Below are 72,089 nucleotides of genomic sequence, written 5' to 3'. Positions count from 1 at the left end.
CCGCCTCTGATTCCCCATCTCTGATTCCCCAGCTCTGATTCCCCGTGTCTGATTCCCTGCCTCTGAATCCCCACCTCTGATTCCCCGCCTCTGATTCCCTGCCACTGATTCCCCGCCCCTGATTCCCCACCTCTGATTCCCCATATCTTATTCCCCGCCTCTGTTTCCCCCCCTCTGATTCCCAGCCTCTGATTCCCCATATCTGATTCCCCGCCTCTGATTCCCCATATCTGATTCCCCGCCTCATTTTCCACATATCTGATTCCCCGCCTCTGATTCCCCAACTCTGATTCCCCGCCTCTGATTCCCCAGCTCTGATTTCCCGCCTCTGATTTCCGGCATCCGATTCCCTGCCTCTGATTCCCCGCCTCTGATTCCCCATCTCTGATTCCCCGCCTCTGATTCCCCGTGTCTGATTCCCTGCCTCTGATTCCCCGCCTCTGATTCCCCGCGTCTGATTCCCTGCCACTGATTCCCTGCCCCTGATTCCCCACCTCTGATTCCCCATATCTGATTCCCCGCCTCTGTTTCCCCGCGTCTGATTCCCTGCCACTGATTCCCTGCCCCTGATTCCCCACCTCTGATTCCCCATATCTGATTCCCCGCCTCTAATTCGCCAGCTATGATTCCCCGCCTCTGATTCCCTGCATCTGATTCCCTGCCTCTGATTCCCCGCCTCTGATTCCCCTTCTCTGATTCACCACCTCTGAATCCCCAGCTCTGATTCCCTGCCACTGATTCCCCGCCCCTGATTCCCCACCTCTGATTCCCCATATCTGATTCCCCGCCTCTGATTCCCCATATCTGATTCCCCGCCTCATTTTCCACATATCTGATTCCCCGCCTCTGATTCCCCAACTCTGATTCCCCGCCTTTGATTCCCCCCGTCTGATTCCCAGCCTCTGAATCCCCGTGTCTGATTTCCCGCCTCTGATTCCCCGCCTCTGTTTCCCCATATCTGATTCCCCGCCTCTGATTCCCCAACTCTGATTCCCCTCCTCTAATTCGCCAGCTATGATTCCCCGCCTCTGATTCCCTGCATCTGATTCCCTGCCTCTGATTCCCCGCCTCTGATTCCCCTTCTCTGATTCACCACCTCTGAATCCCCACCTCTGATTCCCCATCTCTGATTCCACACATCCGATTCCCTGCCTCTGATTCCCCGCCTCTGATTCCCCGCCTCTGATTCCCTGCCTCTGATTCGCAACCTCTAATTCCCCACCTCTGATTCCCCATATCTGATTCCCCGCCTCTGTTTCCCTGCCTCTGATTCCCGGCCTCTGTTTCCCCATATCTGATTCCCCTCCTCTGATTCCCCAACTCTGATTCCCCGCCTCTGATTCCCCAGCTCTGATTCCCCACCTCTGATTCCCCAGCTCTGATTCCCTGCCACTGATTCCCCGCCCCTGATTCCCCACCTCTGATTCCCCATATCTGATTCCCCGCCTCTGTTTCCCCAGCTCTGATTCCCTGCCTCTGATTCCCTGCCCTGATTCCCCATCTCTGTTTCACCGCCTTTGATTCGCAACCTCTGATTCACCATATCTGATTCCCCGCCTCTGTTTCCCCGCCTCTGATTCCCTGCCTCTGATTCCCAACCTCTGATTCCACACCTCTGATTCCCCATATCTGAATCCCCGACTCTATTTCCCCATATCTGATTCCCCGCCTCAGATTCCCCAACTCTGATTCCCCGCCTCTGATTCCCCAGCTCTGATTCCCCGCCTCTGATTCCCGGCGTCCGATTCCCTGCCTCTGATTCCCCGCCTCTGATTCCCCATCTCTGATTCCCCGCCTCTGATTCCCCGTATCTGATTCCCCGCCTCTGTTTCCCCGCGTCTGATTCCCTGCCACTGATTCCCTGCCCCTGATTCCCCACTTCTGATTCCCCATACCTGATTCCCCGCCTCTGTTTCCCCGCCTCTGATTCCCCGCCTCTGTTTCCCCATATCTGATTCCCCGCCTCTGATTCCCCAACTCTGATTCCCCTCCTCTAATTCGCCAGCTATGATTCCCCGCCTCTGATTCCCTGCATCTGATTCCCTGCCTCTGATTCCCCGCCTCTGATTCCCCTTCTCTGATTCACCACCTCTGAATCCCCACCTCTGATTCCCCATCTCTGATTCCGCACATCCGATTCCCTGCCTCTGATTCCCCGCCTCTGATTCCCCGCCTCTGATTCCCTGCCTCTGATTCGCAACCTCTAATTCCCCACCTCTGATTCCCCATATCTGATTCCCCGCCTCTGTTTCCCTGCCTCTGATTCCCGGCCTCTGTTTCCCCATATCTGATTCCCCTCCTCTGATTCCCCAACTCTGATTCCCCGCCTCTGATTCCCCAGCTCTGATTCCCCACCTCTGATTCCCCAGCTCTGATTCCCTGCCACTGATTCCCCGCCCCTGATTCCCCACCTCTGATTCCCCATATCTGATTCCCCGCCTCTGTTTCCCCAGCTCTGATTCCCTGCCTCTGATTCCCTGCCCTGATTCCCCATCTCTGTTTCACCGCCTTTGATTCGCAACCTCTGATTCCCCAGCTCTGATTCCCCACCTCTGATTCCCCAGCTCTGATTCCCTGCCACTGATTCCCCGCCCCTGATTCCCCACCTCTGATTCCCCATATCTGATTCCCCGCCTCTGTTTCCCCAGCTCTGATTCCCTGCCTCTGATTCCCTGCCCTGATTCCCCATCTCTGTTTCACCGCCTTTGATTCGCAACCTCTGATTCACCATATCTGATTCCCTGCCTCTGATTCCCCGCGTTCTATTCCCTGCCTCTGATTCCCCGCCTGTGATTCCCCATCTCTGATTCACCACCTCTGATTCCCCACCTCTGATTCCCCATATCTGATTCCCCGCCTCTGTTTCCCCGCCTCCGATTCCCCGCCTCTGTTTCCCCATATCTAATTCCCCACCTCTGATGCCCCAACTCTGATTCCCCGCCTCTGATTCCCCAGCTCTGATTCCCCACCTCTGATTCTCCGCATCCGATTCCCCATGTCTGATTCCCCGCCTCTGTTTCCCCGCCTCTGATTCCCCGCTTCTGTTTTCCCATATCTGATTCCCCGCCTCTGATTCCCCAGCTCTGATTCCCTGCCTCTGATTCCCCGCGTTCTATTCCGTGCCTCTGATTCCCCGCCTGTGATTCCCCATCTCTGATTCACCACCTCTGATTCCCCACCTCTGATTCCCCATATCTAATTCCCCGCCTCTGTTTGCCCGCCTCTGAATCCCCGTCTCTGTTTCCCCATATCTGATTCCCTGCCTCTGAATCCCCAACTCTGATTCCCTGCCTCTGATTCACCAGCTCTGATTCCCCGCCTTTGATTCCCCCCGTCTGATTCCCAGCCTCTGAATCCCCGTGTCTGATTTCCTGCCTCTGATTCCCCGCCTCTTATTCCCCATCTCTGATTCACCGCCTCTGATTCCCCACCTCTGATTCCCCGCGTCTGATTCCCTGCCTCTGATTCCCCGCCTCTGATTCCCCAGCTCTGATTCCCCGCCTCTGATTCCCCAGCTCTGATTCCGCGCCTCTGATACCCCGCGTCTGATTCCCTGCCTCTGATTCCCCGCCTCTGATTCCCCATCTCTGATTCCCCAGCTCTGATTCCCCGTGTCTGATTCCCTGCCTCTGAATCCCCACCTCTGATTCCCCGCCTCTGATTCCCTGCCACTGATTCCCCGCCCCTGATTCCCCACCTCTGATTCCCCATATCTTATTCCCCGCCTCTGTTTCCCCCCCTCTGATTCCCAGCCTCTGATTCCCCATATCTGATTCCCCGCCTCTGATTCCCCATATCTGATTCCCCGCCTCATTTTCCACATATCTGATTCCCCGCCTCTGATTCCCCAACTCTGATTCCCCGCCTCTGATTCCCCAGCTCTGATTTCCCGCCTCTGATTTCCGGCATCCGATTCCCTGCCTCTGATTCCCCGCCTCTGATTCCCCATCTCTGATTCCCCGCCTCTGATTCCCCGTGTCTGATTCCCTGCCTCTGATTCCCCGCCTCTGATTCCCCGCGTCTGATTCCCTGCCACTGATTCCCTGCCCCTGATTCCCCACCTCTGATTCCCCATATCTGATTCCCCGCCTCTGTTTCCCCGCGTCTGATTCCCTGCCACTGATTCCCTGCCCCTGATTCCCCACCTCTGATTCCCCATATCTGATTCCCCGCCTCTAATTCGCCAGCTATGATTCCCCGCCTCTGATTCCCTGCATCTGATTCCCTGCCTCTGATTCCCCGCCTCTGATTCCCCTTCTCTGATTCACCACCTCTGAATCCCCAGCTCTGATTCCCTGCCACTGATTCCCCGCCCCTGATTCCCCACCTCTGATTCCCCATATCTGATTCCCCGCCTCTGATTCCCCATATCTGATTCCCCGCCTCATTTTCCACATATCTGATTCCCCGCCTCTGATTCCCCAACTCTGATTCCCCGCCTTTGATTCCCCCCGTCTGATTCCCAGCCTCTGAATCCCCGTGTCTGATTTCCTGCCTCTGATTCCCCGCCTCTTATTCCCCATCTCTGATTCACCGCCTCTGATTCCCCACCTCTGATTCCCCGCGTCTGATTCCCTGCCTCTGATTCCCCGCCTCTGATTCCCCAGCTCTGATTCCCCGCCTCTGATTCCCCAGCTCTGATTCCGCGCCTCTGATACCCCGCGTCTGATTCCCTGCCTCTGATTCCCCGCCTCTGATTCCCCATCTCTGATTCCCCAGCTCTGATTCCCCGTGTCTGATTCCCTGCCTCTGAATCCCCACCTCTGATTCCCCGCCTCTGATTCCCTGCCACTGATTCCCCGCCCCTGATTCCCCACCTCTGATTCCCCATATCTTATTCCCCGCCTCTGTTTCCCCCCCTCTGATTCCCAGCCTCTGATTCCCCATATCTGATTCCCCGCCTCTGATTCCCCATATCTGATTCCCCGCCTCATTTTCCACATATCTGATTCCCCGCCTCTGATTCCCCAACTCTGATTCCCCGCCTCTGATTCCCCAGCTCTGATTTCCCGCCTCTGATTTCCGGCATCCGATTCCCTGCCTCTGATTCCCCGCCTCTGATTCCCCATCTCTGATTCCCCGCCTCTGATTCCCCGTGTCTGATTCCCTGCCTCTGATTCCCCGCCTCTGATTCCCCGCGTCTGATTCCCTGCCACTGATTCCCTGCCCCTGATTCCCCACCTCTGATTCCCCATATCTGATTCCCCGCCTCTGTTTCCCCGCGTCTGATTCCCTGCCACTGATTCCCTGCCCCTGATTCCCCATCTCTGATTCCGCACATCCGATTCCCTGCCTCTGATTCCCCGCCTCTGATTCCCCGCCTCTGATTCCCTGCCTCTGATTCGCAACCTCTAATTCCCCACCTCTGATTCCCCATATCTGATTCCCCGCCTCTGTTTCCCTGCCTCTGATTCCCGGCCTCTGTTTCCCCATATCTGATTCCCCTCCTCTGATTCCCCAACTCTGATTCCCCGCCTCTGATTCCCCAGCTCTGATTCCCCACCTCTGATTCCCCAGCTCTGATTCCCTGCCACTGATTCCCCGCCCCTGATTCGCCACCTCTGATTCCCCATATCTGATTCCCCGCCTCTGTTTCCCCAGCTCTGATTCCCTGCCTCTGATTCCCTGCCCTGATTCCCCATCTCTGTTTCACCGCCTTTGATTCGCAACCTCTGATTCACCATATCTGATTCCCCGCCTCTGTTTCCCCGCCTCTGATTCCCTGCCTCTGATTCCCAACCTCTGATTCCACACCTCTGATTCCCCATATCTGAATCCCCGACTCTATTTCCCCATATCTGATTCCCCGCCTCAGATTCCCCAACTCTGATTCCCCGCCTCTGATTCCCCAGCTCTGATTCCCCGCCTCTGATTCCCGGCGTCCGATTCCCTGCCTCTGATTCCCCGCCTCTGATTCCCCATCTCTGATTCCCCGCCTCTGATTCCCCGTGTCTGATTCCCCGCCTCTGATTCCCCCCCTCTGATTCCCTGCCACTGATTCCCTGCCCCTGATTCCCCACTTCTGATTCCCCATACCTGATTCCCCGCCTGTTTCCCCGCCTCTGATTCCCCGCCTCTGATTCCCCATATCTGATTCCCTGCCTCTGATTCCCCAACTCTGATTCCCCGCCTCTGATTCCGCATATCTTATTCCCCGCCTTTGATTCCCCATATCTGATTCCCCGCCTCTGATTCCCCAGCTCTGATTCCCCGCCTATGATACCCGGCGTCCGATTCCGTGCCTCTGATTCCCCGCCTCTGATTCCCCATCTCTGATTCCCCGCCTCTGATTCCCCGTGTCTGATTCCCTGCCTCTGATTCCCCGCCTCTGATTCCCCGCCTCTGATTCCCTGCCACTGATTCCCTGCCCCTGATTCCCCACCTCTGATTCTCCATATCTGATTCCCCACCTCTGTTTCCCCGCCTCTGATTCCCCGCCTCTGATTCCCCATATCTGATTCCCTGCCTCTGATTCCCAAACTCTGATTCCCCGCCTCTGATTCCCCAGCTCTGAATCCACGCCTCTGATTCCCCGCATCTGATTCCCTGCCTCTGATTCCCTGCCTTGATTCCCCATCTCTGATTCACAACCTCTGATTCCCCACCTCTTATTCCCCATATCTGATTCCCCGCCTCTGTTTCCCCATATCTGATTCCCCGGCTCTGATTGCCCACCTCTATTCCCCGCCTCTGATTCGCCAGCTCTGATTCGCCTCCTCTGATTCCCCGCATCTGATTCCCTGCCTCTGATTCCGCGCCTCTGATTCCCCATCTCTGATTCACCGCCTTTGATTCGCCACCTCTGATTCCCCATATCTGATTCACCACCTCTGTTTCCCCGCCTCTGATTCCCCGCCTCTGATTCTCCATATCTCATTCCCCGCCTCTGATTCCCCACGTCTGATTCCCAGCCTCTGAATCCCCGTGTCTGATTTCCTGCCTCTGATTCCCCGCCTCTTATTCCCCATCTCTGATTCACCGCCTCTGATTCCCCACCTCTGATTCCCCAGCTCTTTCCCTGCCATGATTCCCCGCCCCTGATTCCCCACCTCTGATTCCCCATATCTGATTCCCCGCCTCTGTTTCCCCAGCTCTGATTCCCTGCCTCTGATTCCCTGCCCTGATTCCCCATCTCTGTTTCACCGCCTTTGTTTCGCCACCTCTGATTCCCCATATCTGATTCCCCTTCTCTGTTTCCCCGCCTCTGATTCCCTGCCTCTGATTCCCAACCTCTGATTCCACACCTCTGATTCCCCATATCTGATTCCCCGACTCTATTTCCCCATATCTGATTCCCCGCCTCTGATTCCCCAACTCTGATTCCCCGCCTCTGATTCCCCAGCTCTGATTCCCCGCCTCTGATTCCCGGCGTCCGATTCCCTGCCTCTGATTCCCCGCCTCTGATTCCCCATCTCTGATTCCCCGCCTCTGATTCCCCGTGTCTGATTCCCTTACTCTGATTCCCCGCCTCTGATTCCCCCCCTCTGATTCCCTGCCACTGATTCCCTGCCCCTGATTCCCCACTTCTGATTCCCCATATCTGATTCCCCGCCTGTTTCCCCGCCTCTGATTCCCCGCCTCTGATTCCCCATATCTGATTCCCTGCCTCTGATTCCCCAACTCTGATTCCCCGCCTCTGATTCCCCATATCTTATTCCCCGCCTCTGTTTCCCCCCCTATGATTCCCAGCCTCTGATTCCCCATATCTGATTCCCCGCCTTTGATTCCCCATATCTGATTCCCCGCCTCATTTTCCCCATATCTGCTTCGCCGCCTCTGATTCCCCAACTCTGATTCTCCTCCTCTGATTCCCCAGCTCTGATTTCCCGCCTCTGATTTCCGGCATCCGATTCCCTGCCTCTGATTCCCCGCCTCTGATTCCCCATCTCTGATTCCCCGCCTCTGATTCCCCGTGTCTGATTCCCTGCATCTGATTCCCCGCCTCTGATTCCCCGCGTCTGATTCCCTGCCACTGATTCCCTGCCCCTGATTCCCCACCTCTGATTCCCCATATCTGATTTCCCGCCTCTGTTTCCCCGCCTCTGATTCCCCGCCTCTGTTTCTCCATATCTGATTCCCCGCCTCTGATTCCCCAACTCTGATTCCCCTCCTCTAATTCGCCAGCTATGATTCCCCGCCTTTGATTCCCTGCGTCTGATTCCCTGCCTCTGATTCCCCGCCTCTGATTCCCCTTCTCTGATTCACCACCTCTGAATCCCCACCTCAGATTCCCCATCTCTGATTCCGCACATCCGATTCCCTGCCTCTGATTCCCCGCCTCTGATTCCCCGCCTCTGATTCCCTGCCTCTGATTCGCAACCTCTAATTCCCCACCTCTGATTCCCCAACTCTGATTCCCCGCCTCTGATTCTCCATCTCTGATTCCCCGCCTTTTATTCCCGGCCTCTGATTCCCTGCCACTGATTCCCCGCCCCTGATTCCCCACCTCTGATTCCCCATATCTGATTCCCCGCCTCTGTTTCCCCAGCTCTGATTCCCCACCTCTGAATCCCCAGCTCTGATTCCCTGCCACTGATTCCCCGCCCCTGATTCCCCACCTCTGATTCCCCATATCTGATTCCCCGCCTCTGTTTCCCCAGCTCTGATTCCCTGCCTCTGATTCCCTGCCCTGATTCCCCATCTCTGTTTCACCGCCTTTGATTCGCCACCTCTGATTCACCATATCTGATTCCCCGCCTCTTTTTCCCCCGCCTCTGATTCCCTGCCTCTGATTCCCAACCTCTGATTCCACACCTCTGATTCCCCATATCTGATTCCCCACCTCTATTTCCCCATATCTGATTCCCCGCCTCTTATTCCCCAACTCTGATTCCCCGCCTCTGATTCCCCAGCTCTGATTCCCCGCCTCTGATACCCGGCGTCCGATTCCCTGCCTCTGATTCCCCGCCTCTGATTCCCCATCTCTGATTCCCCGCCTCTGATTCCCCGTGTCTGATTCCCTGCCTCTGATTCCCCGCCTCTGATTCCCCGCCTCTGATTCCCTGCCACTGATTCCCTGCCCCTGATTCCCCACCTCTGATTCCCCATATCTGATTCCCCACCTCTGTTTCCCCGCCTCTGATTCCCCGCCTCTGATTCCCCATATCTGATTCCCTGCCTCTGATTCCCAAACTCTGATTCCCCGCCTCTGATTCCCCAGCTCTGAATCCACGCCTCTGATTCCCCGCATCTGATTCCCTGCCTCTGATTCCCTGCCTTGATTCCCCATCTCTGATTCACAACCTCTGATTCCCCACCTCTTGTTCCCCATATCTGATTCCCCGCCTCTGTTTCCCCATATCTGATTCCCCGGCTCTGATTGCCCACCTCTATTCCCCGCCTCTGATTCGCCAGCTCTGATTCGCCTCCTCTGATTCCCCGCCTCTGATTCCCCATCTCTGATTCCCCGCCTCTGATTCCCCGTGTCTGATTCCCTGCCTCTGATTCCCTGCCTCTGATTCCCCGCCTCTGATTCCCTGCCACTGATTCCCTGCCCCTGATTCCCCACCTCTGATTCCCCACCTCTGTTTCCCCGCCTCTGATTCCCCGCCTCTGATTCCCCATATCTGATTCCCTGCCTCTGATTCCCAAACTCTGATTCCCCGCCTCTGATTCCCCAGCTCTGAATCCACGCCTCTGATTCCCCGCATCTGATTCCCTGCCTCTGATTCCCTGCCTTGATTCCCCATCTCTGATTCACAACCTCTGATTCCCCACCTCTTATTCCCCATATCTGATTCCCCGCCTCTGTTTCCCCATATCTGATTCCCCGGCTCTGATTGCCCACCTCTATTCCCCGCCTCTGATTCGCCAGCTCTGATTCGCCTCCTCTGATTCCCCGCATCTGATTCCCTGCCTCTGATTCCGCGCCTCTGATTCCCCATCTCTGATTCACCGCCTTTGATTCGCCACCTCTGATTCCCCATATCTGATTCACCACCTCTGTTTCCCCGCCTCTGATTCCCCGCCTCTGATTCTCCATATCTCATTCCCCGCCTCTGATTCCCCACGTCTGATTCCCAGCCTCTGAATCCCCGTGTCTGATTTCCTGCCTCTGATTCCCCGCCTCTTATTCCCCATCTCTGATTCACCGCCTCTGATTCCCCACCTCTGATTCCCCAGCTCTTTCCCTGCCACTGATTCCCCGCCCCTGATTCCCCACCTCTGATTCCCCATATCTGATTCCCCGCCTCTGTTTCCCCAGCTCTGATTCCCTGCCTCTGATTCCCTGCCCTGATTCCCCATCTCTGTTTCACCGCCTTTGTTTCGCCACCTCTGATTCCCCATATCTGATTCCCCGCCTCTGATTCCCCAACTCTGATTCCCCGCCTCTGATTCCCCAGCTCTGATTCCCCGCCTCTGATTCCCGGCGTCCGATTCCCTGCCTCTGATTCCCCGCCTCTGATTCCCCATCTCTGATTCCCCGCCTCTGATTCCCCGTGTCTGATTCCCTTACTCTGATTCCCCGCCTCTGATTCCCCCCCTCTGATTCCCTGCCACTGATTCCCTGCCCCTGATTCCCCACTTCTGATTCCCCATATCTGATTCCCCGCCTGTTTCCCCGCCTCTGATTCCCCGCCTCTGATTCCCCATATCTGATTCCCTGCCTCTGATTCCCCAACTCTGATTCCCCGCCTCTGATTCCCCATATCTTATTCCCCGCCTCTGTTTCCCCCCCTATGATTCCCAGCCTCTGATTCCCCATATCTGATTCCCCGCCTTTGATTCCCCATATCTGATTCCCCGCCTCATTTTCCCCATATCTGCTTCGCCGCCTCTGATTCCCCAACTCTGATTCCCCTCCTCTGATTCCCCAGCTCTGATTTCCCGCCTCTGATTTCCGGCATCCGATTCCCTGCCTCTGATTCCCCGCCTCTGATTCCCCATCTCTGATTCCCCGCCTCTGATTCCCCGTGTCTGATTCCCTGCATCTGATTCCCCGCCTCTGATTCCCCGCGTCTGATTCCCTGCCACTGATTCCCTGCCCCTGATTCCCCACCTCTGATTCCCCATATCTGATTTCCCGCCTCTGTTTCCCCGCCTCTGATTCCCCATATCTGATTCCCCGCCTCTGATTCCCCAACTCTGATTCCCCTCCTCTAATTCGCCAGCTATGATTCCCCGCCTTTGATTCCCTGCCTCTGATTCGCAACCTCTAATTCCCCACCTCTGATTCCCCAACTCTGATTCCCCGCCTCTGATTCTCCATCTCTGATTCCCCGCCTTTTATTCCCAGCCTCTGATTCCCTGCCACTGATTCCCCGCCCCTGATTCCCCACCTCTGATTCCCCATATCTGATTCCCCGCCTCTGTTTCCCCAGCTCTGATTCCCCACCTCTGAATCCCCAGCTCTGATTCCCTGCCACTGATTCCCCGCCCCTGATTCCCCACCTCTGATTCCCCATATCTGATTCCCCGCCTCTGTTTCCCCAGCTCTGATTCCCTGCCTCTGATTCCCTGCCCTGATTCCCCATCTCTGTTTCACCGCCTTTGATTCGCCACCTCTGATTCACCATATCTGATTCCCCGCCTCTTTTTCCCCCGCCTCTGATTCCCTGCCTCTGATTCCCAACCTCTGATTCCACACCTCTGATTCCCCATATCTGATTCCCCACCTCTATTTCCCCATATCTGATTCCCCGCCTCTGATTCCCCAACTCTGATTCCCCGCCTCTGATTCCCCAGCTCTGATTCCCCGCCTCTGATACCCGGCGTCCGATTCCCTGCCTCTGATTCCCCGCCTCTGATTCCCCATCTCTGATTCCCCGCCTCTGATTCCCCGTGTCTGATTCCCTGCCTCTGATTCCCCGCCTCTGATTCCCCGCCTCTGATTCCCTGCCACTGATTCCCTGCCCCTGATTCCCCACCTCTGATTCCCCATATCTGATTCCCCACCTCTGTTTCCCCGCCTCTGATTCCCCGCCTCTGATTCCCCATATCTGATTCCCTGCCTCTGATTCCCAAACTCTGATTCCCCGCCTCTGATTCCCCAGCTCTGAATCCACGCCTCTGATTCCCCGCATCTGATTCCCTGCCTCTGATTCCCTGCCTTGATTCCCCATCTCTGATTCACAACCTCTGATTCCCCTCCTCTTGTTCCCCATATCTGATTCCCCGCCTCTGTTTCCCCATATCTGATTCCCCGGCTCTGATTGCCCACCTCTATTCCCCGCCTCTGATTCGCCAGCTCTGATTCGCCTCCTCTGATTCCCCGCATCTGATTCCCTGCCTCTGATTCCGCGCCTCTGATTCCCCATCTCTGATTCACCGCCTTTGATTCGCCACCTCTGATTCCCCATATCTGATTCACCACCTCTGTTTCCCCGCCTCTGATTCCCCGCCTCTGATTCTCCATATCTCATTCCCCGCCTCTGATTCCCCGCGTCTGATTCCCAGCCTCTGAATCCCCGTGTCTGATTTCCTGCCTCTGATTCCCCGCCTCTTATTCCCCATCTCTGATTCACCGCCTCTGATTCCCCACCTCTGATTCCCCGCGTCTGATTCCCTGCCTCTGATTCCCCGCCTCTGATTCCCCAGCTCTGATTCCCCGCCTCTGATTCCCCATCTCTGATTCCCCGCCTCTGATTCCCCGTGTCTGATTCCCTGCCTCTGATTCCCCGCCTCTGATTCCCCGCCTCTGATTCCCTGCCACTGATTCCCTGCCCCTGATTCCCCACCTCTGATTCCCCATATCTGATTCCCCGACTCTGTTTCCCCGCCTCTGATTCCCCGCCTCTGATTCCCCATATCTGATTCCCTGCCTCTGATTCCCCAACTCTGATTCCCCGCCTCTGATTCCCCAGCTCTGAATCCACGCCTCTGATTCCCCGCATCTGATTCCCTGCCTCTGATTCCCCGCCTTGATTCCCCATCTCTGATTCACAACCTCTGATTCCCCACCTCTTATTCCCCATATCTGATTCCCCGCCTCTGTTTCCCCATATCTGATTCCCCGGCTCTGATTGCCCACCTCTATTCCCCGCCTCTGATTCGCCAGCTCTGATTCGCCTCCTCTGATTCCCCGCATCTGATTCCCTGCCTCTGATTCCGCGCCTCTGATTCCCCATCTCTGATTCACCGTCTTTGATTCGCCACCTCTGATTCCCCATATCTGATTCACCACCTCTGTTTCCCCGCCTCTGATTCCCCGCCTCTGATTCTCCATATCTCATTCCCCGCCTCTGAATCCCCATCTCTGATTCCCGGACACTGATTCCCCACCTCTGATTCCCGGCCTCTTATTCCCAGCATCTGATTCCCGGTCTCTGATTCCCGGCCTCTGATTCCCCGCTTCAGATTCTGATTCCCTGCCTCTGATTCCCATTCTCTGATTCCGCACATCTTATTCCCTGCCTCTGATTCCCCACCTCTGATTCCCCATATCTGATTCCCCGCCTCTGTTTCCCCGCCTCCGATTCCCCGCCTCTGTTTCCCCATATCTAATTCCCCACCTCTGATGCCCCAACTCTGATTCCCCGCCTCTGATTCCCCAGCTCTGATTCCCCACCTCTGATTCTTCGCATCCGATTCCCCATGTCTGATTCCCCGCCTCTGTTTCCCCGCCTCTGATTCCCCGCTTCTGTTTTCCCATATCTGATTCCCCGCCTCTGATTCCCCAGCTCTGATTCCCTGCCTCTGATTCCCCGCGTTCTATTCCCTGCCTCTGATTCCCCGCCTGTGATTCCCCATCTCTGATTCACCACCTCTGATTCCCCACCTCTGATTCCCCATATCTAATTCCCCGCCTCTGTTTGCCCGCCTCTGAATCCCCGCCTCTGTTTCCCCATATCTGATTCCCTGCCTCTGAATCCCCAACTCTGATTCCCTGCCTCTGATTCACCAGCTCTGATTCCCCGCCTTTGATTCCCCCCGTCTGATTCCCAGCCTCTGAATCCCCGTGTCTGATTTCCTGCCTCTGATTCCCCGCCTCTTATTCCCCATCTCTGATTCACCGCCTCTGATTCCCCACCTCTGATTCCCCGCGTCTGATTCCCTGCCTCTGATTCCCCGCCTCTGATTCCCCAGCTCTGATTCCCCGCCTCTGATTCCCCAGCTCTGATTCCGCGCCTCTGATTCCCCGCGTCTGATTCCCTGCCTCTGATTCCCCGCCTCTGATTCCCCATCTCTGATTCCCCAGCTCTGATTCCCCGTGTCTGATTCCCTGCCTCTGAATCCCCGCCTCTGATTCCCCGCCTCTGATTCCCTGCCACTGATTCCCCGCCCCTGATTCCCCACCTCTGATTCCCCATATCTTATTCCCCGCCTCTGTTTCCCCCCCTCTGATTCCCAGCCTCTGATTCCCCATATCTGATTCCCCGCCTCTGATTCCCCATATCTGAATCCCCGCCTCATTTTCCACATATCTGCTTCGCTGCCTCTGATTCCCCAACTCTGATTCCCCGCCTCTGATTCCCCAGCTCTGATTTCCCGCCTCTGATTTCCGGCATCTGATTCCCTGCCTCTGATTCCCCGCCTCTGATTCCCCATCTCTGATTCCCCGCCTCTGATTCCCCGTGTCTGATTCCCTGCCTCTGATTCCCCGCCTCTGATTCCCCGTGTCTGATTCCCTGCCTCTGATTCCCCGCCTCTGTTTCCCCATATCTGATTCCCCGCCTCTGATTCCCCAACTCTGATTCCCCTCCTCTAATTCGCCAGCTATGATTCCCCGCCTCTGATTCCCTGCATCTGATTCCCTGCCTCTGATTCCCCGCCTCTGATTCCCCTTCTCTGATTCACCACCTCTGAATCCCCACCTCTGATTCCCCATCTCTGATTCCGCACATCCGATTCCCTGCCTCTGATTCCCCGCCTCTGATTCCCCGCCTCTGATTCCCTGCCTCTGATTCGCAACCTCTAATTCCACACCTCTGATTCCCCATATCTGATTCCCCGCCTCTGTTTCCCTGCCTCTGATTCCCGGCCTCTGTTTCCCCATATCTGATTCCCCTCCTCTGATTCCCCAACTCTGATTCCCCGCCTCTGATTCCCCAGCTCTGATTCCCTGCCACTGATTCCCCGCCCCTGATTCCCCACCTCTGATTCCCCATATCTGATTCCCCGCCTCTGTTTCCCCAGCTCTGATTCCCTGCCTCTGATTCCCTGCCCTGATTCCCCATCTCTGTTTCACCGCCTTTGATTCGCAACCTCTGATTCACCATATCTGATTCCCCGCCTCTGTTTCCCCGCCTCTGATTCCCTGCCTCTGATTCCCAACCTCTGATTCCACACCTCTGATTCCCCATATCTGATTCCCCGACTCTATTTCCCCATATCTGATTCCCCGCCTCAGATTCCCCAACTCTAATTCCCCGCCTCTGATTCCCCAGCTCTGATTCCCCGCCTCTGATTCCCGGCGTCCGATTCCCTGCCTCTGATTCCCCGCCTCTGATTCCCCATCTCTGATTCCCCGCCTCTGATTCCCCGTGTCTGATTCCCCGCCTCTGATTCCCCGCCTCTGATTCCCCATATCTGATTCCCTGCCTCTGATTCCCCGCCTCTGATACCCGGCGTCCGATTCCGTGCCTCTGATTCCCCGCCTCTGATTCCCTGCCACTGATTCCCTGCCCCTGATTCCCCACTTCTGATTCCCCATATCTGATTCCCCGCCTGTTTCCCCGCCTCTGATTCCCCGCCTCTGATTCCCCATATCTGATTCCCTGCCTCTGATTCCCCGCCTCTGATACCCGGCGTCCGATTCCGTGCCTCTGATTCCCCGCCTCTGATTCCCCATCTCTGATTCCCCGCCTCTGATTCCCCGTGTCTGATTCCCTGCCTCTGATTCTCCGCCTCTGATTCCCCGCCTCTGATTCCCTGCCACTGATTCCCTGCCCCTGATTCCCCACCTCTGATTCCCCATATCTGATTCCCCACCTCTGTTTCCCCGCCTCTGATTCCCCGCCTCTGATTCCCCATATCTGATTCCCTGCCTCTGATTCCCAAACTCTGATTCCCCGCCTCTGATTCCCCAGCTCTGAATCCACGCCTCTGATTCCCCGCATCTGATTCCCTGCCTCTGATTCCCTGCCTTGATTCCCCATCTCTGATTCACAACCTCTGATTCCCCACCTCTTATTCCCCATATCTGATTCCCCGCCTCTGTTTCCCCATATCTGATTCCCCGCCTCTGTTTCCCCGCCTCTGATTCCCTGCCTCTGATTCCCAACCTCTGATTCCACACCTCTGATTCCCCATATCTGATTCCCCGACTCTATTTCCCCATATCTGATTCCCCGCCTCTGATTCCCCAACTCTGATTCCCCGCCTCTGATTCCCCAGCTCTGATTCCCCGCCTCTGATTCCCGGCGTCCGATTCCCTGCCTCTGATTCCCCGCCTCTGATTCCCCATCTCTGATTCCCCGCCTCTGATTCCCCGTGTCTGATTCCCTTACTCTGATTCCCCGCCTCTGATTCCCCCCCTCTGATTCCCTGCCACTGATTCCCTGCCCCTGATTCCCCACTTCTGATTCCCCATATCTGATTCCCCGCCTGTTTCCCCGCCTCTGATTCCCCGCCTCTGATTCCCCATATCTGATTCCCTGCCTCTGATTCCCCAACTCTGATTCCCCGCCTCTGATTCCCCATATCTTATTCCCCGCCTCTGTTTCCCCCCCCCTCTGATTCCCAGCCTCTGATTCCCCATATCTGATTCCCCGCCTTTGATTCCCCATATCTGATTCCCCGCCTCATTTTCCCCATATCTGCTTCGCCGCCTCTGATTCCCCAACTCTGATTCCCCTCCTCTGATTCCCCAGCTCTGATTTACCGCCTCTGATTTCCGGCATCCGATTCCCTGCCTCTGATTCCCCGCCTCTGATTCCCCATCTCTGATTCCCCGCCTCTGATTCCCCGTGTCTGATTCCCTGCATCTGATTCCCCGCCTCTGATTCCCCGCGTCTGATTCCCTGCCACTGATTCTCTGCCCCTGATTCCCCACCTCTGATTCCCCATATCTGATTTCCCGCCTCTGTTTCCCCGCCTCTGATTCCCCGCCTCTGTTTCCCCATATCTGATTCCCCGGCTCTGATTCCCCAACTCTGATTCCCCTCCTCTAATTCGCCAGCTATGATTCCCAGCCTTTGATTCCCTGCGTCTGATTCCCTGCCTCTGATTCCCCGCCTCTGATTCCCCTTCTCTGATTCACCACCTCTGAATCCCCACCTCTGATTCCCCATCTCTGATTCCGCACATCCGATTCCCTGCCTCTGATTCCCCGCCTCTGATTCCCCGTCTCTGATTCCCTGCCTCTGATTCGCAACCTCTAATTCCCCACCTCTGATTCCCCAACTCTGATTCCCCGCCTCTGATTCTCCATCTCTGATTCCCCGCCTTTTATTCCCGGCCTCTGATTCCCTGCCACTGATTCCCCGTCCCTGATTCCCCACCTCTGATTCCCCATATCTGATTCCCCGCCTCTGTTTCCCCAGCTCTGATTCCCCACCTCTGAATCCCCAGCTCTGATTCCCTGCCACTGATTCCCCGCCCCTGATTCCCCACCTCTGATTCCCCATATCTGATTCCCCGCCTCTGTTTCCCCAGCTCTGATTCCCTGCCTCTGATTCCCTGCCCTGATTCCCCATCTCTGTTTCACCGCCTTTGATTCGCCACCTCTGATTCACCATATCTGATTCCCCGCCTCTTTTTCCCCCGCCTCTGATTCCCTGCCTCTGATTCCCAACCTCTGATTCCACACCTCTGATTCCCCATATCTGATTCCCCACCTCTATTTCCCCATATCTGATTCCCCGCCTCTGATTCCCCAACTCTGATTCCCCGCCTCTGATTCCCCAGCTCTGATTCCCCGCCTCTGATACCCGGCGTCCGATTCCCTGCCTCTGATTCCCCGCCTCTGATTCCCCATCTCTGATTCCCCGCCTCTGATTCCCCGTGTCTGATTCCCTGCCTCTGATTCCCCGCCTCTGATTCCCTGCCACTGATTCCCTGCCCCTGATTCCCCACCTCTGATTCCCCATATCTGATTCCCCACCTCTGTTTCCCCGCCTCTGATTCCCCGCCTCTGATTCCCCATATCTGATTCCCTGCCTCTGATTCCCAAACTCTGATTCCCCGCCTCTGATTCCCCAGCTCTGAATCCACGCCTCTGATTCCCCGCATCTGATTCCCTGCCTCTGATTCCCTGCCTTGATTCCCCATCTCTGATTCACAACCTCTGATTCCCCACCTCTTGTTCCCCATATCTGATTCCCCGCCTCTGTTTCCCCATATCTGATTCCCCGGCTCCGATTGCCCACCTCTATTCCCCGCCTCTGATTCGCCAGCTCTGATTCGCCTCCTCTGATTCCCCGCATCTGATTCCCTGCCTCTGATTCCGCGCCTCTGATTCCCCATCTCTGATTCACCGCCTTTGATTCGCCACCTCTGATTCCCCATATTTGATTCACCACCTCTGTTTCCCCGCCTCTGATTCCCCGCCTCTGATTCTCCATATCTCATTCCCCGCCTCTGATTCCCCGCGTCTGATTCCCAGCCTCTGAATCCCCGTGTCTGATTTCCTGCCTCTGATTCCCCGCCTCTTATTCCCCATCTCTGATTCACCACCTCTGATTCCCCACCTCTGATTCCCCGCGTCTGATTCCCTGCCTCTGATTCCCCGCCTCTGATTCCCCAGCTCTGATTCCCCGCCTCTGATTCCCCATCTCTGATTCCCCGCCTCTGATTCCCCGTGTCTGATTCCCTGCCTCTGATTCCCCGCCTCTGATTCCCCGCCTCTGATTCCCTGCCACTGATTCCCTGCCCCTGATTCCCCACCTCTGATTCCCCATATCTGATTCCCCGACTCTGTTTCCCCGCCTCTGATTCCCCGCCTCTGATTCCCCAGCTCTGATTCCACGCCTCTGATTCCCCAGCTCTGAATCCACGCCTCTGATTCCCCGCATCTGATTCCCTGCCTCTGATTCCCCGCCTTGATTCCCCATCTCTGATTCACAACCTCTGATTCCCCACCTCTTATTCCCCATATCTGATTCCCCGCCTCTGTTTCCCCATATCTGATTCCCCGGCTCTGATTGCCCACCTCAATTCCCGCCTCTGATTCGCCAGCTCTGATTCGCCTCCTCTGATTCCCCGCATCTGATTCCCTGCCTCTGATTCCGCGCCTCTGATTCCCCATCTCTGATTCACCGTCTTTGATTCGCCACCTCTGATTCCCCATATCTGATTCACCACCTCTGTTTCCCCGCCTCTGATTCCCCGCCTCTGATTCTCCATATCTCATTCCCCGCCTCTGAATCCCCATCTCTGATTCCCGGACACTGATTCCCCACCTCTGATTCCCGGCCTCTTATTCCCAGCATCTGATTCCCGGTCTCTGATTCCCGGCCTCTGATTCCCCGCTTCTGATTCTGATTCCCTGCCTCTGATTCCCCATCTCTGATTCCGCACATCTGATTCCCTGCCTCTGATTCCCCACCTCTGATTCCCCATATCTGATTCCCCGCCTCTGTTTCCCCACCTCCGATTCCCCGCCTCTGTTTCCCCATATCTAATTCCCCACCTCCGATGCCCCAACTCTGATTCCCCGCCTCTGATTCCCCAGATCTGATTCCCCAACTCTGATTCTCCGCATCCGATTCCCCATGTCTGATTCCCCGCCTCTGTTTCCCCGCCTCTGATTCCCCGCTTCTGTTTTCCCATATCTGATTCCCCGCCTCTGATTCCCCAGCTCTGATTCCCTGCCTCTGATTCCCCGCGTTCTATTCCCTGCCTCTGATTCCCCGCCTGTGATTCCCCATCTCTGATTCACCACCTCTGATTCCCCACCTCTGATTCCCCATATCTAATTCCCCGCCTCTGTTTGCCCGCCTCTGAATCCCCGCCTCTGTTTCCCCATATCTGATTCCCTGCCTCTGAATCCCGAACTCTGATTCCCTGCCTCTGATTCACCAGCTCTGATTCCCCGCCTTTGATTCCCCCCGTCTGATTCCAGCCTCTGAATCCCCGTGTCTGATTTCCTGCCTCTGATTCCCCGCCTCTTATTCCCCATCTCTGATTCACCGCCTCTGATTCCCCACCTCTGATTCCCCACGTCTGATTCCCTGCCTCTGATTCCCCGCCTCTGATTCCCCAGCTCTGATTCCCCGCCTCTGATTCCCCAGCTCTGATTCCGCGCCTCTGATTCCCCGCGTCTGATTCCCTGCCTCTGATTCCCCGCCTCTGATTCCCCATCTCTGATTCCCCAGCTCTGATTCCCCGTGTCTGATTCCCTGCCTCTGAATCCCCGCCTCTGATTCCCCGCCTCTGATTCCCTGCCACTGATTCCCCGCCCCTGATTCCCCACCTCTGATTCCCCATATCTTATTCCCCGCCTCTGTTTCCCCCCCTCTGATTCCCAGCCTCTGATTCCCCATATCTGATTCCCCGCCTCTGATTCCCCATATCTGATTCCCCGCCTCATTTTCCACATATCTGCTTCGCCGCCTCTGATTCCCCAACTCTGATTCCCCGCCTCTGATTCCCCAGCTCTGATTTCCCGCCTCTGATTTCCGGCATCCGATTCCCTGCCTCTGATTCCCCGCCTCTGATTCCCCATCTCTGATTCCCCGCCTCTGATTCCCCGTGTCTGATTCCCTGCCTCTGATTCCCCGCCTCTGATTCCCCGCGTCTGATTCCCTGCCACTGATTCCCTGCCCCTGATTCCCCACCTCTGATTCCCCATATCTGATTCCCCGCCTCTGTTTCCCCGCCTCTGATTCCCCGCCTCTGTTTCCCCATATCTGATTCCCCGCCTCTGATTCCCCAACTCTGATTCCCCTCCTCTAATTCGCCAGCTATGATTCCCCGCCTCTGATTCCCTGCATCTGATTCCCTGCCTCTGATTCCCCGCCTCTGATTCCCCTTCTCTGATTCACCACCTCTGAATCCCCACCTCTGATTCCCCATCTCTGATTTCGCACATCCGATTCCCTGCCTCTGATTCCCCGCCTCTGATTCCCCGCCTCTGATTCCCTGCCTCTGATTCGCAACCTCTAATTCCCCACCTCTGATTCCCCATATCTGATTCCCCGCCTCTGTTTCCCTGCCTCTGATTCCCGGCCTCTGTTTCCCCATATCTGATTCCCCTCCTCTGATTCCCCAACTCTGATTCCCCGCCTCTGATTCCCCAGCTCTGATTCCCCACCTCTGATTCCCCAGCTCTGATTCCCTGACACTGATTCCCCGCCCCTGATTCCCCACCTCTGATTCCCCATATCTGATTCCCCGCCTCTGTTTCCCCAGCTCTGATTCCCTGCCTCTGATTCCCTGCCCTGATTCCCCATCTCTGTTTCACCGCCTTTGATTCGCAACCTCTGATTCACCATATCTGATTCCCCGCCTCTGTTTCCCCGCCTCTGATTCCCTGCCTCTGATTCCCAACCTCTGATTCCACACCTCTGATTCCCCATATCTGATTCCCCGACTCTATTTCCCCATATCTGATTCCCCGCCTCAGATTCCCCAACTCTGATTCCCCGCCTCTGATTCCCCAGCTCTGATTCCCCGCCTCTGATTCCCGGCGTCCGATTCCCTGCCTCTGATTCCCCGCCTCTGATTCCCCATCTCTGATTCCCCGCCTCTGATTCCCCGTGTCTGATTCCCCGCCTCTGATTCCCCCCCTCTGATTCCCTGCCACTGATTCCCTGCCCCTGATTCCCCACTTCTGATTCCCCATATCTGATTCCCCGCCTGTTTCCCCGCCTCTGATTCCCCGCCTCTGATTCCCCATATCTGATTCCCTGCCTCTGATTCCCCAACTCTGATTCCCCGCCTCTGATTCCGCATATCTTATTCCCCGCCTTTGATTCCCCATATCTGATTCCCCGCCTCTGATTCCCCAGCTCTGATTCCCCGCCTCTGATACCCGGCGTCCGATTCCGTGCCTCTGATTCCCCGCCTCTGATTCCCCATCTCTGATTCCCCGCCTCTGATTCCCCGTGTCTGATTCCCTGCCTCTGATTCTCCGCCTCTGATTCCCCGCATCTGATTCCCTGCCACTGATTCCCTGCCCCTGATTCCCCACCTCTGATTCCCCATATCTGATTCCCCACCTCTGTTTCCCCGCCTCTGATTCCCCGCCTCTGATTCCCCATATCTGATTCCCTGCCTCTGATTCCCAAACTCTGATTCCCCGCCTCTGATTCCCCAGCTCTGAATCCACGCCTCTGATTCCCCGCATCTGATTCCCTGCCTCTGATTCCCTGCCTTGATTCCCCATCTCTGATTCACAACCTCTGATTCCCCACCTCTTATTCCCCATATCTGATTCCCCGCCTCTGTTTCCCCATATCTGATTCCCCGGCTCTGATTGCCCACCTCTATTCCCCGCCTCTGATTCGCCAGCTCTGATTCGCCTCCTCTGATTCCCCGCATCTGATTCCCTGCCTCTGATTCCGCGCCTCTGATTCCCCATCTCTGATTCACCGCCTTTGATTCGCCACCTCTGATTCCCCATATCTGATTCACCACCTCTGTTTCCCCGCCTCTGATTCCCCGCCTCTGATTCTCCATATCTCATTCCCCGCCTCTGATTCCCCGCGTCTGATTCCCAGCCTCTGAATCCCCGTGTCTGATTTCCTGCCTCTGATTCCCCGCCTCTTATTCCCCATCTCTGATTCACCGCCTCTGATTCCCCACCTCTGATTCCCCGCGTCTGATTCCCTGCCTCTGATTCCCCGCCTCTGATTCCCCAGCTCTGATTCCCCGCCTCTGATTCCCCATCTCTGATTCCCCGCCTCTGATTCCCCGTGTCTGATTCCCTGCCTCTGATTCCCCGCCTCTGATTCCCCACCTCTGATTCCCTGCCACTGATTCCCTGCCCCTGATTCCCCACCTCTGATTCCCCATATCTGATTCCCCGACTCTGTTTCCCCGCCTCTGATTCCCCGCCTCTGATTCCCCATATCTGATTCCCTGCCTCTGATTCCCCAACTCTGATTCCCCGCCTCTGATTCCCCAGCTCTGAATCCACGCCTCTGATTCCCCGCATCTGATTCCCTGCCTCTGATTCCCCGCCTTGATTCCCCATCTCTGATTCACAACCTCTGATTCCCCACCTCTTATTCCCCATATCTGATTCCCCGCCTCTGTTTCCCCATATCTGATTCCCCGGCTCTGATTGCCCACCTCTATTCCCCGCCTCTGATTCGCCAGCTCTGATTCGCCTCCTCTGTTTCCCCGCATCTGATTCCCTGCCTCTGATTCCGCGCCTCTGATTCCCCATCACTGATTCACCGCCTTTGATTCGCCACCTCTGATTCCCCATATCTGATTCACCACCTCTGTTTCCCCGCCTCTGATTCCCCGCCTCTGATTCTCCATATCTCATTCCCCGCCTCTGAATCCCCATCTCTGATTCCCGGACACTGATTCCCCACCTCTGATTCCCGGCCTCTTATTCCCAGCATCTGATTCCCGGTCTCTGATTCCCGGCCTCTGATTCCCCGCTTCTGATTCTGATTCCCTGCCTCTGATTCCCCATCTCTGATTCCGCACATCTGATTCCCTGCCTCTGATTCCCCACCTCTGATTCCCCATATCTGATTCCCCGCCTCTGTTTCCCCGCCTCCGATTCCCCGCCTCTGTTTCCCCATATCTAATTCCCCACCTCTGATGGCCCAACTCTGATTCCCCGCCTCTGATTCCCCAGCTCTGATTCCCCACCTCTGATTCTCCGCATCCGATTCCCCATGTCTGATTCCCCGCCTCTGTTTCCCCGCCTCTGATTCCCCGCTTCTGTTTTCCCATATCTGATTCCCCGCCTCTGATTCCCCAGCTCTGATTCCCTGCCTCTGATTCCCCGCGTTCTATTCCCTGCCTCTGATTCCCCGCCTGTGATTCCCCATCTCTGATTCACCACCTCTGATTCCCCACCTCTGATTCCCCATATCTAATTCCCCGCCTCTGTTTGCCCGCCTCTGAATCCCCGCCTCTGTTTCCCCATATCTGATTCCCTGCCTCTGAATCCCCAACTCTGATTCCCTGCCTCTGATTCACCAGCTCTGATTCCCCGCCTTTGATTCCCCCAGTCTGATTCCCAGCCTCTGAATCCCCGTGTCTGATTTCCTGCCTCTGATTCCCCGCCTCTTATTCCCCATCTCTGATTCACCGCCTCTGATTCCCCACCTCTGATTCCCCGCGTCTGATTCCCTGCCTCTGATTCCCCGCCTCTGATTCCCCAGCTCTGATTCCCCGCCTCTGATTCCCCAGCTCTGATTCCGCGCCTCTGATTCCCCGCGTCTGATTCCCTGCCTCTGATTCCCTGCCTCTGATTCCCCATCTCTGAATCCCCAGCTCTGATTCCCCGTGTCTGATTCCCTGCCTCTGAATCCCCGCCTCTGATTCCCCGCCTCTGATTCCCTGCCACTGATTCCCCGCCCCTGATTCCCCACCTCTGATTCCCCATATCTTATTCCCCGCCTCTGTTTCCCCCCCCCTCTGATTCCCAGCCTCTGATTCCCCATATCTGATTCCCCGCCTCTGATTCCCCATATCTGATTCCCCGCCTCATTTTCCACATATCTGCTTCGCCGCCTCTGATTCCCCAACTCTGATTCCCCGCCTCTGATTCCCCAGCTCTGATTTCCCGCCTCTGATTTCCGGCATCCGATTCCCTGCCTCTGATTCCCCGCCTCTGATTCCCCGCATCTGATTCCCTGCCACTGATTCCCTGCCCCTGATTCCCCACCTCTGATTCCCCATATCTGATTCCCCGCCTCTGTTTCCCCGCCTCTGATTCCCCGCCTCTGTTTCCCATATCTGATTCCCCGCCTCTGATTCCCCAACTCTGATTCCCCTCCTCTAATTCGCCAGCTATGATTCCCCGCCTCTGATTCCCTGCATCTGATTCCCTGCCTCTGATTCCCCGCCTCTGATTCCCCTTCTCTGATTCAGCACCTCTGAATCCCCACCTCTGATTCCCAATCTCTGATTCCGCACATCCGATTCCCTGCCTCTGATTCCCCGCCTCTGATTCCCCGCCTCTGATTCCCTGCCTCTGATTCGCAAGCTCTAATTCCCCACCTCTGATTCCCCATATCTGATTCCCCGCCTCTGTTTCCCTGCCTCTGATTCCCGGCCTCTGTTTCCCCATATCTGATTCCCCTCCTCTGATACCCCAACTCTGATTCCCCGCCTCTGATTCCCCAGCTCTGATTCCCCGCCTTTTATTCCCGGCCTCTGATTCCCTGCCACTGATTCCCCGCCCCTGATTCCCCACCTCTGATTCCCCATATCTGATTCCCCGCCTCTGTTTCCCCAGCTCTGATTCCCCACCTCTGATTCCCCAGCTCTGATTCCCTGCCACTGATTCCCCGCCCCTGATTCCCCACCTCTGATTCCCCATATCTGATTCCCCGCCTCTGTTTCCCCAGCTCTGATTCCCTGCCTCTGATTCCCTGCCCTGATTCCCCATCTCTGTTTCACCGCCTTTGATTCGCAACCTCTGATTCACCATATCTGATTCCCCACCTCTGTTTCCCCGCCTCTGATTCCCTGCCTCTGATTCCCAACCTCTGATTCCACACCTCTGATTCCCCATATCTGATTCCCCGACTCTATTTCCCAATATCTGATTCCCCGCCTCTGATTCCCCAACTCTGATTCCCCGCCTCTGATTCCCCAGCTCTGATTCCCCGCCTCTGATTCCCGGCGTCCGATTCCCTGCCTCTGATTCCCCGCCTCTGATTCCCCATCTCTGATTCCCCGCCTCTGATTCCCCGTGTCTGATTCCCTTACTCTGATTCCCCGCCTCTGATTCCCCCCCTCTGATTCCCTGCCACTGATTCCCTGCCCCTGATTCCCCACTTCTGATTCCCCATATCTGATTCCCCGCCTGTTTCCCCGCCTCTGATTCCCCGCCTCTGATTCCCCATATCTGATTCCCTGCCTCTGATTCCCCAACTCTGATTCCCCGCCTCTGATTCCCCATATCTTATTCCCCGCCTCTGTTTCCCCCCCTCTGATTCCCAGCCTCTGATTCCCCATATCTGATTCCCCACCTTTGATTCCCCATATCTGATTCCCCGCCTCATTTTCCCCATATCTGCTTCGCCGCCTCTGATTCCCCAACTCTGATTCCCCTCCTCTGATTCCCCAGCTCTGATTTCCCGCCTCTGAATTCCGGCATCCGATTCCCTGCCTCTGATTCCCCGCCTCTGATTCCCCATCTCTGATTCCCCGCCTCTGATTCCCCGTGTCTGATTTCCTGCATCTGATTCCCCGCCTCTGATTCCCCGCGTCTGATTCCCTGCAACTGATTCCCTGCCCCGGATTCCCCACCTCTGATTCCCCATATCTGATTCCCCGCCTCTGTTTCCCCGCCTCTGATTCCCCGCCTCTGTTTCCCCATATCTGATTCCCCGCCTCTGATTCCCCAACTCTGATTCCCCTCCTCTAATTCGCCACCTATGATTCCCCGCCTTTGATTCCCTGCGTCTGATTCCCTGCCTCTGATTCCCCGCCTCTGATTCCCCTTTTCTGATTCACCACCTCTGAATCCCCACCTCTGATTCCCCATCTCTGATTCCGCACATCCGATTCCCTGCCTCTGATTCCCCGCCTATGATTCCCCGCCTCTGATTCCCTGCCTCTGATTCGCAACCTCTAATTCCCCACCTCTGATTCCCCATATCTGATTCCCCGCCTCTGTTTCCCTGCCTCTGATTCCCGGCCTCTGTTTCCCCATATCTGATTCCCCTCCTCTGATTCCCCAACTCTGATTCCCCGCCTCTGATTCCCCAGCTCTGATTCCCCGCCTTTTATTCCCGGCCTCTGATTCCCTGCCACTGATTCCCCGCCCCTGATTCCCCACCTCTGATTCCCCATATCTGATTCTCCGCCTCTGTTTCCCCAGCTCTGATTCCCCACCTCTGATTCCCCATATCTGATTCCCCCCTTCTGTTTCCCCAGCTCTGATTCCCTGCCTCTGATTCCCTGCCCTGATTCCCCATCTCTGTTTCACCGCCTTTGATTCGCCACCTCTGATTCCCCATATCTGATTCCCCGCCTCTGTTTCCCCGCCTCTGATTCCCTGCCTCTGATTCCCATCCTCTGATTCCACACCTCTGATTCCCCATATCTGATTCCCCGCATCTATTTCCCCATATCTGATTCCCCGCCTCTGATTCCCCAACTCTGATTCCCTGCCTCTGATTCCCCAGCTCTGATTCCCCGCCTCTGATTCCCGACGTCCGATTCCCTGCCTCTGATTCCCCGCCTCTGATTCCCCATCTCTGATTCCCCGCCTGTGATTCCCCGTGTCTGATTCCCTGCCACTGATTCCCCGCCTCTGATTCCCCGCCTCTGATTCCCTGCCACTGATTCCCTGCCCCTGATTCCCCACTTCTGATTCCCCATATCTGATTCCCCGCCTCTGTTTCCCCACCTCTGATTCCCCGCCTCTGATTCCCCATATCTGATTCCCTGCCTCTGATTCCTCAACTCTGATTCCCCGCCTCTGATTCCCCAGCTCTGAATCCCCGCCTCTGATTCCCCGCCTCTGATTCTCCATATCTCATTCCCCGCCTCTGAATCCCCATCTCTGATTCCCGGACTCTGATTCCCCACCTCTGATTCCCGGCCTCTTATTCCCAGCATTTGATTCCCGGCCTCTGATTCCCCATCTCTGATTCCGCACATCTGATTCCCTGCCTCTGATTCCCCACCTCTGATTCCCCATATCTGATTCCCCGCCTCTGTTTCCCAGCCTCTGATTCCCCGCCTCTGTTTCCCCATATCTAATTACCCACCTCTGATGCCCCAACTCTGATTCCCCGCCTCTGATTCCCCAGCTCTGATTCCCCGCCTCTGATTCCCCGCATCTGATTCCCAATGTCTGATTCCTCGCCTCTGTTTCCCCGCCTCTGATTCCCCACCTCTGTTTCCCCATATCTGATTCCCCGCCTCTGTTTCCCCCCCTCTGATTCCCAGCCTCTGATTCCCCATATCTGATTCCCCGCCTCTGATTCCCCATATCTGATTCCCCGCCTCTGATTCCCCATATCTGATTCCCCGCCTCATTTTCCACATATCTGCTTCGCCGCCTCTGATTCCCCAACTCTGATTCCCCATATCTGATTCCCCGCCTCTGTTACCCCGCCTCTGATTCCCCGCCTCTCTTTCCCCATATCTGATTCCCCGCCTCTGATTCCCCAACTCTGAATCTCCTCCTCTAATTCGCCAGCTATGTTTCCCCGCCTCTGATTCCCTGCATCTGATTCCCTGCCTCTGATTCCCCGCCTCTGATTCCCCTTCTCTGATTCACCACCTCTGAATCCCGACCTCTGATTCCCCATCTCTGATTCCGCACATCCGATTCCCTGCCTCTGATTCCCCGCCTCTGATTCCCCGCCTCTGAATCCCTGCCTCTGATTCGCAACCTCTAATTCCCCACCTCTGATTCCCCAAATCTGATTCCCCGCCTCTGTTTCCCTGCCTCTGATTCCCGGCCTCTGTTTCCCCATATCTGATTCCCCGCCTCTGATTCCCCGTGTCTGATTCCCTGCCTCTGATTCCCCGCCTCTGATTCCCCGAGTCTGATTCCCTGCCACTGATTCCCTGCCCCTGATTCCCCACCTCTGATTCCCCATATCTGATTCCCCGCCTCTGTTTCCCCGCCTCTGATTCCCCGCCTCTGTTTCCCCATATCTGATTCCCCGCCTCTGATTCCCCAACTCTGATTCCCCTCCTCTAATTCGCCAGCTATGATTCCCCGCCTCTGATTCCCTGCATCTGATTCCCTGCCTCTGATTCCCCGCCTCTGATTCCCCTTCTCTGATTCACCACCTCTGAATCCCCACCTCTGATTCCCCATCTCTGATTCCGCACATCCGAATCCCTGCCTCTGATTCCCCGCCTCTGATTCCCCGCCTCTGATTCCCTGCCTCTGATTCGCAACCTCTAATTCCCCACCTCTGATTCCCCATATCTGATTCCCCGCCTCTGTTTCCCTGCCTCTGATTCCCGGCCTCTGTTTCCCCATATCTGATTCCCCTCCTCTGATTCCCCAACTCTGATTCCCCGCCTCTGATTCCCCAGCTCTGATTCCCCGCCTTTTATTCCCGGCCTCTGATTCCCTGCCACTGATTCCCCGCCACTGATTCCCCACCTCTGATTCCCCATATCTGATTCCCCGCCTCTGTTTCCCCAGCTCTGATTCCCCACCTCTGATTCCCCAGCTCTTTCCCTGCCACTGATTCCCCGCCCCTGATTCCCCACCTCTGATTCCCCATATCTGATTCCCCGCCTCTGTTTCCCCAGCTCTGATTCCCTGCCTCTGATTCCCTGCCCTGATTCCCCATCTCTGTTTCACCGCCTTTGTTTCGCCACCTCTGATTCCCCATATCTGATTCCCCGCCTCTGTTTCCCCGCCTCTGATTCCCTGCCTCTGATTCCCAACCTCTGATTCCACACCTCTGATTCCCCATATCTGATTCCCCGACTCTATTTCCCCATATCTGATTCCCCGCCTCTGATTCCCCAACTCTGATTCCCCGCCTCTGATTCCCCAGCTCTGATTCCCCGCCTCTGATTCCCGGCGTCCGATTCCCTGCCTCTGATTCCCCGCCTCTGATTCCCCATCTCTGATTCCCCGCCTCTGATTCCCCGTGTCTGATTCCCTTACTCTGATTCCCCGCCTCTGATTCCCCCCCTCTGATTCCCTGCCACTGATTCCCTGCCCCTGATTCCCCACTTCTGATTCCCCATATCTGATTCCCCGCCTGTTTCCCCGCCTCTGATTCCCCGCCTCTGATTCCCCATATCTGATTCCCTGCCTCTGATTCCCCAACTCTGATTCCCCGCCTCTGATTCCCCATATCTTATTCCCCGCCTCTGTTTCCCCCCCTCTGATTCCCAGCCTCTGATTCCCCATATCTGATTCCCCGCCTTTGATTCCCCATATCTGATTCCCCGCCTCATTTTCCCCATATCTGCTTCGCCGCCTCTGATTCCCCAACTCTGATTCCCCTCCTCTGATTCCCCAGCTCTGATTTCCCGCCTCTGATTTCCGGCATCCGATTCCCTGCCTCTGATTCCCCGCCTCTGATTCCCCGCGTCTGATTCCCTGCCACTGATTCCCTGCCCCTGATTCCCCACCTCTGATTCCCCATATCTGATTTCCCGCCTCTGTTTCCCCGCCTCTGATTCCCCGCCTCTGTTTCCCCATATCTGATTCCCCGCCTCTGATTCCCCAACTCTGATTCCCCTCCTCTAATTCGCCAGCTATGATTCCCCGCCTTTGATTCCCTGCGTCTGATTCCCTACCTCTGATTCCCCGCCTCTGATTCCCCTTCTCTGATTCACCACCTCTGAATCCCCACCTCTGATTCCCCATCTCTGATTCCGCACATCCGATTCCCTGCCTCTGATTCCCCGCCTCTGATTCCCCGCCTCTGATTCCCTGCCTCTGATTCGCAACCTCTAATTCCCCACCTCTGATTCCCCAACTCTGATTCCCCGCCTCTGATTCTCCATCTCTGATTCCCCGCCTTTTATTCCCGGCCTCTGATTCCCTGCCACTGATTCCCCGCCCCTGATTCCCCACCTCTGATTCCCCATATCTGATTCCCCGCCTCTGTTTCCCCAGCTCTGATTCCCCACCTCTGATTCCCCAGCTCTGATTCCCTGCCACTGATTCCCCGCCCCTGATTCCCCACCTCTGATTCCCCATATCTGATTCCCCGCCTCTGTTTCCCCAGCTCTGATTCCCTGCCTCTGATTCCCTGCCCTGATTCCCCATCTCTGTTTCACCGCCTTTGATTCGCCACCTCTGATTCACCATATCTGATTCCCCGCCTCTGTTTCCCCGCCTCTGATTCCCTGCCTCTGATTCCCAACCTCTGATTCCACACCTCTGATTCCCCAACTCTGATTCCCCGCCTCTGATTCCCCAGCTCTGATTCCCCGCCTCTGATACCCGGCGTCCGATTCCCTGCCTCTGATTCCCCGCCTCTGATTCCCCATCTCTGATTCCCCGCCTCTGATTCCCCGTGTCTGATTCCCTGCCTCTGATTCCCCGCCTCTGATTCCCCGCGTCTGATTCCCTGCCACTGATTCCCTGCCCCTGATTCCCCACCTCTGATTCCCCATATCTGATTCCCCGCCTCTGTTTCCCCGCCTCTGATTCCCCGCCTCTGTTTCCCCATATCTGATTCCCCGCCTCTGATTCCCCAACTCTGATTCCCCTCCTCTAATTCGCCAGCTATGATTCCCCGCCTCTGATTCCCTGCATCTGATTCCCTGCCTCTGATTCCCCGCCTCTGATTCCCCTTCTCTGATTCACCACCTCTGAATCCCCACCTCTGATTCCCCATCTCTGATTCCGCACATCCGATTCCCTGCCTCTGATTCCCCGCCTCTGATTCCCCGCATCTGATTCCCTGCCTCTGATTCGCAACCTCTAATTCCCAACCTCTGATTCCCCATATCTGTTTCCCCGCCTCTGTTTCCCTGCCTCTGATTCCCGGCCTCTGTTTCCCCATATCTGATTCCCCTCCTCTGATTCCCCAACTCTGATTCCCCGCCTCTGATTCCCCAGCTCTGATTCCCCGCCTTTTATTCCCGGCCTCTGATTCCCCGCCACTGATTCCCCGCCCCTGATTCCCCACCTCTGATTCCCCATATCTGATTCCCCGCCTCTGTTTCCCCAGCTCTGATTCCCCACCTCTGATTCCCCAGCTCTTTCCCTGCCACTGATTCCCCGCCCCTGATTCCCCACCTCTGATTCCCCATATCTGATTCCCCGCCTCTGTTTCCCCAGCTCTGATTCCCTGCCTCTGATTCCCTGCCCTGATTCCCCATCTCTGTTTCACCGCCTTTGTTTCGCCACCTCTGATTCCCCATATCTGATTCCCCGCCTCTGTTTCCCCGCCTCTGATTCCCTGCCTCTGATTCCCAACCTCTGATTCCACACCTCTGATTCCCCATATCTGATTCCCCGCCTCTGATTCCCCAACTCTGATTCCCCGCCTCTGATTCCCCAGCTCTGATTCCCCGCCTCTGATTCCCGGCGTCCGATTCCCTGCCTCTGATTCCCCGCCTCTGATTCCCCATCTCTGATTCCCCGCCTCTGATTCCCCGTGTCTGATTCCCTTACTCTGATTCCCCGCCTCTGATTCCCCCCCTCTGATTCCCCCCCTCTGATTCCCTGCCACTGATTCCCTGCCCCTGATTCCCCATATCTGATTCCCCGCCTGTTTCCCCGCCTCTGATTCCCCGCCTCTGATTCCCCATATCTGATTCCCTGCCTCTGATTCCCCAACTCTGATTCCCCGCCTCTGATTCCCCATATCTTATTCCCCGCCTCTGTTTCCCAGCCTCTCATTCCCCATATCTGATTCCCCGCCTTTGATTCCCCATATCTGATTCCCCGCCTCATTTTCCCCATATCTGCTTCGCCGCCTCTGATTCCCCAACTCTGATTCCCCTCCTCTGATTCCCCAGCTCTGATTTCCCGCCTCTGATTCCCCGTGTCTGATTCCCTGCATCTGATTCCCCGCCTCTGATTCCCCGCGTCTGATTCCCTGCCACTGATTCCCTGCCCCTGATTCCCCACCTCTGATTCCCCATATCTGATTTCCCGCCTCTGTTTCCCCGCCTCTGATTCCCCGCCTCTGTTTCCCCATATCTGATTCCCCGCCTCTGATTCCCCAACTCTGATTCCCCTCCTCTAATTCGCCAGCTATGATTCCCCGCCTTTGATTCCCTGCGTCTGATTCCCTGCCTCTGATTCCCCGCCTCTGATTCCCCTTCTCTGATTCACCACCTCTGAATCCCCACCTCTGATTCCCCATCTCTGATTCCGCACATCCGATTCCCTGCCTCTGATTCCCCGCCTCTGATTCCTCGCCTCTGATTCCCTGCCTCTGATTCGCAACCTCTAATTCCCCACCTCTGATTCCCCAACTCTGATTCCCCGCCTCTGATTCTCCATCTCTGATTCCCCGCCTTTTATTCCCGGCCTCTGATTCCCTGCCACTGATTCCCCGCCCCTGATTCCCCACCTCTGATTCCCCATATCTGATTCCCCGCCTCTGTTTCCCCAGCTCTGATTCCCCACCTCTGAATCCCCAGCTCTGATTCCCTGCCACTGATTCCCCGCCCCTGATTCCCCACCTCTGATTCCCCATATCTGATTCCCCGCCTCTGTTTCCCCAGCTCTGATTCCCTGCCTCTGATTCCCTGCTCTGATTCCCCATCTCTGTTTCACCGCCTTTGATTCGCCACCTCTGATTCACCATATCTGATTCCCCGCCTCTGTTTCCCCGCCTCTGATTCCCTGCCTCTGATTCCCAACCTCTGATTCCACACCTCTGATTCCCCATATCTGATTCCCCACCTCTATTTCCCCATATCTGATACCCCGCCTCTGATTCCCCAACTCTGATTCCCCGCCTCTGATTCCCCAGCTCTGATTCCCCGCCTCTGATACCCGGCGTCCGATTCCCTGCCTCTGATTCCCCGCCTCTGATTCCCCATCTCTGATTCCCCGCCTCTGATTCCCCGTGTCTGATTCCCTGCCTCTGATTCCCCGCCTCTGATTCCCCGCCTCTGATTCCCTGCCACTGATTCCCTGCCCCTGATTCCCCACCTCTGATTCCCCATATCTGATTCCCCACCTCTGTTTACCCGCCTCTGATTCCCCGCCTCTGATTCCCCATATCTGATTCCCTGCCTCTGATTCCCAAACTCTGATTCCCCGCCTCTGATACCCCAGCTCTGAATCCACGCCTCTGATTCCCCGCATCTGATTCCCTGCCTCTGATTCCCTGCCTTGATTCCCCATCTCTGATTCACAACCTCTGATTCCCCACCTCTTGTTCCCCATATCTGATTCCCCGCCTCTGTTTCCCCATATCTGATTCCCCGGCTCTGATTGCCCACCTCTATTCCCCGCCTCTGTTTCGCCAGCTCTGATTCGCCTCCTCTGATTCCCCGCATATGATTCCCTGCCTCTGATTCCGCGCCTCTGATTCCCCATCTCTGATTCACCGCCTTTGATTCGCCACCTCTGATTCCCCATATCTGATTCACCACCTCCGTTTCCCCGCCTCTGATTCCCCGCCTCTGATTCTCCATATCTCATTCCCCGCCTCTGATTCCCCGCGTCTGATTCCCAGCCTCTGAATCCCCGTGTCTGATTTCCTGCCTCTGATTCCCCGCCTCTTATTCCCCATCTCTGATTCTCCGCCTCTGATTCCCCACCTCTGATTCCCCGCGTCTGATTCCCTGCCTCTGATTCCCCGCCTCTGATTCCCCAGCTCTGATTCCCCGCCTCTGATTCCCCATCTCTGATTCCCCGCCTCTGATTCCCCGTGTCTGATTCCCTGCCTCTGATTCCCCGCCTCTGATTCCCCGCCTCTGATTCCCTGCCACTGATTCCCTGCCCCTGATTCCCCACCTCTGATTCCCCATATCTGATTCCCCGACTCTGTTTCCCCGCCTCTGATTCCCCGCCTCTGATTCCCCATATCTGATTCCCTGCCTCTGATTCCCCAACTCTGATTCCCCGCCTCTGATTCCCCAGCTCTGAATCCACGCCTCTGATTCCCCGCATCTGATTCCCTGCCTCTGATTCCCCGCCTTGATTCCCCATCTCTGATTCACAACCTCTGATTCCCTGCTCTGATTCCCCATCTCTGTTTCACCGCCTTTGATTCGCCACCTCTGATTCACCATATCTGATTCCCCGCCTCTGTTTCCCCGCCTCTGATTCCCTGCCTCTGATTCCCAACCTCTGATTCCACACCTCTGATTCCCCATATCTGATTCCCCACCTCTATTTCCCCATATCTGATACCCCGCCTCTGATTCCCCAACTCTGATTCCCCGCCTCTGATTCCCCAGCTCTGATTCCCCGCCTCTGATACCCGGCGTCCGATTCCCTGCCTCTGATTCCCCGCCTCTGATTCCCCATCTCTGATTCCCCGCCTCTGATTCCCCGTGTCTGATTCCCTGCCTCTGATTCCCCGCCTCTGATTCCCCGCCTCTGATTCCCTGCCACTGATTCCCTGCCCCTGATTCCCCACCTCTGATTCCCCATATCTGATTCCCCACCTCTGTTTACCCGCCTCTGATTCCCCGCCTCTGATTCCCCATATCTGATTCCCTGCCTCTGATTCCCAAACTCTGATTCCCCGCCTCTGATACCCCAGCTCTGAATCCACGCCTCTGATTCCCCGCATCTGATTCCCTGCCTCTGATTCCCTGCCTTGATTCCCCATCTCTGATTCACAACCTCTGATTCCCCACCTCTTGTTCCCCATATCTGATTCCCCGCCTCTGTTTCCCCATATCTGATTCCCCGGCTCTGATTGCCCACCTCTATTCCCCGCCTCTGTTTCGCCAGCTCTGATTCGCCTCCTCTGATTCCCCGCATATGATTCCCTGCCTCTGATTCCGCGCCTCTGATTCCCCATCTCTGATTCACCGCCTTTGATTCGCCACCTCTGATTCCCCATATCTGATTCACCACCTCCGTTTCCCCGCCTCTGATTCCCCGCCTCTGATTCTCCATATCTCATTCCCCGCCTCTGATTCCCCGCGTCTGATTCCCAGCCTCTGAATCCCCGTGTCTGATTTCCTGCCTCTGATTCCCCGCCTCTTATTCCCCATCTCTGATTCTCCGCCTCTGATTCCCCACCTCTGATTCCCCGCGTCTGATTCCCTGCCTCTGATTCCCCGCCTCTGATTCCCCAGCTCTGATTCCCCGCCTCTGATTCCCCATCTCTGATTCCCCGCCTCTGATTCCCCGTGTCTGATTCCCTGCCTCTGATTCCCCGCCTCTGATTCCCCGCCTCTGATTCCCTGCCACTGATTCCCTGCCCCTGATTCCCCACCTCTGATTCCCCATATCTGATTCCCCGACTCTGTTTCCCCGCCTCTGATTCCCCGACTCTGATTCCCCATATCTGATTCCCTGCCTCTGATTCCCCAACTCTGATTCCCCGCCTCTGATTCCCCAGCTCTGAATCCACGCCTCTGATTCCCCGCATCTGATTCCCTGCCTCTGATTCCCCGCCTTGATTCCCCATCTCTGATTCACAACCTCTGATTCCCCACCTCTTATTCCCCATATCTGATTCCCCGCCTCTGTTTCCCCATATCTGATTCCCCGGCTCTGATTGCCCACCTCTATTCCCCGCCTCTGATTCGCCAGCTCTGATTCGCCTCCTCTGATTCCCCGCATCTGATTCCCTGCCTCTGATTCCTCGCCTCTGATTCCCCATCTCTGATTCACCGCCTTTGATTCGCCACCTCTGATTCCCCATATCTGATTCACCACCTCTGTTTCCCCGCCTCTGATTCCCCGCCTCTGATTCTCCATATCTCATTCCCCGCCTCTGAATCCCCATCTCTGATTCCCGGACACTGATTCCCCACCTCTGATTCCCGGCCTCTTATTCCCAGCATCTGATTCCCGGTCTCTGATTCCCGGCCTCTGATTCCCCGCTTCTGATTCTGATTCCCTGCCTCTGATTCCCCATCTCTGATTCCGCACATCTGATTCCCTGCCTCTGATTCCCCACCTCTGATTCCCCATATCTGATTCCCCGCCTCTGTTTCCCCGCCTCCGATTCCCCGCCTCTTTTTCCCCATATCTAATTCCCCACCTCTGATGCCCCAACTCTGATTCCCCGCCTCTGATTCCCCAGCTCTGATTCCCCACCTCTGATTCTCCGCATCCGATTCCCCATGTCTGATTCCCCGCCTCTGTTTCCCCGCCTCTGATTCCCCGCTTCTGTTTTCCCATATCTGATTCCCCGCCTCTGATTCCCCAGCTCTGACTCCCTGCCTCTGATTCCCCGCGTTCTATTCCCTGCCTCTGATTCCCCGCCTGTGATTCCCCATCTCTGATTCACCACCTCTGATTCCCCACCTCTGATTCCCCATATCTAATTCCCCGCCTCTGTTTGCCCGCCTCTGAATCCCCACCTCTGTTTCCCCATATCTGATTCCCTGCCTCTGAATCCCCAACTCTGATTCCCTGCCTCTGATTCACCAGCTCTGATTCCCCGCCTTTGATTCCCCCCGTCTGATTCCCAGCCTCTGAATCCCCGTGTCTGATTTCCTGCCTCTGATTCCCCGCCTCTTATTCCCCATCTCTGATTCACCGCCTCTGATTCCCCACCTCTGATTCCCCGCATCTGATTCCCTGCCTCTGATTCCCCGCCTCTGATTCCCCAGCTCTGATTCCCCGCCTCTGATTCCCCAGCTCTGATTCCGCGCCTCTGATTCCCCGCGTCTGATTCCCTGCCTCTGATTCCCCGCCTCTGATTCCCCATCTCTGATTCCCCAGCTCTGATTCCCCGTGTCTGATTCCCTGCCTCTGAATCCCCGCCTCTGATTCCCCGCCTCTGATTCCCTGCCACTGATTCCCCGCCCCTGATTCCCCACCTCTGATTCCCCATATCTTATTCCCCGCCTCTGTTTCCCCCCCTCTGATTCCCAGCCTCTGATTCCCCATATCTGATTCCCCGCCTCTGATTCCCCATATCTGATTCCCCGCCTCATTTTCCACATATCTGCTTCGCCGCCTCTGATTCCCCAACTCTGATTCCCCGCCTCTGATTCCCCAGCTCTGATTTCCCGCCTCTGATTTCCGGCATCCGATTCCCTGCCTCTGATTCCCCGCCTCTGATTCCCCATCTCTGATTCCCCGCCTCTGATTCCCCGTGTCTGATTCCCTGCCTCTGATTCCCCGCCTCTGATTCCCCGCGTCTGATTCCCTGCCACTGATTCCCTGCCCCTGATTCCCCACCTCTGATTCCCCATATCTGATTCCCCGCCTCTGTTTCCCCGCCTCTGATTCCCCGCCTATGTTTCCCCATATCTGATTCCCCGCCTCTGATTCCCCAACTCTGATTCCCCTCCTCTAATTCGCCAGCTATGATTCCCCGCCTCTGATTCCCTGCATCTGATTCCCTGCCTCTGATTCCCCGCCTCTGATTCCCCTTCTCTGATTCACCACCTCTGAATCCCCACCTCTGATTCCCCATCTCTGATTCCGCACATCCGATTCCCTGCCTCTGATTCCCCGCCTCTGATTCCCCGCCTCTGATTCCCTGCCTCTGATTCGCAACCTCTAATTCCCCACCTCTGATTCCCCATATCTGATTCCCCGCCTCTGTTTCCCTGCCTCTGATTCCCGGCCTCTGTTTCCCCATATCTGATTCCCCTCCTCTGATTCCCCAACTCTGATTCCCCGCCTCTGATTCCCCAGCTCTGATTCCCCACCTCTGATTCCCCAGCTCTGATTCCCTGCCACTGATTCCTCGCCCCTGATTCCCCACCTCTGATTCCCCATATCTGATTCCCCGCCTCTGTTTCCCCAGCTCTGATTCCCTGCCTCTGATTCCCTGCCCTGATTCCCCATCTCTGTTTCACCGCCTTTGATTCGCAACCTCTGATTCACCATATCTGATTCCCCGCCTCTGTTTCCCCGCCTCTGATTCCCTGCCTCTGATTCCCAACCTCTGATTCCACACCTCTGATTCCCCATATCTGATTCCCCGACTCTATTTCCCCATATCTGATTCCCCGCCTCTGATTCCCCAACTCTGATTCCCCGCCTCTGATTCCCCAGCTCTGATTCCCCGCCTCTGATTCCCGGCGTCCGATTCCCTGCCTCTGATTCCCCGACTCTATTTCCCCATATCTGATTCCCCGCCTCTGATTCCCCAACTCTGATTCCCCGCCTCTGATTCCCCAGCTCTGATTCCCCGCCTCTGATTCCCGGCGTCCGATTCCCTGCCTCTGATTCCCCGCCTCTGATTCCCCATCTCTGATTCCCCGCCTCTGATTCCCCGTGTCTGATTCCCCGCCTCTGATTCCCCCCCTCTGATTCCCTGCCACTGATTCCCTGCCCCTGATTCCCCACTTCTGATTCCCCATATCTGATTCCCCGCCTGTTTCCCCGCCTCTGATTCACCGCATCTGATTCCCCATATCTGATTCCCTGCCTCTGATTCCCCAACACTGATTCCCCGCCTCAGATTCGGCATATCTTATTCCCCGCCTTTGATTCCCCATATCTGATTCCCCGCCTCTGATTCCCCAGCTCTGATTCCCCGCCTCTGATACCCGGCGTCCGATTCCGTGCCTCTGATTCCCCGCCTCTGATTCCCCATCTCTGATTCCCCGCCTCTGATTCCCCGTGTCTGATTCCCTGCCTCTGATTCCCCGCCTCTGATTCCCCGCCTCTGATTCCCTGCCACTGATTCCCTGCCCCTGATTCCCCACCTCTGATTCCCCATATCTGATTCCCCACCTCTGTTTCCCCGCCTCTGATTCCCCGCCTCTGATTCCCCATATCTGATTCCCTGCCTCTGATTCCCAAACTCTGATTCCCCGCCTCTGATTCCCCAGCTCTGAATCCACGCCTCTGATTCCCCGCATCTGATTCCCTGCCTCTGATTCCCTGCCTTGATTCCCCATCTCTGATTCACAACCTCTGATTCCCCACCTCTTATTCCCCATATCTGATTCCCCGCCTCTGTTTCCCCATATCTGATTCCCCGGCTCTGATTGCCCACCTCTATTCCCCGCCTCTGATTCGCCAGCTCTGATTCGCCTCCTCTGATTCCCCGCATCTGATTCCCTGCCTCTGATTCCGCGCCTCTGATTCCCCATCTCTGATTCACCGCCTTTGATTCGCCACCTCTGATTCCCCATATCTGATTCACCACCTCTGTTTCCCCGCCTCTGATTCCCCGCCTCTGATTCTCCATATCTCATTCCCCGCCTCTGATTCCCCGCGTCTGATTCCCAGCCTCTGAATCCCCGTGTCTGATTTCCTGCCTCTGATTCCCCGCCTCTTATTCCCCATCTCTGATTCACCGCCTCTGATTCCCCACCTCTGATTCCCCGCATCTGATTCCCTGCCTCTGATACCCCGCCTCTGATTCCCCAGCTCTGATTCCCCGCCTCTGATTCCCCATCTCTGATTCCCCGCCTCTGATTCCCCGTGTCTGATTCCCTGCCTCTGATTCCCCGCCTCTGATTCCCCACCTCTGATTCCCTGCCACTGATTCCCTGCCCCTGAATCCCCACCTCTGATTCCCCATATCTGATTCCCCGACTCTGTTTCCCCGCCTCTGATTCCCCGCCTCTGATTCCCCATATCTGATTCCCTGCCTCTGATTCCCCAACTCTGATTCCCCGCCTCTGATTCCCCAGCTCTGAATCCACGCCTCTGATTCCCCGCATCTGATTCCCTGCCTCTGATTCCCCGCCTTGATTCCCCATCTCTGATTCACAACCTCTGATTCCCCGCCTCTTATTCCCCATCTCTGATTCACCGCCTCTGATTCCCCACCTCTGATTCCCCGCGTCTGATTCCCTGCCTCTGATTCCCCGCCTCTGATTCCCCAGCTCTGATTCCCCGCCTCTGATTCCCCATCTCTGATTCCCCGCCTCTGATTCCCCGTGTCTGATTCCCTGCCTCTGATTCCCCGCCTCTGATTCCCCGCCTCTGATTCCCTGCCACTGATTCCCTGCCCCTGATTCCCCACCTCTGATTCCCCATATCTGATTCCCCGACTCTGTTTCCCCGCCTCTGATTCCCCGCCTCTGATTCCCCATATCTGATTCCCTGCCTCTGATTCCCCAACTCTGATTCCCCGCCTCTGATTCCCCAGCTCTGAATCCACGCCTCTGATTCCCCGCATCTGATTCCCTGCCTCTGATTCCCCGCCTTGATTCCCCATCTCTGATTCACAACCTCCGATTCCCCACCTCTTATTCCCCATATCTGATTCCCCGCCTCTGTTTCCCCATATCTGATTCCCCGGCTCTGATTGCCCTCCTCTATTCCCCGCCTCTGATTCGCCAGCTCTGATTCGCCTCCTCTGATTCCCCGCATCTGATTCCCTGCCTCTGATTCCGCGCCTCTGATTCCCCATCTCTGATTCACCGCCTTTGATTCGCCACCTCTGATTCCCCATATCTGATTCACCACCTCTGTTTCCCCGCCTCTGATTCCCCGCCTCTGATTCTCCATATCTCATTCCCCGCCTCTGAATCCCCATCTCTGATTCCCGGACACTGATTCCCCACCTCTGATTCCCGGCCTCTTATTCCCAGCATCTGATTCCCGGTCTCTGATTCCCGGCCTCTGATTCCCCGCTTCTGATTCTGATTCCCTGCCTCTGATTCCCCATCTCTGATTCCGCACATCTGATTCCCTGCCTCTGATTCCCCACCTCTGATTCCCCATATCTGATTCCCCGCCTCTGTTTCCCCGCCTCCGATTCCCCGCCTCTGTTTCCCCATATCTAATTCCCCACCTCTGATGCCCCAACTCTGATTCCCCTCCTCTGATTCCCCAGCTCTGATTCCCCACCTCTGATTCTCCGCATCCGATTCCCCATGTCTGATTCCCCGCCTCTGTTTCCCCGCCTCTGATTCCCCGCTTCTGTTTTCCCATATCTGATTCCCCGCCTCTGATTCCCCAGCTCTGATTCCCTGCCTCTGATTCCCCGCGTTCTATTCCCTGCCTCTGATTCCCCGCCTGTGATTCCCCATCTCTGATTCACCACCTCTGATTCCCCACCTCTGATTCCCCATATCTAATTCCCCGCCTCTGTTTGCCCGCCTCTGAATCCCCGCCTCTGTTTCCCCATATCTGATTCCCTGCCTCTGAATCCCCAACTCTGATTCCCTGCCTCTGATTCACCAGCTCTGATTCCCCGCCTTTGATTCCCCCCGTCTGATTCCCAGCCTCTGAATCCCCGTGTCTGATTTCCTGCCTCTGATTCCCCGCCTCTTATTCCCCATCTCTGATTCACAGCCTCTGATTCCCCACCTCTGATTCCCCGCGTCTGATTCCCTGCCTCTGATTCCCCGCCTCTGATTCCCCAGCTCTGATTCCCCGCCTCTGATTCCCCAGCTCTGATTCCGCGCCTCTGATTCCCCGCGTCTGATTCCCTGCCTCTGATTCCCCGCCTCTGATTCCCCATCTCTGATTCCCCAGCTCTGATTCCCCGTGTCTGATTCCCTGCCTCTGAATCCCCGCCTCTTATTCCCCGCCTTTGATTCCCCGCCTCTGATTCCCCAGCTCTGATTCCCCGCCTCTGATTCCCCAGCTCTGATTCCGCGCCTCTGATTCCCCGCGTCTGATTCCCTGCCTCTGATTCCCCGCCTCTGATTCCCCATCTCTGATTCCCCAGCTCTGATTCCCCGTGTCTGATTCCCCAGCTCTGATTCCGCGCCTCTGATTCCCCGCGTCTGATTCCCTGCCTCTGATTCCCCGCCTCTGATTCCCCATCTCTGATTCCCCAGCTCTGATTCCCCGTGTCTGATTCCCTGCCTCTGAATCCCCGCCTCTTATTCCCCGCCTCTGATTCCCTGCCACTGATTCCCCGCCCCTGATTCCCCACCTCTGATTCCCCATATCTTATTCCCCGCCTCTGTTTCCCCCCTCTGATTCCCAGCCTCTGATTCCCCATATCTGATTCCCCGCCTCTGATTCCCCATATCTGATTCCCCGCCTCATTTTCCACATATCTGCTTCGCCGCCTCTGATTCCCCAACTCTGATTCCCCGCCTCTGATTCCCCAGCTCTGATTTCCCGCCTCTGATTTCCGGCATCCGATTCCCTGCCTCTGATTCCCCGCCTCTGATTCCCCATCTCTGATTCCCCGCCTCTGATTCCCCGTGTCTGATTCCCTGCCTCTGATTCCCCGCCTCTGATTCCCCGCGTCTGATTCCCTGCCACTGATTCACTGCCCCTGATTCCCCACCTCTGATTCCCCATATCTGATACCCCGCCTCTGATTCCCCAACTCTGATTCCCCTCCTCTAATTCGCCAGCTATGATTCCCCGCCTCTGATTCCCTGCATCTGATTCCCTGCCTCTGATTCCCCGCCTCTGATTCCCCTTCTCTGATTCACCACCTCTGAATCCCCACCTCTGATTGCCCATCTCTGATTCCGCACATCCGATTCCCTGCCTCTGATTCCCCGCCTCTGATTCCCCGCCTCTGATTCCCTGCCTCTGATTCGCAACCTCTAATTCCCCACCTCTGATTCCCCATATCTGATTCCCCGCCTCTGTTTCCCTGCCTCTGATTCCCGGCCTCTGTTTCCCCATATCTGATTCCCCTCCTCTGATTCCCCAACTCTGATTCCCCGCCTCTGATTCCCCAGCTCTGATTCCCCACCTCTGATTCCCCAGCTCTGATTCCCTGCCACTGATACCTCGCCCCTGATTCCCCACCTCTGATTTCCCATATCTGATTCCCCGTCTCTGTTTCCCCAGCTCTGATTCCCTGCCTCTGATTCCCTGCCCTGATTCCCCATCTCTGTTTCACCGCCTTTGATTCGCAACCTCTGATTCACCATATCTGATTCCCCGCCTCTGTTTCCCCGCCTCTGATTCCCTGCCTCTGATTCCCAACCTCTGATTCCACACCTCTGATTCCCCATATCTGATTCCCCGACTCTATTTCCCCATATCTGATTCCCCGCCTCTGATTCCCCAACTCTGATTCCCCGCCTCTGATTCCCCAGCTCTGATTCCCCGCCTCTGATACCCCGTGTCTGATTCCCCGCCTCTGATTCCCCCCCTCTGATTCCCTGCCACTGATTCCCTGCCCCTGATTCCCCACTTCTGATTCCCCATATCTGATTCCCCGCCTGTTTCCCCGCCTCTGATTCCCCGCCTCTGATTCCCCATATCTGATTCCCTGCCTCTGATTCCCCAACACTGATTCCCCGCCTCTGATTCCGCATATCTTATTCCCCGCCTTTGATTCCCCATATCTGATTCCCCGCCTCTGATTCCCCAGCTCTGATTCCCCGCCTCTGATACCCGGCGTCCGATTCCGTGCCTCTGATTCCCCGCCTCTGATTCCCCATCTCTGATTCCCCGCCTCTGATTCCCCGTGTCTGATTCCCTGCCTCTGATTCCCTGCCTCTGATTCCCCGCCTCTGATTCCCTGCCACTGATTCCCTGCCCCTGATTCCCCACCTCTGATTCCCCATATCTGATTCCCCACCTCTGTTTCCCCGCCTCTGATTCCCCGCCTCTGATTCCCCATATCTGATTCCCTGCCTCTGATTCCCAAACTCTGATTCCCCGCCTCTGATTCCCCAGCTCTGAATCCACGCCTCTGATTCCCCGCATCTGATTCCCTGCCTCTGATTCCCTGCCTTGATTCCCCATCTCTGATTCACAACCTCTGATTCCCCACCTCTTATTCCCCATATCTGATTCCCCGCCTCTGTTTCCCCATATCTGATTCCCCGGCTCTGATTGCCCACCTCTATTCCCCGCCTCTGATTCGCCAGCTCTGATTCGCCTCCTCTGATTCCCCGCATATGATTCCCTGCCTCTGATTCCGCGCCTCTGATTCCCCATCTCTGATTCACCGCCTTTGATTTGCCACCTCTGATTCCCCATATCTGATTCACCACCTCTGTTTCCCCGCCTCTGATTCCCCGCCTCTGATTCTCCATATCTCATTCCCCGCCTCTGATTCCCCGCGTCTGATTCCCAGCCTCTGAATCCCCGTGTCTGATTTCCTGCCTCTGATTCCCTGCCTCTTATTCCCCATCTCTGATTCACCGCCTCTGATTCCCCACCTCTGATTTCCCGCGTCTGATTCCCTGCCTCTGATTCCCCGCCTCTGATTCCCCAGCTCTGATTCCCCGCCTCTGATTCCCCATCTCTGATTCCCCGCCTCTGATTCCCCGTGTCTGATTCCCTGCCTCTGATTCCCCGCCTCTGATTCCCCACCTCTGATTCCCTGCCACTGATTCCCTGCCCCTGAATCCCCACCTCTGATTCCCCATATCTGATTCCCCGACTCTGTTTCCCCGCCTCTGATTTCCCGCCTCTGATTCCCCATATCTGATTCCCTGCCTCTGATTCCCCAACTCTGATTCCCCGCCTCTGATTCCCCAGCTCTGAATCCACGCCTCTGATTCCCCGCATCTGATTCCCTGCCTCTGATTCCCCGCCTTGATTCCCCATCTCTGATTCACAACCTCTGATTCCCCACCTCTTATTCCCCATATCTGATTCCCCGCCTCTGTTTCCCCATATCTGATTCCCCGGCTCTGATTGCCCAACTCTATTCCCCGCCTCTGATTCGCCAGCTCTGATTCGCCTCCTCTGATTCCCCGCATCTGATTCCCTGCCTCTGATTCCGCGCCTCTGATTCACCACCTCTGTTTCCCCGCCTCTGATTCCCCGCCTCTGATTCTCCATATCTCATTCCCCGCCTCTGAATCCCCATCTCTGATTCCCGGACACTGATTCCCCACCTCTGATTCCCGGCCTCTTATTCCCAGCATCTGATTCCCGGTCTCTGATTCCCCGCTTCTGATTCTGATTCCCTGCCTCTGATTCCCCATCTCTGATTCCGCACATCTGATTCCCTGCCTCTGATTCCGCACCTCTGATTCCCCATATCTGATTCCCCGCCTCTGTTTCCCCGCCTCCGATTCCCCTCCTCTGTTTCCCCATATCTAATTCCCCACCTCTGATGCCCCAACTCTGATTCCCCGCCTCTGATTCCCCAGCTCTGATTCCCCACCTCTGATTCTCCGCATCCGATTCCCCATGTCTGATTCCCCGCCTCTGTTTCCCCGCCTCTGATTCCCCGCTTCTGTTTTCCCATATCTGATTCCCCGCCTCTGATTCCCCAGCTCTGATTCCCTGCCTCTGATTCCCCGCGTTCTATTCCCTGCCTCTGATTCCACGCCTGTGATTACCCATATCTGATTCACCACCTCTGATTCCCCACCTCTGATTCCCCATATCTAATTCCCCGCCTCTGTTTGCCCACCTCTGAATCCCCGCCTCTGTTTCCCCATATCTGATTCCCTGCCTCTGAATCCCCAACTCTGATTCCCTGCCTCTGATTCACCAGCTCTGATTCCCCGCCTTTGATTCCCCCCGTCTGAATCCCAGCCTCTGAATCCCCGTGTCTGATTTCCTGCCTCTGATTCCCCGCCTCTTATTCCCCATCTCTGATTCACCGCCTCTGATTCCCCACCTCTGATTCCCCGCGTCTGATTCCCTGCCTCTGATTCCCCGCCTCTGATTCCCCAGCTCTGATTCCCCGCCTCTGATTCCCCAGCTCTGATTCCGCGCCTCTGATTCCCCGCGTCTGATTCCCTGCCTCTGATTCCCTGCCTCTGATTCCCCATCTCTGAATCCCCAGCTCTGATTCCCCGTGTCTGATTCCCTGCCTCTGAATCCCCGCCTCTGATTCCCCGCCTCTGATTCCCTGCCACTGATTCCCTGCCCCTGATTCCCCACCTCTGATTCCCCATATCTTATTCCCCGCCTCTGTTTCCCCCCCTCTGATTCCCAGCCTCTGATTCCCCATATCTGATTCCCCGCCTCTGATTCCCCATATCTGATTTCCCGCCTCATTTTCCACATATCTGCTTCGCCGCCTCTGATTCCCCAACTCTGATTCCCCGCCTCTGATTCCCCAGCTCTGATTTCCCGCCTCTGATTTCCGGCATCCGATTCCCTGCCTCTGATTCCCCACCTCTGATTCCCCGCGTCTGATCCCCTGCCACTGATTCCCTGCCCCTGATTCCCCACCTCTGATTCCCCATATCTGATTCCCCGCCTCTGTTTCCCCGCCTCTGATTCCCCGCCTCTGTTTCCCCATATCTGATTCCCCGCCTCTGATTCCCCAACTCTGATTCCCCTCCTCTAATTCGCCAGCTATGATTCCCCGCCTCTGATTCCCTGCATCTGATTCCCTGCCTCTGATTCCCCGCCTCTGATTCCCCTTCTCTGATTCACCACCTCTGAATCCCCACCTCTGATTCCCCATCTCTGATTCCGCACATCCGATTCCCTGCCTCTGATTCCCCGCCTCTGATTCCCCGCCTCTGATTCCCTGCCTCTGATTCGCAACCTCTAATTCCCCACCTCTGATTCCCCATATCTGATTCCCCGCCTCTGTTTCCCTGCCTCTGATTCCCGGCCTCTGTTTCCCCATATCTGATTCCCCTCCTCTGATTCCCCAACTCTGATTCCCCGCCTCTGATTCCCCAGCTCTGATTCCCCGCCTTTTATTCCCGGCCTCTGATTCCCTGCCACTGATTCCCCGCCCCTGATTCCCCACCTCTGATTCCCCATATCTGATTCCCCGCCTCTGTTTCCCCAGCTCTGATTCCCCACCTCTGATTCCCCAGCTCTGATTCCCTGCCACTGATTCCCCACCCCTGATTCCCCACCTCTGATTCCCCATATCTGATTCCCCGCCTCTGTTTCCCCAGCTCTGATTCCCTGCCTCTGATTCGCTGCCCTGATTCCCCATCTCTGTTTCACCGCCTTTGATTCGCAACCTCTGATTCACCATATCTGATTCCCCGCCTCTGTTTCCCCGCCTCTGATTCCCTGCCTCTGATTCCCAACCTCTGATTCCACACCCCTGATTCCCCATATCTGATTCCCCGACTCTATTTCCCCATATCTGATTCCCCGCCTCTGATTCCCCAACTCTGATTCCCCGCCTCTGATTCCCCAGCTCTGATTCCCCGCCTCTGATTCCCGGCGTCCGATTCCCTGCCTCTGATTCCCCGCCTCTGATTCCCCATCTCTGATTCCCCGCCTCTGATTCCCCGTGTCTGATTCCCTTACTCTGATTCCCCGCCTCTGATTCCCCCCCTCTGATTCCCTGCCACTGATTCCCTGCCCCTGATTCCCCACATCTGATTCCCCATATCTGATTCCCCGCCTGTTTCCCCGCCTCTGATTCCCCGCCTCTGATTCCCCATATCTGATTCCCTGCCTCTGATTCCCCAACTCTGATTCCCCGCCTCTGATTCCGCATATCTTATTCCCCGCCTCTGTTTCCCCCCCTCTGATTCCCAGCCTCTGATTCCCCATATCTGATTCCCCGCCTTTGATTCCCCATATCTGATTCCCCCCCCCATTTTCCCCATATCTGCTTCGCCGCCTCTGATTCCCCAACTCTGATTCCCCTCCTCTGATTCCCCAGCTCTGATTTCCCGCCTCGGAATTCCGGCATCCAATTCCCTGCCTCTGATTCCCCGCCTCTGATTCCCCATCTCTGATTCCCCGCCTCTGATTCCCCGTGTCTGATTCCCTGCATCTGGTTCCCCGCCTCTGATTCCCCACGTCTGATTCCCTGCCACTGATTCCCTGCCCCGGATTCCCCACCTCTGATTCCCCATATCTGATTCCCCGCCTCTGTTTCCCCGCCTCTGATTCCCCGCCTCTGTTTCCCCATATCTGATTCCCCGCCTCTGATTCCCCAACTCTGATTCCCCTCCTCTAATTCGCCAGCTATGATTCCCCGCCTTTGATTCCCTGCGTCTGAGTCCCTGCCTCTGATTCCCCGCCTCTGATTCCCCTTTTCTGATTCACCACCTCTGAATCCCCACCTCTGATTCCCCATCTCTGATTCCGCACATCCGATTCCCTGCCTCTGATTCCCCGCCTCTGATTCCCCGCCTCTGATTCCCTGCCTCTGATTCGCAACCTCTAATTCCCCACCTCTGATTCCCCATATCTGATTCCCCGCCTCTGTTTCCCTGCCTCTGATTCCCGGCCTCTGTTTCCCCATATCTGATTCCCCTCCTCTGATTCCCCAACTCTGATTCCCCGCCTCTGATTCCCCAGCTCTGATTCCCCGCCTTTTATTCCCGGCCTCTGATTCCCTGCCACTGATTCCCCGCCCCTGATTCCCCACCTCTGATTCCCCATATCTGATTCCCCGCCTCTGTTTCCCCAGCTCTGATTCCCCACCTCTGATTCCCCAGCTCTGATTCCCTGCCACTGATTCTCCGCCCCTGATTCCCCACCTCTGATTCCCCATATCTGATTCCCCCCTTCTGTTTCCCCAGCTCTGATTCCCTGCCTCTGATTCCCTGCCCTGATTCCCCATCTCTGTTTCACCGCCTTTGATTCGCCACCTCTGATTCCCCATATCTGATTCCCCACCTCTGTTTCCCCGCCTCTGATTCCCTGCCTCTGATTCCCATTCTCTGATTCCACACCTCTGATTCCCCATATCTGATTCCCCGCCTCTACTTCCCCATATCTGATTCCCCGCCTCTGATTCCCCAACTCTGATTCCCTGCCTCTGATTCCCCAGCTCTGATTCCCCGCCTCTGATTCCCGACGTCCGATTCCCTGCCTCTGATTCCCCGCCTCTGATTCCCCATCTCTGATTCCCCGCCTCTGATTCCCCGTGTCTGATTCCCTGCCTCTGATTCCCCGCCTCTGATTCCCCGCCTCTGATTCCCTGCCACTGATTCCCTGCCCCTGATTCCCCACTTCTGATTCCCCATATCTGATTCCCCGCCTCTGTTTCCCCACCTCTGATTCCCCGCCTCTGATTCCCCATATATGATTCCCTGCCTCTGATTCCCCAACTCTGATTCCCCGCCTCTGATTCCCCAGCTCTGAATCCCCGCCTCTGATTCCCCGCCTCTGATTCTCCATATCTCATTCCCCGCCTCTGAATCCCCATCTCTGATTCCCGGACTCTGATTCCCCACCTCTGATCCCCGGCCTCTTATTCCCAGCATTTGATTCCCGGCCTCTGATTCCCCATCTCTGATTCCGCACATCTGATTCCCTGCCTCTGATTCCCCACCTCTGATTCCCCATATCTGATTCCCCGCCTCTGTTTCCCCGCCTCTGATTCCCCGCCTCTGTTTCCCCATATCTAATTACCCACCTCTGATGCCCCAACTCTGATTCCCCGCCTCTGATTCCCCAGCTCTGATTCCCCGCCTCTGATTCCCCGCATCTGATTCCCAATGTCTGATTCCCCGCCTCTGTTTCCCCGCCTCTGATTCCCCACCTCTGTTTCCCCATATCTGATTCCCCGCCTCTCTTTCCCCCCTCTGATTCCCAGCCTCTGATTCCCCATATCTGATTCCCCGCCTCTGATTCCCCATATCTGATTCCCCGCCTCATTTTCCCCATATCTGCTTCGCCGCCTCTGATTCCCCAACTCTGATTCCCCGCCTCTGATTCCCCAGCTCTGATTTCCCGCCTCTGATTTCCGGCATCCGATTCCCTGCCTCTGATTCCCCGCCTCTGATTCCCCATCTCTGATTCCCCGCCTCTGATTCCCCGTGTCTGATTCCCTGCCTCTGATTCCCCGCCTCTGATTCCCCTCGTCTGATTCCCTGCCACTGATTCCCTGCCCCTGATTCCCCACCTCTGATTCCCCATATCTGATTCCCCGCCTCTGTTTCCCCGCCTCTGATTCCCCGCCTCTCTTTCCCCATATCTGATTCCCCGCCTCTGATTCCCCAACTCTGAATCTCCTCCTCTAATTCGCCAGCTATGTTTCCCCGCCTCTGATTCCCTGCATCTGATTCCCTGCCTCTGATTCCCCGCCTCTGATTCCCCTTCTCTGATTCACCACCTCTGAATCCCGACCTCTGATTCCCCATCTCTGATTCCGCACATCCGATTCCCTGCCTCTGATTCCCCGCCTCTGATTCCCCGCCTCTGATTCCCTGCCTCTGATTCGCAACCTCTAATTCCCCACCTCTGATTCCCCAAATCTGATTCCCCGCCTCTGTTTCCCTGCCTCTGATTCCCGTCCTCTGTTTCCCCATATCTGATTTCCCTCCTCTGATTCCCCAACTCTGATTCCCCGCCTCTGATTCCCCAGCTCTGATTCCCCGCCTTTTATTCCCGGCCTCTGATTCCCTGCCACTGATTCCCCGCCCCTGATTCCCCACCTCTGATTCCCCATATCTGATTCCCCGCCTCTGTTTCCCCAGCTCTGATTCCCCACCTCGGATTCCCCAGCTCTGATTCCCTGCCACTGATTCCCCGCCCCTGATTCCCCACCTCTGATTCCCCATATCTGATTCCCCGCCTCTGTTTCCCCAGCTCTGATTCCCTGCCTCTGATTCCCTGCACCGATTCCCCATCTCTGTTTCACCGCCTTTGATTCGCCACCTCTGATTCCCCATATCTGATTCCCTGCCTCTGATTCCCAAACTCTGATTCCACACCTCTGATTCCCCATATCTGATTCCCCGCCTCTATTTCCCCATATCTCATTCCCCGCCTCTGCTTCCCCAACTCTGATTCCCCGCCTCTGATTCCCCAGCTCTGATTCCCCGCCTCTGATTCCCGGCATCCGATTCCCTGCCTCTGATTCCCCGCCTCTGATTCCCCATCTCTGATTCCCCGCCTCTGATTCCCCGTGTCTGATTCCCTGCCTCTGATTCCCCGCCTCTGATTCCCCGCCTCTGATTCCCTGCCACTGATTCCCTGCCCCTGATTCCCCACTTCTGATTGCCCATATCTGATTCCCCGCCTGTTTCCCCGCCTCTGATTCCCCGCCTCTGATTTCCCATATCTGATTCCCTGCCTCTGATTCCCCAACTGTGATTCCCCGCCTCTGATTCCCCAGCTCTGAATCCCCGCCTCTGATTCCCCGCGTCTGATTCCCTGCCTCTGATTCCCCGCCTTGATTCCCCATCTCTGATTCACAACCTTTGATTCCCCACCTCTGATTCCCCATATCTGATTCCCCGCATCTGTTTCCCCGCCTCTGATTCCCCGCCTCTGATTCCCCATATCTGATTCCCCGGCTCTGATTGCCCACCTCTGATTCCCCACCTCTGATTCGCCAGCTCTGATTCCCCGCCTCTGATTCCCCGCATCTGATTCCCTGCCTCTGATTCCCCGCCTCTGATTCCCCATCTCTGATTCACCGCCTTTGATTCCCCGCCTCTGTTTCCCCATATCTAATTACCCACCTCTGATGCCCCAACTCTGATTCCCCGCCTCTGATTCCCCAGCTCTGATTCCCCGCCTCTGATTCCCCGCATCTGATTCCCAATGTCTGATTCCCCGCCTCTGTTTCCCCGCCTCTGATTCCCCACCTCTGTTTCCCCATATCTGATTCCCCGCCTCTCTTTCCCCCCTCTGATTCCCAGCCTCTGATTCCCCATATCTGATTCCCCGCCTCTGATTCCCCATATCTGATTCCCCGCCTCATTTTCCCCATATCTGCTTCGCCGCCTCTGATTCCCCAACTCTGATTCCCCGCCTCTGATTCCCCAGCTCTGATTTCCCGCCTCTGATTTCCGGCATCCGATTCCCTGCCTCTGATTCCCCGCCTCTGATTCCCCATCTCTGATTCCCCGCCTCTGATTCCCCGTGTCTGATTCCCTGCCTCTGATTCCCCGCCTCTGATTCCCCTCGTCTGATTCCCTGCCACTGATTCCCTGCCCCTGATTCCCCACCTCTGATTCCCCATATCTGATTCCCCGCCTCTGTTTCCCCGCCTCTGATTCCCCGCCTCTCTTTCCCCATATCTGATTCCCCGCCTCTGATTCCCCAACTCTGAATCTCCTCCTCTAATTCGCCAGCTATGTTTCCCCGCCTCTGATTCCCTGCATCTGATTCCCTGCCTCTGATTCCCCGCCTCTGATTCCCCTTCTCTGATTCACCACCTCTGAATCCCGACCTCTGATTCCCCATCTCTGATTCCGCACATCCGATTCCCTGCCTCTGATTCCCCGCCTCTGATTCCCCGCCTCTGATTCCCTGCCTCTGATTCGCAACCTCTAATTCCCCACCTCTGATTCCCCAAATCTGATTCCCCGCCTCTGTTTCCCTGCCTCTGATTCCCGTCCTCTGTTTCCCCATATCTGATTTCCCTCCTCTGATTCCCCAACTCTGATTCCCCGCCTCTGATTCCCCAGCTCTGATTCCCCGCCTTTTATTCCCGGCCTCTGATTCCCTGCCACTGATTCCCCGCCCCTGATTCCCCACCTCTGATTCCCCATATCTGATTCCCCGCCTCTGTTTCCCCAGCTCTGATTCCCCACCTCGGATTCCCCAGCTCTGATTCCCTGCCACTGATTCCCCGCCCCTGATTCCCCACCTCTGATTCCCCATATCTGATTCCCCGCCTCTGTTTCCCCAGCTCTGATTCCCTGCCTCTGATTCCCTGCACCGATTCCCCATCTCTGTTTCACCGCCTTTGATTCGCCACCTCTGATTCCCCATATCTGATTCCCTGCCTCTGATTCCCAAACTCTGATTCCACACCTCTGATTCCCCATATCTGATTCCCCGCCTCTATTTCCCCATATCTCATTCCCCGCCTCTGCTTCCCCAACTCTGATTCCCCGCCTCTGATTCCCCAGCTCTGATTCCCCGCCTCTGATTCCCGGCATCCGATTCCCTGCCTCTGATTCCCCGCCTCTGATTCCCCATCTCTGATTCCCCGCCTCTGATTCCCCGTGTCTGATTCCCTGCCTCTGATTCCCCGCCTCTGATTCCCCGCCTCTGATTCCCTGCCACTGATTCCCTGCCCCTGATTCCCCACTTCTGATTGCCCATATCTGATTCCCCGCCTGTTTCCCCGCCTCTGATTCCCCGCCTCTGATTTCCCATATCTGATTCCCTGCCTCTGATTCCCCAACTGTGATTCCCCGCCTCTGATTCCCCAGCTCTGAATCCCCGCCTCTGATTCCCCGCGTCTGATTCCCTGCCTCTGATTCCCCGCCTTGATTCCCCATCTCTGATTCACAACCTTTGATTCCCCACCTCTGATTCCCCATATCTGATTCCCCGCATCTGTTTCCCCGCCTCTGATTCCCCGCCTCTGATTCCCCATATCTGATTCCCCGGCTCTGATTGCCCACCTCTGATTCCCCACCTCTGATTCGCCAGCTCTGATTCCCCGCCTCTGATTCCCCGCATCTGATTCCCTGCCTCTGATTCCCCGCCTCTGATTCCCCATCTCTGATTCACCGCCTTTGATTCGCCACCTCTGATTCCCCATATCTGATTCCCCACCTCTGTTTCGCCGCCTCTGATTCCCTGCCACTGATTCCCAGCCCCTGATTCCCCACCTCTGATTCCACATATCTTATTCCCCGCCTCTGTTTCCCCCCCTCTGATTCCCAGCCTCTGATTCCCCATATCTGATTCCCCGCCTCTGATTCCCCATATCTGATTCCCCGCCTTATTTTCCCCATATCTGCTTCGCCGCCTCTGATTCCCCAACTCTGATTCCCCTCCTCTGATTCCCCAGCTCTGATTTCCCGCCTCTGATTTCCGGCATCCGATTCCCTGCCTCTGATTCCCCGCCTCTGATTCCCCATCTCTGATTCCCCGCCTCTGACTCCCCGTGTCTGATTCCCTGCCTCTGATTCCCCGCCTCTGATTCCCCGCGTCTGATTCCCTGCCACTGATTCCCTGCCCCTGATTCCCCACCTCTGATTCCCCATATCTGATTCCCCGCCTCTGTTTCCCCGCCTCTGATTCCCCGCCTCTGTTTCCCCACCTCTGATTCCCCGCCTCTGATTCCCCAACTCTGATTCCCCTCCTCTAATTCGCCAGCTATGATTCCCCTCCTCTGATTCCCTGCGTCTGATTCCCTGCCTCTGATTCCCCGCCTCTGATTCCCCTTCTCTGATTCACCACCTCTGAATCCCCACCTCTGATTCCCCATCTCTGATTCAGCACATCCGATTCCCTGCCTCTGATTCCCCGCCTCTGATTTCCCGCCTCTGATTCCCTGCCTCTGATTCGCAACCTCTAATTCCCCACCTCTGATTCCCCATATCTGATTCCCCGCCTCTGTTTCCCTGCCTCTGATTCCCGGCCTCTGTTTCCCCATATCTGATTCCCCTCCTCTGATTCCCCAACTCTCCCCGCCTCTGATTCCCCAGCTCTGATTCCCCGCCTTTTATTCCCGGCCTCTGATTCCCTGTCACTGATTCCCCGCCCCTGATTCCCCACCTCTGATTCACCATATCTGATTCTCCGCCTCTGTTTCCCCAGCTCTGATTCCCCACCTCTGATTCCCCAGCTCTGATTCCCTGCCACTGATTCCCCGCCCCTGATTCCCCACCTCTGATTCCCCATATCTGATTCCCCGCCTCTGTTTCCCCAGCTCTGATTCCCTGCCTCTGATTCCCTCCCCTGACTCCCCATCTCTGTTTCACCGCCTATGATTCGCCACCTCTGATTCCCCATATCTGATTCCCCGCCTCTGTTTCCCCGCCTCTGATTCCCTGCCTCTGATTCCCAACCTCTGCTTCCCCATATCTGATTCCCCGCCTCTATTTCCCCATATCTGATTCCCCGCCTCTGATTCCCCAACTCTGATTCCCCGCCTCTGATTCCCCAGCTCTGATTCCCCGCCTCTGATTCCCGGCGTCCGATTCCCTGCCTCTGATTCCCCGCCTCTGATTCCCCATCTATGATTCCCCGCCCCTGATTCCCCACTTCTGATTCCCCATATCTGATTCCCCGCCTCTGTTTCCCCGCCTCTGATTCCCCGCCTCTGATTCCCCATATCTGAATCCCTGCCTCTGATTCCCCAACTCTGATTCCCCGCCTCTGATTCCCCAGCTCTGAATCCCCGCCTCTGATTCCCCGCCTCTGATTCTCCATATCTCATTCCCCGCCTCTGAATCCCCATCTCTGATTCCCGGACTCTGATTCCCCACCTCTGATTCCCGGCCTCTTATTCCCAGCATTTGATTCCCGGCCTCTGATTCCCGGCCTTTGATTCCCCGCTTTTGATTCTGATTCCCTGCCTCTGATTCCCCATCTCTGATTCCGCACATCTGATTCCCTGCCTCTGATTCCCCACCTCTGATTCCCCATATCTGATTCCCCGCCTCTGTTTCCCCGCCTCTGATTCCCCGCCTCTGTTTCCCCATATCTAATTCCCCACCTCTGATGCCCCAACTCTGATTCCCCGCCTCTGATTCCCCAGCTCTGATTCCCCGCCTCTGATTCCCCGCATCTGATTCCCCATGTCTGATTCCCCGCCTCTGTTTCCCCGCCTCTGATTCCCCGCCTCTGTTTCCCCATATCTGATTCCCCGCCTCTGATTCCCCAGCTCTGATTCCCTGCCTCTGATTCCCCGCGTTCTATTCCCTGCCTTTGATTCCCCATCTCTGATTCACCACCTCTGATTCCCCACCTCTGATTCCCCATATCTAATTCCCCGCCTCTGTTTGCCCGCCTCTGATTCCCCGCCTCTGTTTCCCCATATCTGATTCCCCGCCTCTGAATCCCCAACTCTGATGCCCTGCCTCTGATTCACCAGCTCTGATTCCCCGCCTTTGATTCCCCCCATCTGATTCCCAGCCTCTGATTCCCCATCTCTGATTCACCGCCTCTGATTCCCCACCTCTGATTCCCCCAGCTCTGATTCCCCGCCTCTGATTCCCCGCATCTGATTCCCTGCCTCTGATTCCCCGCCTCTGATTCCCCATCTCTGATTCCCCACCTCTGATTCCCCGTGTCTGATTCCCAGCCTCTGATTCCCCGCCTCTGATTCCCAGCCTCTGATTCCCTGCCACTGATTCCCCGCCCCTGATTCCCCGCCTCTGATTCCACGCCTCTGATTCCCTGCCACTGATTCCCCGCCCCTGATTCCCAGCCTCTGATTCCCCATATCTGATTCCCTGCCTCTGATTCCCCATATCTGATTCCCCGCCTCTATTTCCACATATCTGCTTCGCCGCCTCTGATTCCCCAACTCTGATTCCCCGCCTCTGATTCCACAGCTCTGATTTCCCGCCTCTGATTCCCGGCATCCGATTCCCTGCCTCTGATTCCCCGCCTCTGATTCCCCATCTCTGATTCCCCGCCTCTGATTCCCCGTGTCTGATTCCCTGCCTCTGATTCCCCGCCTCTGATTCCTTCATCTGATTCCCTGCCACTGATTCCCTGCCCCTGATTCCCCACCTCTGATTCCCCATATCTGATTCCCCGCCTCTGTTTTCCCGCCTCTGATTCCCTGCCTCTTATTCCCCATATCTGATTCCCCGCCTCTGATTCCCCAACTCTGATTCCACCGCCTCTGATTCCCCAGCTCTGAATCCCCGCCTCTGATTCCCCGCGTCTGATTCCCCAACTCTGATTCCCCGCCTCTGATTCCCCAGCTCTGATTTCCCGCCTCTGATTTCCGGCATCCGATTCCCTGCCACTGATTCCCCGCCCCTGATTCCCCACCTCTGATTCCCCATATCTGATTCCCCGCCTCTGTTTCCCCAGCTCTGATTCCCCACCTCTGATTCCCCAGCTCTTTCCCTGCCACTGATTCCCCGCCCCTGATTCCCCACCTCTGATTCCCCATATCTGATTCCCCGCCTCTGTTTCCCCAGCTCTGATTCCCTGCCTCTGATTCCCTGCCCTGATTCCCCATCTCTGTTTCACCGCCTTTGTTTCGCCACCTCTGATTCCCCATATCTGATTCCCCGCCTCTGTTTCCCCGCCTCTGATTCGCTGCCTCTGATTCCCAACCTCTGATTCCACACCTCTGATTCCCCATATCTGATTCCCCGACTCCATTTCCCCATATCTGATTCCCCGCCTCTGATTCCCCAACTCTGATTCCCCGCCTCTGATTCCCCAGCTCTGATTCCCCGCCTCTGATTCCCGGCGTCCGATTCCCTGCCTCTGATTCCCCGCCTCTGATTCCCCATCTCTGATTCCCCGCCTCTGATTCCCCGTGTCTGATTCCCTTACTCTGATTCCCCGCCTCTGATTCCCCCCCTCTGATTCCCTGCCACTGATTCCCTGCCCCTGATTCCCCACTTCTGATTCCCCATATCTGATTCCCCGCCTGTTTCCCCGCCTCTGATTCCCCGCCTCTGATTCCCCATATCTGATTCCCTGCCTCTGATTCCCCAACTCTGATTCCCCGCCTCTGATTCCCCATATCTTATTCCCCGCCTCTGTTTCCCCCCCTCTGATTCCCAGCCTCTGATTCCCCATATCTGATTCCCCGCCTTTGATTCCCCATATCTGATTCCCCGCCTCATTTTCCCCATATCTGCTTCGCCGCCTCTGATTCCCCAACTCTGATTCCCCTCCTCTGATTCCCCAGCTCTGATTTCCCGCCTCTGATTTCCGGCATCCGATTCCCTGCCTCTGATTCCCCGCCTCTGATTCCCCATCTCTGATTCCCCGCCTCTGATTCCCCGTGTCTGATTCCCTGCATCTGATTCCCCGCCTCTGATTCCCCGCGTCTGATTCCCTGCCACTGATTCCCTGCCCCTGATTCCCCACCTCTGATTCCCCATATCTGATTTCCCGCCTCTGTTTCCCCGCCTCTGATTCCCCGCCTCTGTTTCCCCATATCTGATTCCCCGCCTCTGATTCCCAAACTCTGATTCCCCTCCTCTAATTCGCCAGCTATGATTCCCCGCCTTTGATTCCCTGCGTCTGATTCCCTGCCTCTGATTCCCCGCCTCTGATTCCCCTTCTCTGATTCACCACCTCTGAATCCCCACCTCTGATTCCCCATCTCTGATTCCGCACATCCGATTCCCTGCCTCTGATTCCCCGCCTCTGATTCCCCGCCTCTGATTCCCTGCCTCTGATTCGCAACCTCTAATTCCCCACCTCTGATTCCCCAACTCTGATTCCCCGCCTCTGATTCTCCATCTCTGATTCCCCGCCTTTTATTCCCGGCCTCTGATTCCCTGCCACTGATTCCCCGCCCCTGATTCCCCACCTCTGATTCCCCATATCTGATTCCCCGCCTCTGTTTCCCCAGCTCTGATTCCCCACCTCTGATTCCCCAGCTCTGATTCCCTGCCACTGATTCCCCGCCCCTGATTCCCCACCTCTGATTCCCCATATCTGATTCCCCGCCTCTGTTTCCCCAGCTCTGATTCCCTGCCTCTGATTCCCTGCCCTGATTCCCCATCTCTGTTTCACCGCCTTTGATTCGCCACCTCTGATTCACCATATCTGATTCCCCGCCTCTGTTTCCCCGCCTCTGATTCCCTGCCTCTGATTCCCAACCTCTGATTCCACACCTCTGATTCCCCATATCTGATTCCCCACCTCTATTTCCCCATATCTGATTCCCCGCCTCTGATTCCCCAACTCTGATTCCCCGCCTCTGATTCCCCAGCTCTGATTCCCCGCCTCTGATACCCGGCGTCCGATTCCCTGCCTCTGATTCCCCGCCTCTGATTCCCCATCTCTGATTCCCCGCCTCTGATTCCCCGTGACTGATTCCCTGCCTCTGATTCCCCGCCTCTGATTCCCCACCTCTGATTCCCTGCCACTGATTCCCTGCCCCTGATTCCCCACCTCTGATTCCCCATATCTGATTCCCCGCCTCTGTTTCCCCGCCTCTGATTCCCCGCCTCTGATTCCCCATATCTGATTCCCTGCCTCTGATTCCCAAACTCTGATTCCCCGCCTCTGATTCCCCAGCTCTGAATCCACGCCTCTGATTCCCCGCATCTGATTCCCTGCCTCTGATTCCCTGCCTTGATTCCCCATCTCTGATTCACAACCTCTGATTCCCCACCTCTTATTCCCCATATCTGATTCCCCGCCTCTGTTTCCCCATATCTGATTCCCCGGCTCTGATTGCCCACCTCTATTCCCCGCCTCTGATTCGCCAGCTCTGATTCGCCTCCTCTGATTCCCCGCATCTGATTCCCTGCCTCTGATTCCGCGCCTCTGATTCTCCATCTCTGATTCACCGCCTTTGATTCGCCACCTCTGATTCCCCATATCTGATTCACCACCTCTGTTTCCCCGCCTCTGATTCCCCGCCTCTGATTCTCCATATCTCATTCCCCGCCTCTGATTCCCCGCGTCTGATTCCCAGCGTCTGAATCCCCGTGTCTGATTTCCTGCCTCTGATTCCCCGCCTCTTATTCCCCATCTCTGATTCACCGCCTCTGATTCCCCACCTCTGATTCCCCGCGTCTGATTCCCTGCCTCTGATTCCCCGCCTCTGATTCCCCAGCTCTGATTCCCCGCCTCTGATTCCCCATCTCTGATTCCCCGCCTCTGATTCCCCGTGTCTGGTTCCCTGCCTCTGATTCCCCGCCTCTGATTCCCCGCCTCTGATTCCCTGCCACTGATTCCCTGCCCCTGATTCCCCACCTCTGATTCCCCGCCTCTGATTCCTTCATCTGATTCCCTGCCACTGATTCCCTGCCCCTGATTCCCCACCTCTGATTCCCCATATCTGATTCCCCGCCTCTGTTTTCCCGCCTCTGATTCCCTGCCTCTTATTCCCCATATCTGATTCCCCGCCTCTGATTCCCCAACTCTGATTCCACCGCCTCTGATTCCCCAGCTCTGAATCCCCGCCTCTGATTCCCCGCGTCTGATTCCCCAACTCTGATTCCCCGCCTCTGATTCCCCAGCTCTGATTTCCCGCCTCTGATTTCCGGCATCCGATTCCCTGCCACTGATTCCCCGCCCCTGATTCCCCACCTCTGATTCCCCATATCTGATTCCCCGCCTCTGTTTCCCCAGCTCTGATTCCCCACCTCTGATTCCCCAGCTCTTTCCCTGCCACTGATTCCCCGCCCCTGATTCCCCACCTCTGATTCCCCATATCTGATTCCCCGCCTCTGTTTCCCCAGCTCTGATTCCCTGCCTCTGATTCCCTGCCCTGATTCCCCACCTCTGATTCCCCGCCTCTGATTCCATCTGATTCCCTGCCACTGATTCCCTGCCCCTGATTCCCCACCTCTGATTCCCCATATCTGATTCCCCGCCTCTGTTTTCCCGCCTCTGATTCCCTGCCTCTTATTCCCCATATCTGATTCCCCGCCTCTGATTCCCCAACTCTGATTCCACCGCCTCTGATTCCCCAGCTCTGAATCCCCGCCTCTGATTCCCCGCGTCTGATTCCCCAACTCTGATTCCCCGCCTCTGATTCCCCAGCTCTGATTTCCCGCCTCTGATTTCCGGCATCCGATTCCCTGCCACTGATTCCCCGCCCCTGATTCCCCACCTCTGATTCCCCATATCTGATTCCCCGCCTCTGTTTCCCCAGCTCTGATTCCCCACCTCTGATTCCCCAGCTCTTTCCCTGCCACTGATTCCCCGCCCCTGATTCCCCACCTCTGATTCCCCATATCTGATTCCCCGCCTCTGTTTCCCCAGCTCTGATTCCCTGCCTCTGATTCCCTGCCCTGATTCCCCATCTCTGTTTCACCGCCTTTGTTTCGCCACCTCTGATTCCCCATATCTGATTCCCCGCCTCTGTTTCCCCGCCTCTGATTCGCTGCCTCTAGTTCCCAACCTCTGATTCCACACCTCTGATTCCCCATATCTGATTCCCCGACTCTATTTCCCCATATCTGATTCCCCGCCTCTGATTCCCCAACTCTGATTCCCCGCCTCTGATTCCCCAGCTCTGATTCCCCGCCTCTGATTCCCGGCGTCCGATTCCCTGCCTCTGATTCCCCGCCTCTGATTCCCCATCTCTGATTCCCCGCCTCTGATTCCCCGTGTCTGATTCCCTTACTCTGATTCCCCGCCTCTGATTCCCCCCCTCTGATTCCCTGCCACTGATTCCCTGCCCCTGATTCCCCACTTCTGATTCCCCATATCTGATTCCCCGCCTGTTTCCCCGCCTCTGATTCCCCGCCTCTGATTCCCCATATCTGATTCCCTGCCTCTGATTCCCCAACTCTGATTCCCCGCCTCTGATTCCCCATATCTTATTCCCCGCCTCTGTTTCCCCCCCTCTGATTCCCAGCCTCTGATTCCCCATATCTGATTCCCCGCCTTTGATTCCCCATATCTGATTCCCCGCCTCATTTTCCCCATATCTGCTTCGCCGCCTCTGATTCCCCAACTCTGATTCCCCTCCTCTGATTCCCCAGCTCTGATTTCCCGCCTCTGATTTCCGGCATCCGATTCCCTGCCTCTGATTCCCCGCCTCTGATTCCCCATCTCTGATTCCCCGCCTCTGATTTTCCGTGTCTGATTCCCTGCATCTGATTCCCCGCCTCTGATTCCCCGCGTCTGATTCCCTGCCACTGATTCCCTGCCCCTGATTCCCCACCTCTGATTCCCCATATCTGATTTCCCGCCTCTGTTTCCCCGCCTCTGATTCCCCGCCTCTGTTTCCCCATATCTGATTCCCCGCCTCTGATTCCCCAACTCTGATTCCCCTCCTCTAATTCGCCAGCTATGATTCCCCGCCTTTGATTCCCTGCGTCTGATTCCCTGCCTCTGATTCCCCGCCTCTGATTCCCCTTCTCTGATTCACCACCTCTGAATCCCCACCTCTGATTCCCCATCTCTGATTCCGCACATCCGATTCCCTGCCTCTGATTCCCCGCCTCTGATTCCCCACCTCTGATTCCCTGCCTCTGATTCGCAACCTCTAATTCCCCACCTCTGATTCCCCAACTCTGATTCCCCGCCTCTGATTCTCCATCTCTGATTCCCCGCCTTTTATTCCCGGCCTCTGATTCCCTGCCACTGATTCCCCGCCCCTGATTCCCCACCTCTGATTCCCCATATCTGATTCCCCGCCTCTGTTTCCCCAGCTCTGATTCCCCACCTCTGATTCCCCAGCTCTGATTCCCTGCCACTGATTCCCCGCCCCTGATTCCCCACCTCTGATTCCCCATATCTGATTCCCCGCCTCTGTTTCCCCAGCTCTGATTCCCTGCCTCTGATTCCCTGCCCTGATTCCCCATCTCTGTTTCACCGCCTTTGATTCGCCACCTCTGATTCACCATATCTGATGCCCCGCCTCTGTTTCCCCGCCTCTGATTTCCTGCCACTGATTCCCAACCTCTGATTCCACACCTCTGATTCCCCATATCTGATTCCCCACCTCTATTTCCCCATATCTGATTCCCCGCCTCTGATTCCCCAACTCTGATTCCCCGCCTCTGATTCCCCAGCTCTGATTCCCCGCCTCTGATACCCGGCGTCCGATTCCCTGCCTCTGATTCCCCGCCTCTGATTCCCCATCTCTGATTCCCCGCCTCTGATTCCCCGTGTCTGATTCCCTGCCTCTGATTCCCCGCCTCTGATTCCCCACCTCTGATTCCCTGCCACTGATTCCCTGCCCCTGATTCCCCACCTCTGATTCCCCATATCTGATTCCCCACCTCTGTTTCCCCGCCTCTGATTCCCCGCCTCTGATTCCCCATATCTGATTCCCTGCCTCTGATTCCCAAACTCTGATTCCCCGCCTCTGATTCCCCAGCTCTGAATCCACGCCTCTGATTCCCCGCATCTGATTCCCTGCCTCTGATTCCCTGCCTTGATTCCCCATCTCTGATTCACAACCTCTGATTCCCCACCTCTTATTCCCCATATCTGATTCCCCGCCTCTGTTTCCCCATATCTGATTCCCCGGCTCTGATTGCCCACCTCTATTCCCCGCCTCTGATTCGCCAGCTCTGATTCGCCTCCTCTGATTCCCCGCATCTGATTCCCTGCCTCTGATTCCGCGCCTCTGATTCTCCATCTCTGATTCACCGCCTTTGATTCGCCACCTCTGATTCCCCATATCTGATTCACCACCTCTGTTTCCCCGCCTCTGATTCCCCGCCTCTGATTCTCCATATCTCATTCCCCGCCTCTGATTCCCCGCGTCTGATTCCCAGCGTCTGAATCCCCGTGTCTGATTTCCTGCCTCTGATTCCCCGCCTCTTATTCCCCATCTCTGATTCACCGCCTCTGATTCCCCACCTCTGATTCCCCGCGTCTGATTCCCTGCCTCTGATTCCCCGCCTCTGATTCCCCAGCTCTGATTCCCCGCCTCTGATTCCCCATCTCTGATTCCCCGCCTCTGATTCCCCGTGTCTGGTTCCCTGCCTCTGATTCCCCGCCTCTGATTCCCCGCCTCTGATTCCCTGCCACTGATTCCCTGCCCCTGATTCCCCACCTCTGATTCCCCATATCTGATTCCCCGCCTCTGTTTCCCCGCCTCTGATTCCCCGCCTCTGATTCCCCATATCTGATTCCCTGCCTCTGATTCCCCAACTCTGATTCCCCACCTCTGATTCCCCAGCTCTGAATCCACGCCTCTGATTCCCCGCATCTGATTCCCTGCCTCTGATTCCCCGCCTTGATTCCCCATCTCTGATTCACAACCTCTGATTCCCCACCTCTTATTCCCCATATCTGATTCCCCGCCTCTGTTTCCCCATATCTGATTCCCCGGCTCTGATTGCCCACCTCTATTCCCCGCCTCTGATTCGACAGCTCTGATTCGCCTCCTCTGATTCCCCGCATCTGATTCCCTGCCTCTGATTCCGCGCCTCTGATTCCCCATCTCTGATTCACCGCCTTTGATTCGCCACCTCTGATTCCCCAGCTCTGATTCCCCGCCTCTGATTCCCCGCATCTGATTCCCTGCATCTGATTCCAAGCCTCTGATTCCCTGCCTCTGATTCCCAACCTCTGCTTCCCCACCCGTGATTCCCCTTATCTGATTCCCCGCCTCTGTTTCCCCGCCTCGGATTCCCCGCCTCTGTTTCCCCATATCTGATTCCCGGCCTCTGATTCCCCGCCTCTGATTCCCCGCCTCTGATTCCCTGCCTCTGATTCCCCATCTCCGATTCCGCACATCTGATTCCCTTCCTCTGATTCCCCGCCTCTGATTTTCCGCCTCTGATTCCCTGCCTCTGATTCAAAACCTCGGATTCCCCACCTCTGATTCCCCATATCTGATTCCCCGCCTCTGTTTCCCCGCCTCTGATTCCCCGCCTCTGATTCCCCAGCTCTGATTCCCCGTGTTTGATTCCCTGCCTCTGATTCCCTGCCCTGATTCCCCATCTCTGTTTCACCGCCTTTGATTCGCCACCTCTGATTCCCCATATCTGATTCCCCGCCTCTGTTTCCCCGACTCTGATTCCCTGCCTCTGATTCCCAACCTCTGATTCCACACCTCTGATTCCCCATATCTGATTCCCCGCCTCTATTTCCCCATATCTGATTCCCCGCCTCTGATTCCCCAACTCTGATTCCCCGCCTCTGATTCCCCAGCTCTGATTCCCCGACTCTGATTCCCGGCATCCGATTCCCTGCCTCTGATTCCCCGCCTCTGATTCCCCATCTCTGATTCCCCGCCTCTGATTCCCCGTGTCTGATTCCCTGCCTTTGATTCCCCGCCTCTGATTCCCCGCCTCTGATTCCCTGCCACTGATTCCCTGCCCCTGATTCCCCACCTCTGATTCCCCACATCTGATTCCCCGCCTCTGTTTCCCCGCCTCTGATTCCCCGCCTCTGATTCCCAATATCTGATTCCCTGCCTCTGATTCCCCAACTCTGATTCCCCGCCTCTGATTCCCCAGCTCTGAATCCCCGCCTCTGATTCCCCGCGTCTGATTCCCTGCCTCTGATTCCCCGCCTTGATTCCCCATCTCTGATTCACAACCTCTGATTCCCCACCTCTGATTCCCTATATTTGATTCCCCGCCTCTGTTTCCCGCCTCTGATTCCCCGCCTCTGATTCCCCATATCTGATTCCCCGCCTCTGATTGCCCACCTCTGATTCCCAGCCTCTGATTCGCCAGCTCTGATTCCCCGCCTCTGATTCCCCGCATCTGATTCCCTGCCTCTGATTCCCCGCCTCTGATTCCCCATCTCTGATTCACCGCCTTTGATTCGCCACCTCTGATTCCCCATATCTGATTCCCCACCTCTGATTCCCGGCCTCTTATTCCCAGCATCTAATTCCCGGCCTCTGATTCCCGGCCTCTGATTCCCCGCTTCTGATTCTGATTCCCTGCCTCTTATTCCCCATCTCTGATTCCGCACATCTGATTCCCTGCCTCTGATTCCCTGCCCCTGATTCCCCACCTCTGATTCCCCATATCTGATTCCCCGCCTCTGTTTTCCCGCCTCTGATTCCCTGCCTCTTATTCCCCATATCTGATTCCCCGCCTCTGATTCCCCAACTCTGATTCCACCGCCTCTGATTCCCCAGCTCTGAATCCCTGCCTCTGATTCCCCGCGTCTGATTCCCCAACTCTGATTCCCCGCCTCTGATTCCCCAGCTCTGATTTCCCGCCTCTGATTTCCGGCATCCGATTCCCTGCCACTGATTCCCCGCCCCTGATTCCCCACCTCTGATTCCCCATATCTGATTCCCCGCCTCTGTTTCCCCAGCTCTGATTCCCCACCTCTGATTCCCCAGCTCTTTCCCTGCCACTGATTCCCCGCCCCTGATTCCCCACCTCTGATTCCCCATATCTGATTCCCCGCCTCTGTTTCCCCAGCTCTGATTCCCTGCCTCTGATTCCCTGCCCTGATTCCCCACCTCTGATTCCCCGCCTCTGATTCCATCTGATTCCCTGCCACTGATTCCCTGCCCCTGATTCCCCACCTCTGATTCCCCATATCTGATTCCCCACCTCTGTTTTCCCGCCTCTGATTCCCTGCCTCTTATTCCCCATATCTGATTCCCCGCCTCTGATTCCCCAACTCTGATTCCACCGCCTCTGATTCCCCAGCTCTGAATCCCCGCCTCTGATTCCCCGCGTCTGATTCCCCAACTCTGATTCCCCGCCTCTGATTCCCCAGCTCTGATTTCCCGCCTCTGATTTCCGGCATCCGATTCCCTGCCACTGATTCCCCGCCCCTGATTCCCCACCTCTGATTCCCCATATCTGATTCCCCGCCTCTGTTTCCCCAGCTCTGATTCCCCACCTCTGATTCCCCAGCTCTTTCCCTGCCACTGATTCCCCGCCCCTGATTCCCCACCTCTGATTCCCCATATCTGATTCCCCGCCTCTGTTTCCCCAGCTCTGATTCCCTGCCTCTGATTCCCTGCCCTGATTCCCCATCTCTGTTTCACCGCCTTTGTTTCGCCACCTCTGATTCCCCATATCTGATTCCCCGCCTCTGTTTCCCCGCCTCTGATTCGCTGCCTCTAGTTCCCAACCTCTGATTCCACACCTCTGATTCCCCATATCTGATTCCCCGACTCTATTTCCCCATATCTGATTCCCCGCCTCTGATTCCCCAACTCTGATTCCCCGCCTCTGATTCCCCAGCTCTGATTCCCCGCCTCTGATTCCCGGCGTCCGATTCCCTGCCTCTGATTCCCCGCCTCTGATTCCCCATCTCTGATTCCCCGCCTCTGATTCCCCGTGTCTGATTCCCTTACTCTGATTCCCCGCCTCTGATTCCCCCCCTCTGATTCCCTGCCACTGATTCCCTGCCCCTGATTCCCCACTTCTGATTCCCCATATCTGATTCCCCGCCTGTTTCCCCGCCTCTGATTCCCCGCCTCTGATTCCCCATATCTGATTCCCTGCCTCTGATTCCCCAACTCTGATTCCCCGCCTCTGATTCCCCATATCTTATTCCCCGCCTCTGTTTCCCCCCCTCTGATTCCCAGCCTCTGATTCCCCATATCTGATTCCCCGCCTTTGATTCCCCATATCTGATTCCCCGCCTCATTTTCCCCATATCTGCTTCGCCGCCTCTGATTCCCCAACTCTGATTCCCCTCCTCTGATTCCCCAGCTCTGATTTCCCGCCTCTGATTTCCGGCATCCGATTCCCTGCCTCTGATTCCCCGCCTCTGATTCCCCATCTCTGATTCCCCGCCTCTGATTTTCCGTGTCTGATTCCCTGCATCTGATTCCCCGCCTCTGATTCCCCGCGTCTGATTCCCTGCCACTGATTCCCTGCCCCTGATTCCCCACCTCTTATTCCCCATATCTGATTTCCCGCCTCTGTTTCCCCGCCTCTGATTCCCCGCCTCTGTTTCCCCATATCTGATTCCCCGCCTCTGATTCCCCAACTCTGATTCCCCTCCTCTAATTCGCCAGCTATGATTCCCCGCCTTTGATTCCCTGCGTCTGATTCCCTGCCTCTGATTCCCCGCCTCTGATTCCCCTTCTCTGATTCACCACCTCTGAATCCCCACCTCTGATTCCCCATCTCTGATTCCGCACATCCGATTCCCTGCCTCTGATTCCCCGCCTCTGATTCCCCACCTCTGATTCCCTGCCTCTGATTCGCAACCTCTAATTCCCCACCTCTGATTCCCCAACTCTGATTCCCCGCCTCTGATTCTCCATCTCTGATTCCGCACATCCGATTCCCTGCCTCTGATTCCCCGCCTCTGATTCCCCACCTCTGATTCCCTGCCTCTGATTCGCAACCTCTAATTCCCCACCTCTGATTCCCCAACTCTGATTCCCCGCCTCTGATTCTCCATCTCTGATTCCCCGCCTTTTATTCCCGGCCTCTGATTCCCTGCCACTGATTCCCCGCCCCTGATTCCCCACCTCTGATTCCCCATATCTGATTCCCCGCCTCTGTTTCACCGCCTTTGATTCGCCACCTCTGATTCACCATATCTGATGCCCCGCCTCTGTTTCCCCGCCTCTGATTTCCTGCCACTGATTCCCAACCTCTGATTCCACACCTCTGATTCCCCATATCTGATTCCCCACCTCTATTTCCCCATATCTGATTCCCCGCCTCTGATTCCCCAACTCTGATTCCCCGCCTCTGATTCCCCAGCTCTGATTCCCCGCCTCTGATACCCGGCGTCCGATTCCCTGCCTCTGATTCCCCGCCTCTGATTCCCCATCTCTGATTCCCCGCCTCTGATTCCCCGTGTCTGATTCCCTGCCTCTGATTCCCCGCCTCTGATTCCCCACCTCTGATTCCCTGCCACTGATTCCCTGCCCCTGATTCCCCACCTCTGATTCCCCATATCTGATTCCCCGCCTCTGTTTCCCCGCCTCTGATTCCCCGCCTCTGATTCCCCATATCTGATTCCCTGCCTCTGATTCCCAAACTCTGATTCCCCGCCTCTGATTCCCCAGCTCTGAATCCACGCCTCTGATTCCCCGCATCTGATTCCCTGCCTCTGATTCCCTGCCTTGATTCCCCATCTCTGATTCACAACCTCTGATTCCCCACCTCTTATTCCCCATATCTGATTCCCCGCCTCTGTTTCCCCATATCTGATTCCCCGGCTCCGATTGCCCACCTCTATTCCCCGCCTCTGATTCGCCAGCTCTGATTCGCCTCCTCTGATTCCCCGCATCTGATTCCCTGCCTCTGATTCCGCGCCTCTGATTCTCCATCTCTGATTCACCGCCTTTGATTCGCCACCTCTGATTCCCCATATCTGATTCACCACCTCTGTTTCCCCGCCTCTGATTCCCCGCCTCTGATTCTCCATATCTCATTCCCCGCCTCTGATTCCCCGCGTCTGATTCCCAGCGTCTGAATCCCCGTGTCTGATTTCCTGCCTCTGATTCCCCGCCTCTTATTCCCCATCTCTGATTCACCGCCTCTGATTCCCCACCTCTGATTCCCCGCGTCTGATTCCCTGCCTCTGATTCCCCGCCTCTGATTCCCCAGCTCTGATTCCCCGCCTCTGATTCCCCATCTCTGATTCCCCGCCTCTGATTCCCTGTGTCTGGTTCCCTGCCTCTGATTCCCCGCCTCTGATTCCCCGCCTCTGATTCCCTGCAACTGATTCCCTGCCCCTGATTCCCCACCTCTGATTCCCCATATCTGATTCCCCGCCTCTGTTTCCCCGCCTCTGATTCCCCGCCTCTGATTCCCCATATCTGATTCCCTGCCTCTGATTCCCCAACTCTGATTCCCCACCTCTGATTCCCCAGCTCTGAATCCACGCCTCTGATTCCCCGCATCTGATTCCCTGCCTCTGATTCCCCGCCTTGATTCCCCATCTCTGATTCACAACCTCTGATTCCCCACCTCTTATTCCCCATATCTGATTCCCCGCCTCTGTTTCCCCATATCTGATTCCCCGGCTCTGATTGCCCACCTCTATTCCCCGCCTCTGATTCGACAGCTCTGATTCGCCTCCTCTGATTCCCCGCATCTGATTCCCTGCCTCTGATTCCGCGCCTCTGATTCCCCATCTCTGATTCACCGCCTTTGATTCGCCACCTCTGATTCCCCAGCTCTGATTCCCCGCCTCTGATTCCCCGCATCTGATTCCCTGCATCTGATTCCAAGCCTCTGATTCCCTGCCTCTGATTCCCAACCTCTGCTTCCCCACCCGTGATTCCCCTTATCTGATTCCCCGCCTCTGTTTCCCCGCCTCGGATTCCCCGCCTCTGTTTCCCCATATCTGATTCCCGGCCTCTGATTCCCCGCCTCTGATTCCCCGCCTCTGATTCCCTGCCTCTGATTCCCCATCTCCGATTCCGCACATCTGATTCCCTTCCTCTGATTCCCCGCCTCTGATTTTCCGCCTCTGATTCCCTGCCTCTGATTCCCAACCTCGGATTCCCCACCTCTGATTCCCCATATCTGATTCCCCGCCTCTGTTTCCCCGCCTCTGATTCCCCGCCTCTGATTCCCCAGCTCTGATTCCCCGTGTTTGATTCCCTGCCTCTGATTCCCTGCCCTGATTCCCCATCTCTGTTTCACCGCCTTTGATTCGCCACCTCTGATTCCCCATATCTGATTCCCCGCCTCTGTTTCCCCGACTCTGATTCCCTGCCTCTGATTCCCAACCTCTGATTCCACACCTCTGATTCCCCATATCTGATTCCCCGCCTCTATTTCCCCATATCTGATTCCCCGCCTCTGATTCCCCAACTCTGATTCCCCGCCTCTGATTCCCCAGCTCTGATTCCCCGACTCTGATTCCCGGCATCCGATTCCCTGCCTCTGATTCCCCGCCTCTGATTCCACATCTCTGATTCCCCGCCTCTGATTCCCCGTGTCTGATTCCCTGCCTTTGATTCCCCGCCTCTGATTCCCCGCCTCTGATTCCCTGCCACTGATTCCCTGCCCCTGATTCCCCACCTCTGATTCCCCACATCTGATTCCCCGCCTCTGTTTCCCCGCCTCTGATTCCCCGCCTCTGATTCCCAATATCTGATTCCCTGCCTCTGATTCCCCAACTCTGATTCCCCGCCTCTGATTCCCCAGCTCTGAATCCCCGCCTCTGATTCCCCGCGTCTGATTCCCTGCCTCTGATTCCCCGCCTTGATTCCCCATCTCTGATTCACAACCTCTGATTCCCCACCTCTGATTCCCTATATTTGATTCCCCGCCTCTGTTTCCCGCCTCTGATTCCCCGCCTCTGATTCCCCATATCTGATTCCCCGCCTCTGATTGCCCACCTCTGATTCCCAGCCTCTGATTCGCCAGCTCTGATTCCCCGCCTCTGATTCCCCGCATCTGATTCCCTGCCTCTGATTCCCCGCCTCTGATTCCCCATCTCTGATTCACCGCCTTTGATTCGCCACCTCTGATTCCCCATATCTGATTCCCCACCTCTGATTCCTGGCCTCTTATTCCCAGCATCTAATTCCCGGCCTCTGATTCCCGGCCTCTGATTCCCCGCTTCTGATTCTGATTCCCTGCCTCTTATTCCCCATCTCTGATTCCGCACATCTGATTCCCTGCCTCTGATTCCCCACCTCTGATTCCCCATATCTGATTCCCCGCCTCTGTTTCCCCGCCTCTGATTCCCGGCCTCTTATTCCCAGCATCTGATTCCCGGCCTCTGATTCCCGGCCTCTGATTCCCCGCTTCTGATTCTGATTCCCTGCCTCTTATTCCCCATCTCTGATTCCGCACATCTGATTCCCTGCCTCTGATTCCCCACCTCTGATTCCCCATATCTGATTCCCCGCCTCTGTTTCCCCGCCTCTGATTCCCCACCTCTGATTCCCCATATCTGATTCCCCGCCTCTGTTTCCCCAGCTCTGATTCCCTGCCTCTGATTCGCTGCCCTTATTCCCCATCTCTGTTTCACCGCCTTTGATTCGCAACCTCTGATTCACCATATCTGATTCCCCGCCTCTGTTTCCCCGCCTCTGATTCCCTGCCTCTGATTCCCAACCTCTGATTCCACACCTCTGATTCCCCATATCTGATTCCCCGACTCTATTTCCCCATATCTGATTCCCCGCCTCTGATTCCCCAACTCTGATTCCCCGCCTCTGATTCCCCAGCTCTGATTCCCCGCCTCTGATTCCCGGCGTCCGATTCCCTGCCTCTGATTCCCCGCCTCTGATTCCCCATCTCTGATTCCCCGCCTCTGATTCCCCGTGTCTGATTCCCTTACTCTGATTCCCCGCCTCTGATTCCCCCCCTCTGATTCCCTGCCACTGATTCCCTGCCCCTGATTCCCCACTTCTGATTCCCCATATCTGATTCCCCGCCTGTTTCCCCGCCTCTGATTCCCCGCCTCTGATTCCCCATATCTGATTCCCTGCCTCTGATTCCCCAACTCTGATTCCCCGCCTCTGATTCCGCATATCTTATTCCCCGCCTCTGTTTCCCCCCCTCTGATTCCCAGCCTCTGATTCCCCATATCTGATTCCCCGCCTTTGATTCCCCATATCTGATTCCCCCCCTCATTTTCCCCATATCTGCTTCGCCGCCTC

The sequence above is a fragment of the Narcine bancroftii genome, chromosome 2, assembly GCF_036971445.1.
Source record: "Narcine bancroftii isolate sNarBan1 chromosome 2, sNarBan1.hap1, whole genome shotgun sequence".
Classification (NCBI taxonomy): domain Eukaryota; kingdom Metazoa; phylum Chordata; class Chondrichthyes; order Torpediniformes; family Narcinidae; genus Narcine; species Narcine bancroftii.
This window is presented reverse-complemented; position numbering follows the sequence as displayed.